Consider the following 72,089-nt stretch of genomic DNA (forward strand, 5'->3'; position numbering starts at 1 on the left):
CCCTAACCCTAACCCTAGCCTGAACCCTAACCGTAACCCTTCCCCGAAGCCTTCCCCTCACAGGTCCCCTAATCCTAACCCGTACGCTAACACTAACCCGTGCCCTCACACGTACGCTCCCCAAAAACGGTTGTCGTACCCTCACCTGGACCCTAAACCGTCCCCATCCCGTAACACTAACCCTAGCCCAAACCCGAATCCTAACCCTTCCCCGAAACCTTCCCCTCACCCATCCCCTAACCCTAACCCGTACGCTAACACTAACCTGTGCCCTCTCTTGTGCGCTCCCCCTAAACCTTTGTCGTACCCTCACCTGGACCCTAAACCGACCCTGTCCCTTAACCCTAACCCGTACGCTAACACTAACCCTAGCCCAAACCCGAATCCTAACCCTTCCCCGAAACCTTCCCCTCACCCATCCCCTAACCCTAACCCGTACGCTAACACTAACCTGTGCCCTCTCTTGTGCGCTCCCCCTAAACCTTTGTCGTACCCTCACCTGGACCCTAAACCGACCCCGTCCCCTAATCCTAACCCGTACGCTAACACTAACCCTTGCCCTCACACGTACGCTCCCCCTAAACCATTGTCGTACCCTCACCTGGACCCTAAACCGTCGCCGTCCCCTCACCCTAACCCTAGCCCGAACCCTAACACTAACCCTTCCCCGAAGCCTTCCCCTCACCCGTCCCCTAATCCCAAACCGCACGCTAACACTAACCCGTGCCCTCACACGTACGCTCCCCCTAAACCGTTGTCGTACCCTCACCTGGACCCTAAACCGTCCCCGTCCCCTAACCCTAGCCCGAACCCTAACCCTAACCCTTCCCAAAAGCCTTCCCGTCACACGTTCCCTAATCCTAACCCGTACACTAACACTAACCCGTGCCCTCACACGTACGCTCCCCCTAAACCGTTGTTGTACCCTCACATGGACCCAAAACCGTCCCCGTCCCCTAACCCTAACCCTAGTCCGAACCCTAACCCTAACACTTCCACGAAGCCTTCCACTCACCCGTCCCCTAATCCTAAGCCGTACGTTAACATTTACCCGTGCCATCACGCTTACGCTCCCTGTGAACCGTTGTCGTACCCTCACCTGGACCCTAAACCGTCCCTGTCCCCTAACCCTAACCCTAGCCCGAAACCTAACCCTAACCCTTCCCTGAAGCCTTCCACTCACCCGTGCCGTAATCCTACCCCGTACGCTAACACTATCCCGTGCCCTCAAACGTACGCTCCCCCTAAAGCGTTGTCGTACACTCACCTGGAGCCTAAACCGTCCCCGTCCCCTAACCCTAACCCTAGCCCGAACCCTAACTCTAAACTTTCCCCGAAGCCATCCCCTCACCCGTCCCCTACTGCTAAACCGTATGCTCACACTAACCCATGCCCTCACTTGGACGCTCTCCCTAAACCGTTGTCGTACCCTCACCTGCACCCTAAACCGTCCCCGTCCCCTAACCCTAACCCTAGCCCAAAAACTAACCCTAACCCTTCCCCAAAGCCTTCCCCTAACCCGTTCCCTACTCCTAACCCGTACGCTAACAGTTACCCCTGCCCTCACACGTACGCTCCCCCAAACCGTTGTCGTACCCTTACCTGGACCTTAAACCATCCCCGTCCCCTAACCCTAAACTAGCCCGATCCCTAAACCTAACCCTTCCCCGAAGCCTTCCCCTCACCCCTCCCCTAATCCTAACCCGTACGCTAACACTAACCCATGCCCTCACACGTACGCTCTGCCTAAACAGTTGTCATATCCTCACCTGGACACTAAACCGTCCCCGTCCCCTAACCCTAACCCTAGCCCGAACCTAACCCTAAACCTTCCCCGAAGCCTTCCCCTCAACCGTCCCCTAATCCTAACCCGTACGCTAAGTGTTACCCGTGCCCTCACACGTACACTCCCCCTAAACTGTTGTCGTACCCTCACCTGGACCCAAAACCGTCCCCGTCTCCTAACCCTAACCCTACCACAAACCCTAACCCTAACACTTCCCCGAAGCCTTCCCCTCACCCGTGCCCTAATCCAAACCCGTACGCTAACACTAACCCGTGCCCTCACACGTACGCTCCCCCTAAACCGTTGTTGTACCCTCACCTGGACCCTAAACCATCCCCGTCCCCTAACACTAACCCTAGCCCGAATCCTAAACCTAACCCTTCCCCGAAGCCTTACCCTTACCCATCCCCTAATCCTAACCTGTACGCTAACACTACCCCGTGCCCTCACACCTATGTTCCCCTAAACCGTTGTCGTACCCTCACCTGGACCCTAAACCGTCCCTGTCCCCTAACCCTAACCCTAGCCTGAACCCTAACCCTAACACTTCCACAAAGCCTTCCCCTAACCCGTCCCATAATCCTAACCCGTACGCTAACACTAACCCGTGCCCTCACACGTACGCTCCCCCTAAACGGTTGTCCTACACTCACCTGGACCCTAAACCATCCCCATACCGTAACCCTAACCATAGCCCGAACCCTAACCCTAATCCTTCCCCGAAGCCTTCCCCTCACCCGTCCCCTAAGCCTAACCCGTACGCTAACACTAACCCGTGCCCTCACACGTACGCTCCCACTAAACCGTTGTCGTACACTCACCTGGACCCTAAACCGTCCCCATCCCGTAACCCTAACCCTAGCCCGAACCCTAACCCTAACCCTTCCCCGAAGCCTTCCCCTCACCCGTCCCCTAATCCTAACCCGTACGCTAACACTAACCCGTGCCCTCACACGTACGCTCCCCCTAAACCGTTTTTGTACCCTCACCTGGACCCAAAACCGTCCCCGTCCCCTAAACCTAACCCTAGTCCGAACCCTAACCCTAACACTTCCACGAAGCCTTCCACTCACCCGTCCCCTAATCCTAAGCCGTACGTTAACATTTACCCGTGCCCTCACCCGTACGCTCCCCGTGAACCGTTGCCGTACCCTCACCTGGACCCTAAACCGTCCCCATCCCCTAACCCTAACCTAGCCTGATCCCTAAACCTAACCCTTCCCCGAAGCCTTCCCCTCACCCGTCCCCTAATCCTAACCCGTACGCTAACACTAACCCATTCCCTCACACGTACGCTCCGCCTAAACCGTTGTCGTATCCTCACCTGGACACTAAAAGGTCCCCATCCCCTAACCCTAACCCTAGCCCGAACCCTAACCCTAAAACTTCCCTGAAGCCTTCCCCTCACCCGTCCCCTAATCCTAAACTGTACGCTAAGACTAACCCATGCCCTCACACGTACGCTAGCCCTAAGCCGTTGTCGTACCCTGAACTACACCCTAAACCGTCCCAGTCCCCTAGCCCTAACCCTAGTCCGAACCGTAACCCTAACACATCCCTGAAGCCTTCCCCTCACACGTCCCCTAATCCTAACCTGTACGCTAACACTAACCCGTGCCCTCACACGTACGCTCCCACTAAACCGTTGTCGTACGCTCACCTGGACCCTAAACCGTCCCTGTCCCCTAACCCTAACCCTAGCCCGAACCCTAAACCTAAATATTCCCCGAAGCCTTCCCCTCACCCGTCCCCTACTGCTAAACCGTACGCTAACTCTAACCCGTGCCCTCACATGGACGCTCCCCCTAAACCGTTGTCGTACCTTCACCTGGACCCTAAACCGTCCCCGTCCCCTAACCCTAACCCTAGCCCGAACCCTAACCCTTACGCTTCCCCGAAGTCTTCCCCTCACCCGTACCCTAATCCTAACCCGTATGCTAATACTAACCCATGCCCTCACACGTACGCTCCCCGTAAACCGTGGTCGTACCCTCACCTGGACACTAAGCCGTCCCCGTCCCCTAACCCTAACCCTAGACCGAACCCTAAGTCTAACCCTTCCCCGAAGCCTTCCCCTCACCCGTCCCCTAATCCTAACCCGTACGCTAACACTAACCCGTGCCCTCACACGTATGCCACCCCTATACCATTGTCATACGCTCACCTGGTCCCTAAACCGTCCCCGTCCACTAACCCTAACCCTACCCCGAAACATAACCCTAACCCTTCCCCGAAGCCTTCCCCTCACCCGTTCCCTAATCCTAACCCGTACGCTAACACTAACCCGAGCCCTCACACGAACGCTCCCACTAAACCGTTGTTGTACTCTCACCTGGACCCTAAACCGTCCCCGTCCCCTAACCCTAACCCTAGCCCGAACCCTAACCCTAACCCTTCCCCGAAGCCTTCCCCTCACCCGTCCCCTAACCCTAACCTGTACGCTAACACTAACCCGTGCCCTCACGCGTACGCTCCCCCTAAACCGTTTTCGTACCCTCATCTGGACCGTAAACCGTCCCCGTCCCCTAACCCTAACCCTAGACCGAACCCTAAACCTAACCCTTCCCCGAAGCCTTCCCCTCACCCATCCCGTAATCCTAACCTGTAGGCGAACACTAACCCATGCCCTCACACATACGCTCCCCCTAAACCGTTGTCGTACCCTCACCTGGACCCTAAACCGTCCCCATCCCCTAACCCTAACCCTAGCCCGAACCCTAACCCTAACCCTTCCCCGAAGCCTTCCCCTCACCCGTCCCCTAATCCTAACCCGTACGCTAACACTAACCCGTGCCCTCACGCGTACGCTCCCCCTAAACCGTTTTCGTACCCTCATCTGGACCGTAAACCGTCCCCGTCCCCTAACCCTAACCCTAGCCCGAACCCTAACCCTAACCCTTCCCCGAAGCCTTCCCCTCACCCGTCCCCTAATCCTAACCCGTACGCTAACACTAACCCGTGCCCTCACACGTACGCTCCCCTAAACCGTTGTGGTACCCTCTCCTGGACCCTAAACCGTCCCCGTCCCCTAACCCTAACCCGAACCCTAACCCTAACCCTTCCCCGAAGCCTTCCCCTCACCCGTCCCCTAATCCTAAACCGTACGCTAACACTAACCCATGCCTTCACATGTACGCTCACCGTAAACCGATGTCGTACCCTCACCTGGACCTTAATCCGTCCCCGTCCCCTAACCCTAACCCTAGCCCGAACCCTAACCCTAAATCTTTCCTGAAGCCTTCCCCTCACCTGTCCTCTACTGCTAAACCGTACGCTAACACTAACCCGTGCCCTCACATGGACGCTCCCCCTAAACCGTTGTCGTACCCTCACCTGGACCCTAAACCGTCCCCATCCCCTAATCCTAACCCTAGGCCGAACCCTAACCCTAACCCTTCCCCGAAGCCTTCCCCTCACCCGTCCCCTAATCCTAACCCGTACGCTAACACTAACCTGTGCCCTCACACGTATGCCACCCCTATACCATTGTCGTACGCTCACCTGGTCCCTAAACCGTCCCCGTCCCCTAACCCTAACCCTAACCCTCACCCTAACCCTAACCCTAACCCTAACCCTAACCGTCCCCTTCCCCTAACCCTAACCCTAGCCTGAACCCTAACCCTAACACTTCCCCGAAACCTTCCCCTCACCCGTCCCCTAATCCTAAACCGTACGCTAACACTAACCCGTGCCCTCACACGTACGCTCCCCCTAAACCGTTGTCGTACCCTCACCTGGACCCTAAACCATCCCCGTCCCCTAACCCTAAACCTAGCCCGAACCCTAACACTAACATTTCCCCGAAGCCTTCCCCTCACCCGTCCCCTAATCCTAACCCGTACGCTAACTCTAACCCGTGCCCACACACGTACGCTCCCCCGAAACCGTTGTCGTACCCTCACCTGGACCCTAAACCGTCCCCGTCCCCTAACCCTATCTCTAACACGATCCCTAACCCTAACCCTTCCCCGAAGCCTTCCCCTCACCCGTCCCCTAATCCTAAACCGTACGCTAACACTAACCCGTGCCCTCACAAGTACGCTCCCCCTAAACCATTGTCGTACCCTCACCTGGAACCTAAGCCGTTCCCGTCCCTTAACCCTAACCCTAGCCCGAACCCTAAGTCTAAACCTTCCCCGAAGACTTCCCCTCACCCGTTCCCTAATCCTAACCCGTACGCTAACACTAAACCGTGCCCTCACACGTACGCTCCCCCTCAACCGTTGTCGTACCCTCACCTGGACCCTAAACCGTCCCCGTCCCCTAACCCTAAACCTAGCCCGAACCCTAACCCTAACCCTTCCCCGAAGCCTTCCCCTCACCCGTCCCCTAATCCTAACCCGTACGCTAACACTAACCCGTGCCCTCACACGTACGCACCCCCAAAACCGTTGTCGTACACTGAACTGGACCCTAAACCGTCCCCGTCCCCGTCCCCTAACCATAGTCCGAACCCTAACACTAACCCTTCCCCGAAGCCTTCCACTCCCCCGTCCCCTAATCCTAATTCGTACACTAACACTAACCCGTGCCCTCACACGTACGCTCCCCCTAAACCGTTGTCGTACCCTCACCTGGATCCTAAACCGTCCCCGTCCCCTAACCCTAACCCTAGACCGAACCCTAACACTAACACTTCCCCGTAGCCTTCCCCTCACCCGTCCCCTAATCCTAACCCGTATGCTAACACTAACCCATGCCCTCACATGTACGCTCCCCCTAAACCATTGTCGTACCCTCACCTGGACCCTAAAACGTCCCCTTCCCCGTCCCCTAACCCTAGCCCGAACCCTAACGCTAACCCTTCCCCGAAGCCTTCCCCTCACCCGTCCCCTAAACCTAACCCGTACGTTAAGAATAACCCGTGCCCTCACACGTACGCTCCCCCTAAACCGTTGTCCTACCATCACCTGGACCCTAAACCGTCCCTGTCCCCTAACCATAACCCTACCCGATCCCTAACCCTAACCCTTCCCCGAAGGCTTCCCCTCACACGTCCCCTAATCCTAAGCCGTACACTAACACTAACCCGTGCCCTCACACGTACGCTCCCCCTAAACCGTTTTCGTACCCTCACCTGGACCCTAAACCGTCCCCGTCCCCTAACACTAACCCTAGCCCGAACCCTAACCCTAACCCTTCCCGAAAGCCTTCCCCTCACACGTCCCCTAATCCTAACCCGTACACTAACACTAACCCGTGTCCTCACACGTACGCTCACCCTAAACCGTTGTCGTACACTCACCTGGTCCCTAAACCGTCCCCGTCCCCGTCCCCTAACCCTAGCCCGAATCCTAACCCTAACCCTTCCCCGAAGCCTTCCCCTCACCCGTCCCCTAATCCTAACCCGTACGCTAACACTAACCCGTGCCCTCACACATACGCTCCCCCTAAACCATTGTCGTACCCTCACCTGGACCCTAAACCGTCCCCGTCCCCTAAACCTAACCCTAGCCCGAACCCTAACCCTAACCCTTCTCCGAAGCCTTCTCTTCTCCCGTCCCCTAATACTAACCCGTACACTAACACTAACCCGTGCCCTCACACGTATGCTCCCCCTAAACCGTTGTCGTACCCTCACCTGGACCCTAAACCGTCCCCGTCCCCTAACCCTAACCCTAGCCCGTACCCTAACCCTAACCGTTCCCCGAAGCCTTCCCCTCACCCGTCCCCTAAACCTAACCCGTACGCTAACACTAAACCATGCCCTCACACGTACGCTCACCCTAAACCGTTGTCGTACCCTCACCTGGACCCTAAACCGTCCCCGTCCCCTAAACCTAACACTAGCCCGAACCCTACACCCTAACCCTTCCCCGAAGCCTTCCCCTCACCCGTCCCCTAATCCTAACCCGTACGCTAACACTAAACCTTGCCCTCACACGTACGCTCCACCTAAACCGTGGTCGTACCATCACCTGGAACCTAAACGGTCCCCGTACCCTAACCTTAACCCTGGCCCGAACCCTCACCCTAACCCTTCCCCGAAGCCTTCCCCTCACCCGTCCCCTAATACTAACCTGTACGCTAACACTAACCCGTACCCTCACACGTACGCTCCCCTAAACCGTTGTCGTACACTCACCTGGACCCTAAACCGTCCCCGTCCACTAACCCTAACCCTAGCCTGAACCCTAACCCTAACCCTTCCCCGAAGCCTTCCCCTCACCCGTCCCCTAATCCTAAACCCTACGCTAACACTAACCCGTGCCCTCACATGTACGCTCCCCCTAAACCGTTGTCGTACCCTCACCTGGACCCTAAACCGTCCCCGACCCCTAACCCTAAACCTAGCCCGAACCCTAACCCTAACACTTCCCCGAAGCCTTCCCCTCACCCGTCCCCTAATCCTAACCCGTACGCTAACTCTAACCCGTGCCCACACACGTACGCTCCCCCGAAACCGTTGTCGTACCCTCACCTGGACCCTAAACCGTCCCCGTCCCCTAACCCTAACTCTAACACGATCCCTAACCCTAACCCTTCTCCGAAGCCTTCCCCTCACCCGTCCCCTAATCCTAAACCGTACGCTGACACTAACCCGTGCCCTCACAAGTACGCTCCCCCTAAACCGTTGTCGTACCCTCACCTGGAACCTAAGCCGTTCCCGTCCCCTAACCCTAACCCTAGCCCGAAACCTAAACCTAACCCTTCCCCGAAGCCTTCCACTCCCCCGTCCCCTAATCCTAACCGTACGCTAACACAAACCCGTGCCCTCACATGTACGCTCCCCCTAAACCGTTGTCGTACCCTCACCTGGAACCTAAACCGTCCCCGTCCCCTAACCCTAACCCTAGCCCGAACCCTAACCCTAACCCTTCCCCGAAGCCTTCCCCTCACCCGTCCACTAATCCTAACCCGTAAGCTAACACTAATCCGTGCCCTCACATGTCCGCTCACCCTAAACCGTTGTCGTGCCCTCACCTGGACCCTAAACCGTCCCCGTCCCCTAACCCTAACCCTAGCCCGATCCCTAACCCTAACACTTCCCTGAAGCCTTCCCCTCACACGTCCCCTAATCCTAAGCCGTACACTAACACTAACCCGTGCCCTCACACGTACGCTCCCCCTAAACCGTTGTCGTACCCTCACCTGGACCCTAAACCGTACCTGTCCCCTAACCGTAGCCCAAAACCTATCCCTAACCCTTTCCAAAAGCCTTCCCCTCACACGTCCCCTAATCCTAACCCGTACACTAACACTAACCCGTGCCCTCACACGTACGCTCACTCTAAACCGTTGTCGTACCCTCACCTGGACCCTAAACCGTCCCCGTCCCCTAACCCTAACCCTAGCCCGATTTCTAACCCTAACCTTTCCCCGAAGCCTTCCCCTCACACATCCCCTAATCCTAAGCCGTACACTAACACTAACTCGTGCCCTGACACGTACGCTCCCCCTAAACCTTTGTCGTACCCTCACCTGAACCCTAAACCGTCCCCGTCCCCTAACCCTAACTCTAGCCCAAACCCGAACCCTAACCCTTCCCCGAAGCCTTTCGCTCACCCGTCCCCTAACCCTAACCCATACGCTAACACTAACCCGTGCCCTCAATTTTGCGCTACCCCTAAAACGTTGTCGTACCCTCACCTGGACCCTAAACCGTCCCCGTCCCTTAACCCTAACCCTAGCCCAAACCCTAACCCTAACCCTTCCCCGAAGCCTTCCACTCACCCGTCCCCTAATCCTAACCCATACGCTAACAGTAACCCGTGCCCTCACACGTACGCTCCCCCTAAACCGTTGTCGTACCCTCACCTGGACCCTAAACAGTCCCCGTCCCCTAACCTTAACCCTAGCCCGAACACTAACCCAACCCTTCCCCGAAGCCTTCCCCTCACCCGTCCCCTAATCCTAACCCGTACGCTAACACTAACCCGTACCCTCACACATACGCTCCCCGTAAACCGTTGTCGTACCCTCACCTGGACCCTAAACCGTCCCCGTCCCCTAACCCTAACCCTAGCCCGAACCCTAACCCTAACCCTTCCCAAAAGCCTTCCTCTCACACGTCCCCTAATCCTAACCCGTACAAAACACTAACCCGTGCCCTCACACGTACGCTCACCCTAAACCGTTGTCGTTCCCTCACCTGGACCCTAAACCGTCCCCTTCCCCTAACCCTAACCCTTGCCCAAACCCGAACCCTAACCCTTCCCCGAAGCCTTCCCCTCACCCGTCCCCTAACCCTAACCTGTACGCTAACACTAACCCGTGCCCTCACGCGTACGCTCCCCCTAAACCGTTTTCGTACCCTCATCTGGACCGTAAACTGTCCCCATCCCCTAACCCTAACCCTAGACCGAACCCTAAACCTAACCCTTCCCCGAAGCCTTCCCCTCACCCATCCCGTAATCCTAACCTGTAGGCGAACACTAACCCATGCCCTCACACATACGCTCCCCCTAAACCGTTGTCGTACCCTCACCTGGACCCTAAACCGTCCCCGTCCCCTAACACTAACCCTACCCCGAACCCTAACCCTAACGCTTCCCCGAAACCTTCCCCTCACCCGTCCCTTAATCCTAACCAGTGCGCTAACACTAACCTGTGCCCTCACACATACGCTCACCCTAAATCGTTGTCATACCCTCACCTGTACCCTAAACCGTCCCCGTCACCTAACCCTAACACTAGCTCGAACGCTAACCTTAAACCTCCCCCGAAGCTTTCCACTCACCCTTCCCCTAATCCTAACCCGTACGCTAACACTATCCAGTGCCCTCACACGTACGCTCCCCCTAAACATTTGTCGTACCCTCACCTGGACCCTAAATCGTCCCCGTCCCCTAACCCCAACCCTAGCCTGAAACCTAACCCTAACCCTTCCCCGAAGCCTTCCCCTCACCCGTCCCCTAATCCTAACCCGTACGCTAACACAAACCCGTGACCTCACATGTACGCTCACCGTAAACCGTTGTCGTACGCTCACCTGGACCCTAAACCGTCCCCGTCCCCTAACCCTAACCCTAGCCCGAACCCTAAACCTAACCCTTCCCCGAAGCCTTCCCCTCACCCGTCCCCTAATCCTAACCAGTACGCTAACACTAAACTGTGCCCTCACACGTACGCTCACCCTATATAGTTATCGTACCCTCACCTGGACCCTAAACCGTCCCCGTCCCCTAACGTTAACCCTAGTCTGAACCCTAACACTAACCCTTCCCCGAAGCCTTCCCCTCACCCGTCCCGTAATCCTAACCCGTACACAAACACTAACCGGTGCCCTCACAATTACGCTCCCCTAAACCATTGTTTTACCCTCACCTGGACCCTAAACCGTCCCCGTCCCGTAACCCTAACCCTAGACCGAACCCTAACCCTAACCCTTCCCCGAAGCGTTCCCCTCACCCATCCCCTAATCCTAACTCGAACGCTTACACTCACCCATGCCCTCACACCTACGCTCCCCTAAACCATTGTCGTACCCTCACCTGGACCCTAAACCTTCCCCGTCCCCTAACCCTAACCCTAGCCCGAACCTTAACCCTAACACTAACCCTTTCCCGAAGCCTTTCCCTCACACGTCCCCTAATCCTAACCCATACGCTAACACTAACCCATGCCCTCAGACGTACGCTCCCCCTAAACCGTTGTCGTACCCTGACCTGGACCCTAAACCGTCCCCGTCCCCAAACGCTAACCCTAGCCCGAAACCTAACCCTAACCCTTCCCTGAAGCCTTCCCCTCACCTGTCCCCTAATCGTAACCCGTACGCTAACACTAACCCATGCCCTCACACGTATGCTCCCCCGAAACCGCTGTCATAGCCTCACCTGGACCCTAAACCGTTCCCGACCCCGTCCCGTATCCCTAGACCGAACCCTAACCCTAACCCTTCCCCGAAGCCTTCCCCTCACCCGTCCCCTAATCCTTACCCGTACTCTAACACTAACCCATGCCCTCACACGTACGCTCCCCCTAAACTGTTGTCGTACCCTCACCTGGACCGTAAACCGTCCCCGTCCCCTAACCCTAACCCTAGCCCGAACCCTAACCCTAACCCTTTCCGAAGCCTTCCCCTCACCCGTCCCCTAATCCTAACCCGTATGCTAACAGTAACCCGTGCCCTCACACGTATGCTCCCCCGAAACCATTGTGGTACCCTCACCTGGACCATAAACCGTCCCCTTCCCCTAATCCTGACCCTAGCCCGAACCCTAACCCTAACCCTAACCCTTTCCCGAAGCCTTCCCCTCACACGTCCCCTAATCCTAACCCGTACGCTACACTAACCCGTGCCCTCACACGTACGCTCCCCCTAAACCGTTGTCGTACCCTCACCTGGACCCTAAACCCTCCCCGTCCCCAAACCCTAACCCTAGCACGAACTCTAACCCTAACCCTTCCCTGAAGCCTTCCCTTCACCTGTCCCCTAATCCTAACACGTACGCTAACACTAACCCGTGCCCTCACACGTACGCTCCCCCGAAACCGTTCTCGTACCGTCACCTGAACCCTAAACCGTCCCCGACTCCGTCCCCTAACCCTAGCCTGAACCCTAACTCTAACACTTCCCCGAAGCCTTCCCCTCACCCGTCCCCTAATCCTAACCTGTACGCTAACACTAACCCGTGCCCTCACATGTACGCTCCCCCTAAACCGTTGTCGTACCCTCACCTGGACCCTAAACTGTCACCATCCCCTGACACTAACCCTGGCCCGAACCCTAACCCTAACCCTTCCCCGAAGACTTCCCCTCACCCGTCCCCTAATGCTAAACTGAACGCTAACACTAACCCATGCCCTCACACGTACGCTCCTCCTAAACCGTTGTCGTAGCCTCACCTGGACCCTAAACCTTCCCCGTCCCCTAACCCTAACCCTAGCCCGAACCCTAACACTAACCCTTCCCCGAAGCCTTCCCCTCTCCCGTCCCCTAATCCTAAACCCTATGCTAACACTAACGCATGCCCTCACATGTATGCTCCCCCTAAACCTTTGTCGTACCCTCACCTGGACCCTAAACCGTCCCCGTCCCCGAACCCTAACCTAGCCCTAACCCTAACCCTAACCCTTCCCTGAAGCCTTCCCCTCACCCGTCCCCTAATCCTAAACCGTACGCTAACACTAACCCGTGCCCTCACACTTACGCTCCCCCTAAACCTTTGTCGTACCCTCACCTGGACCCTAAACCGTCCCCGTCCCCAAACCCTAACCCTAGCCCAAACCCTACCCATAACCCTTCCCCGAAGCCTTCCCCTCACCCGGTCCCTAATCCTAACCCGTACGCTAACACTAACCCGTGCCCTCACATGTACGCTCCCCCTAAACTGTTCTCGTACCCTCACCTGGACCCTAAACCGTCTCCGTCCCCTAAACCTAACCCTAGCACGAACCCTAACCCTAACCCTTCCCCGAAGCCTTCCCCTCACCCTTCCCCTAATCCTAACCCATACGCTAACACTAACCCGTGCCCTCACACGTACGCTCCTCCGAAACCGTTGTCGTACCCTCACCTGGACCGTAAACCGTCCCCGTCCCGTAACCCTAAACCTAGCCCGAATCCTAACCCTAACCCTTCCCCGAAACCTTCTCCTAACTCGTCCCCTAATCCTAACCCGTAAGCTAACACTAACCCGTGCTCTCAAACGTACACTCCCCCGAAACCATTGTCGTGCCCTCACCTGGACCCTAAACCGTCCCCGTCCCCTAACCCTAACCCTAGCACGAAGCCTGACCCTAACCCTTGCCCTCATCCGTCCCCTAATCCTAACCCGTACGCTAACACTAACCCGTGCCCTCACACGTACACTCCCCCGAAACCGTTGTCGTACCCTCACCTGGACCCTAAACCGTCCTTGTCCCCTAACCCTAACCCTAGCCCGAACCCTAACCCTAACCCTTCCCCGAAGCCTTCCCCTCACCCGTCCCCTAATCCTAACACATATGCTAACACTAATCCATGCCCTCACACGTACGCTCCCCCTAAACCGTTGTCGTACCCTCATCTGGACCCTATACCGTCCCCGTCCCCTAACCCTAACCCTAGCCCGAACCGTAACCCTAACCCTTCCCCTAAGCCTTCCCCTCACCCGTACCCTAATCCTAACCCGTACGCTAACACTAACCCGTGCCCTCACACGTACGCTCCCTCTAAACCGTTGTTGTACCCTCACCTGGACCCTAAACCGTCCCCGTCCACTAACCCTAAACCTAGCCCGAACCCTAACCCTAACCCTTCCCCGAAGCCTTCCACTCACCCGTCCCCTAATCCTAACTCGAACGCTTACACTAACCCATGCCCTCACACCTACGCTCCGCCTAAACCGTTGTCGTACCCTCATCTGGACCCTAAACCTTCCCCGTCCCCTAACCCTAACCCTAGACGGAACCTTAACCCTAACCCTTTCCTGAAGCCTTCCCCTCACCCGTCCCCTAATCCTAACCCGTACTCTAACACTAACCCGTGCCCTCACACGTACGCTCCCCCGAAACCGTTGTGGTGCCCTCACCTGGACCCTAAACTGTCCCCTTCCCCTAATCCTAACCCTAGCCCGAACCCTAACCCTAACACTAACCCTTTCCTGAAGCCTTCCCCTCACACGTCCCCTATTCCTAACCCGTACGCTAACACTAACCCCTGCTCTCACACGTACGCTCCCCGTTAACCGTTGTCGTACCCTCAACTGGACCCTAAACCGTCCCCGTCCCCTAACCCGAAACCTAACCCTAACCCATCCCCGAAGCCTTCCCCTCACCTGTCCCAAATCCTAACCCGTACGCTAACACTAACCCGTGCTCTCACACGTACACTCCCCCTATACCGTTGACGTAAACTCACCTGGATCCTAAACGGTCCCCGTCCCCTAACCCTAACCCTAGCCCGAACCCTAACAGTAAACCTTTCCCGAAGCCTTCCCCTCACCCGTCACCTAATCCTAAACCGTACACTATAACTAACCTGTGCTCTCACACGTACGCTCACCCTAAACCGTTGTCGTACACCCACCTGGACCCTAAACCGTCCCCGTCCCCTATCCCTAACCCAACCCGAACCCTAACCCGCACCCTTCCTCGAAGCCTTCCCCTCGCCCATCCCCTAATCCTAACCTGTATGCTAACACTAACCCATGCCCTCACACGTACGTTCCCCCTAAACTGTTGTCGTACCCTGACCAGGAGCCTAAACCGTCCCCGTCCCTAACCCTAACCCTAGCCCGAACCCTAACCGTAAAACTTCCCCGAAGCCTTCCCCTCACCTGTCCCCTAATCCTAACCCGTAGGCTAACACTAACCCGTGCCCTCACACGTACGCTCCCCTGAAACCGTTGTCGTACCCTCACTTGGACCCTAAACCATCCCCGTCCCCTAATCCTAACCCTAGCCCGAACACTAACCCTAATCCTTCCCCTCACCCATCCCCTAATCCTAAGCCGTACGCTATCACTAACCTGTGCCCTCACACGTACGCTCCCCCTAAACGGTTGTCGTACCCTCACCTGGACCCTAAACCATCCCCGTCCCCTAACCCTAACCCTAGCCCGATCCCTAACCCTAACACTTCCCCGAAGCCTTCCCCTCACCCGTCACATAATCCTAAGCCGTACGCTAACAGTAACACGTGCCCTCACACGTACGCTCACCCTAAACCGTTGTCGTACCCTCACCTGGACCGTAAAACGTCCCCATCTCCTAACACTTACCCTAGCCCGAACCTTAACCCTAACCCTACCCCGAAGCCTTCCCCTCACCTGTCCACTTATCCTAGCCCGTACGCTAACAGTAACCCGTGCTCTCACACGTACGACCCCCCTAAACCGTTGTCGTACCCTCTCCTGGATCCTAAACCGTCCCCGTACCCTAACCCTAACCCTAGCCCGAACTCTAACACTAACACTTCCCCGAAGCCTTCCACTCACCCGTCCCCTAATCCTAATCCGTACGCTATCACTAACCCATGCCCTCACACGTACGCTCCCCCTAAACCGTTTTCGTACCCTGAACTGGACCCTAAACCATACCCGTCCCCTAACCCTAACCCTAGCCTGATCCCTAACCCTAACCCTTCCCCGAAGCCTTCCCCTCACCTGTCACCTAATCCTAAGCCGTACGCTAACACTAATCTGTGCCCTCACACGTACGCTCACCCTAAACCATTGTCGTACCCTCAGCTGGACCCTAAACCGTCCCCGCCCCTAACACTACCCCTAGTCCGAAACCTAACACTAACCCTTCCCCGAAGCCTTCCTCTCACCCATCCCCAAATCCTAACCTGTACGCTAACACTAACCCGTTCCTTCACACGTACGCTCCCCCTAAACCATTGTCGTATGCTCACCTGGACCCTAAACCGTCCCCGTCACCTAACCCTAACCCTAGCCTGAAACCAACCCTAACACTTCCCCGAAGCCTTCCCCTCACCCGTCCCCTAATCCTAACCCGTATGCTAACACTACACCGTGCCCTCACACGTACGCTCCCCCTAAACCGTTGTCGTACCCTCACCTGGACCCTAAACCGTCCCCGTCCCCTAACCCTAACACTAGCCCGAACCCTAACCCTAACCCTTCCCCGAAGCTTTCCCCTCACCCGTCCCCTAATCCTAACCCGTACCCTAACACTAACCCATGCCCTCACACGTACGCTCCCCCTAAACCGTTGTTGTACCCTCACCTGTAACCTAAACCGTCCCCGTCCCCTAACCCTAACGCTAGCCCGAACCATAACCCTAACACTTCCCCGAAGCCTTCCCCTCACCGGTCCCCTAATCCTAACCCGTACGCTAAAACTAACCTGTGCCCTCACACGTACGCTCCCCCGAAACCGTTTTCGTAACCTCACCTGGACCCTAAACCGTCCCTGTCCCCTAACCCTAACCCTAGCTCGAACCTTAACCCTAACCCTTCCCAGAAGCCTTCCCCTCACCCGTCCCCTAATCCTAACCCATACGCTAACACTAACCCGTGGTCTCACACGTACGCTCCCCCTATACTGTTGACGTACCCTCACCTGGACCCTAAACCGTCCCCGTTCCCTAATCCTAACCCTAGCCCGAACCCTAACCCTAACCGTTCCCCGAAGCCTACCCCTCACACGTCCCCTAATCCTAACCCGTATGGTAACACTAACCCATGCCCTCACACGTACGCTCCCCCTAAACCATTGTCGTACCCTTACCTGGGCCCTAAACGGTCCCCGTCCACTAACCCTAAACCTAGCCCGAACCTTAACCCTAACACTTCCCCGAAGCCTTGCACTCACCCGTCCCCTAATCCTAACCCGTACGCTAACACTAACCTGTGCCCTCACACGTACACTCCCCCTAAACCGTTGCCGTACCCTCACCTGGACCCTAAAACTTCCCTGTCCCCTAACCCTAACCCTAGCCCGAACCCTAACCGTAACCCTTCCCCGAAGACTTCCCCTCACCCGTCCCCAATCCTAACCCGTACGCTAACACTAACCTGTGCTCTCACGTACGCTACCCCTAAACCGTTGTCGTACCCTCACCTGGATCATAAACCATCCCTGTCCCCTAACCCTAACCCAAGCCTGAACCCTAAGACTAACCCTTCCCCAAAGCCTTCCACTCACCCGTCCCCTAATCCTAAACGTACGCTATCACTAACCCGTGCCCTCACACGTACGCTCTCCCTAAACCATTGTCGTACCCTCACCTGGACCCTAAACTGTCCCCGAACCCTAACCCTAACCCTAGCCCGAACCCTAACACTAACATTTTCCCGAAGCCTTCCCCTCACCCGACCCCTAATCCTAAGCCGTACGCTAACACTAACACATGCCCTCACACGTACGCTCACCCTAAACCGTTGCCGTACCCTCACCTGGACCCTAAACCGTCCCCATCCCCTAACCCTTACCTTAACCCGAACCCTAACCCTAAGCCTTCCCCGAAGCCTTCCCCTCAACCGTCCCCTAATCCTAAGCCGTACGCTAAAACTAACACGTGCCCTCACACGTACGCTCCCCCAAAACCGTTGTCGTAACCTCACCTGGACCCTAAACCGTCCCCGACCCCTAACCCTAACACTAGCCGGAATCCTAATCCCAACCCTTCCCCGAAGCCTTCCCCTCACCTGTCCCTAATCCTAACCCGTACGCTAACACTAACCCGAGCCCTCACACGTACGCTCCCCCTAAACCGTTGTCGTACCCTCACCTGGACCCTAAACCGTCCCTGTCCCCTAACCCTAACCCTAGCCCGAACCCTAAACCTAAATATTCCCCGAAGCCTTCCCCTCACCCGTCCCCTACTGCTAAACCGTACGCTAACTCTAACCCGTGCCCTCACATGGACGCTCCCCCTAAACCGTTGTCGTACCTTCACCTGGACCCTAAACCGTCCCCGTCCCCTAACCCTAACCCTAGCCCGAACCCTAACCCTTACGCTTCCCCGAAGTCTTCCCCTCACCCGTACCCTAATCCTAACCCGTATGCTAATACTAACCCATGCCCTCACACGTACGCTCCCCGTAAACCGTGGTCGTACCCTCACCTGGACACTAAGCCGTCCCCGTCCCCTAACCCTAACCCTAGACCGAACCCTAAGTCTAACCCTTCCCCGAAGCCTTCCCCTCACCCGTCCCCTAATCCTAACCCGTACGCTAACACTAACCCGTGCCCTCACACGTATGCCACCCCTATACCATTGTCATACGCTCACCTGGTCCCTAAACCGTCCCCGTCCACTAACCCTAACCCTACCCCGAAACATAACCCTAACCCTTCCCCGAAGCCTTCCCCTCACCCGTTCCCTAATCCTAACCCGTACGCTAACACTAACCCGAGCCCTCACACGAACGCTCCCACTAAACCGTTGTTGTACTCTCACCTGGACCCTAAACCGTCCCCGTCCCCTAACCCTAACCCTAGCCCGAACCCTAACCCTAACCCTTCCCCGAAGCCTTCCCCTCACCCGTCCCCTAACCCTAACCTGTACGCTAACACTAACCCGTGCCCTCACGCGTACGCTCCCCCTAAACCGTTTTCGTACCCTCATCTGGACCGTAAACCGTCCCCGTCCCCTAACCCTAACCCTAGACCGAACCCTAAACCTAACCCTTCCCCGAAGCCTTCCCCTCACCCATCCCGTAATCCTAACCTGTAGGCGAACACTAACCCATGCCCTCACACATACGCTCCCCCTAAACCGTTGTCGTACCCTCACCTGGACCCTAAACCGTCCCCATCCCCTAACCCTAACCCTAGCCCGAACCCTAACCCTAACCCTTCCCCGAAGCCTTCCCCTCACCCGTCCCCTAATCCTAACCCGTACGCTAACACTAACCCGTGCCCTCACGCGTACGCTCCCCCTAAACCGTTTTCGTACCCTCATCTGGACCGTAAACCGTCCCCGTCCCCTAACCCTAACCCTAGCCCGAACCCTAACCCTAACCCTTCCCCGAAGCCTTCCCCTCACCCGTCCCCTAATCCTAACCCGTACGCTAACACTAACCCGTGCCCTCACACGTACGCTCCCCTAAACCGTTGTGGTACCCTCTCCTGGACCCTAAACCGTCCCCGTCCCCTAACCCTAACCCTAGCCCGAACCCTAACCCTAACCCTTCCCCGAAGCCTTCCCCTCACCCGTCCCCTAATCCTAAACCGTACGCTAACACTAACCCATGCCTTCACATGTACGCTCACCGTAAACCGATGTCGTACCCTCACCTGGACCTTAATCCGTCCCCGTCCCCTAACCCTAACCCTAGCCCGAACCCTAACCCTAAATCTTTCCTGAAGCCTTCCCCTCACCTGTCCTCTACTGCTAAACCGTACGCTAACACTAACCCGTGCCCTCACATGGACGCTCCCCCTAAACCGTTGTCGTACCCTCACCTGGACCCTAAACCGTCCCCATCCCCTAATCCTAACCCTAGGCCGAACCCTAACCCTAACCCTTCCCCGAAGCCTTCCCCTCACCCGTCCCCTAATCCTAACCCGTACGCTAACACTAACCTGTGCCCTCACACGTATGCCACCCCTATACCATTGTCGTACGCTCACCTGGTCCCTAAACCGTCCCCGTCCCCTAACCCTAACCCTAACCCTCACCCTAACCCTAACCCTAACCCTAACCCTAACCGTCCCCTTCCCCTAACCCTAACCCTAGCCTGAACCCTAACCCTAACACTTCCCCGAAACCTTCCCCTCACCCGTCCCCTAATCCTAACCCGTACGCTAACACTAACCCGTGCCCTCACACGTACGCTCCCCCTAAACCGTTGTCGTACCCTCACCTGGACCCTAAACCGTCCCCGTCCCCTAACCCTAAACCTAGCCCGAACCCTAACACTAACATTTCCCCGAAGCCTTCCCCTCACCCGTCCCCTAATCCTAACCCGTACGCTAACTCTAACCCGTGCCCACACACGTACGCTCCCCCGAAACCGTTGTCGTACCCTCACCTGGACCCTAAACCGTCCCCGTCCCATAACCCTATCTCTAACACGATCCCTAACCCTAACCCTTCCCCGAAGCCTTCCCCTCACCCGTCCCCTAATCCCAAACCGTACGCTAACACTAACCCGTGCCCTCACAAGTACGCTCCCCCTAAACCATTGTCGTACCCTCACCTGGAACCTAAGCCGTTCCCGTCCCTTAACCCTAACCCTAGCCCGAACCCTAAGTCTAAACCTTCCCCGAAGACTTCCCCTCACCCGTTCCCTAATCCTAACCCGTACGCTAACACTAAACCGTGCCCTCACACGTACGCTCTCCCTCAACCGTTGTCGTACCCTCACCTGGACCCTAAACCGTCCCCGTCCCCTAACCCTAAACCTAGCCCGAACCCTAACCCTAACCCTTCCCCGAAGCCTTCCCCTCACCCGTCCCCTAATCCTAACCCGTACGCTAACACTAACCCGTGCCCTCACACGTACGCACCCCCAAAACCGTTGTCGTACACTGAACTGGACCCTAAACCGTCCCCGTCCCCGTCCCCTAACCATAGTCCGAACCCTAACACTAACCCTTCCCCGAAGCCTTCCACTCCCCCGTCCCCTAATCCTAATTCGTACACTAACACTAACCCGTGCCCTCACACGTACGCTCCCCCTAAACCGTTGTCGTACCCTCACCTGGATCCTAAACCGTCCCCGTCCCCTAACCCTAACCCTAGACCGAACCCTAACACTAACACTTCCCCGAAGCCTTCCCCTCACCCGTCCCCTAATCCTAACCCGTATGCTAACACTAACCCATGCCCTCACATGTACGCTCCCCCTAAACCATTGTCGTACCCTCACCTGGACCCTAAAACGTCCCCTTCCCCGTCCCCTAACCCTAGCCCGAACCCTAACGCTAACCCTTCCCCGAAGCCTTCCCCTCACCCGTCCCCTAAACCTAACCCGTACGTTAACAATAACCCGTGCCCTCACACGTACGCTCCCCCTAAACCGTTGTCCTACCGTCACCTGGACCCTAAACCGTCCCTGTCCCCTAACCCTAACCCTAGCCCGATCCCTAACCCTAACCCTTCCCCGAAGGCTTCCCCTCACACGTCCCCTAATCCTAAGCCGTACACTAACACTAACCCGTGCCCTCACACGTACGCTCCCCCTAAACCGTTTTCGTACCCTCACCTGGACCCTAAACCGTCCCCGTCCCCTAACACTAACCCTAGCCCGAACCCTAACCCTAACCCTTCCCGAAAGCCTTCCCCTCACACGTCCCCTAATCCTAACCCGTACACTAACACTAACCCGTGTCCTCACACGTACGCTCACCCTAAACCGTTGTCGTACACTCACCTGGTCCCTAAACCGTCCCCGTCCCCGTCCCCTAACCCTAGCCCGAATCCTAACCCTAACCCTTCCCCGAAGCCTTCCCCTCACCCGTCCCCTAATCCTAACCCGTACGCTAACACTAACCCGTGCCCTCACACATACGCTCCCCCTAAACCATTGTCGTACCCTCACCTGGACCCTAAACCGTCCCCGTCCCCTAAACCTAACCCTAGCCCGAACCCTAACCCTAACCCTTCTCCGAAGCCTTCTCTTCTCCCGTCCCCTAATACTAACCCGTACACTAACACTAACCCGTGCCCTCACACGTATGCTCCCCCTAAACCGTTGTCGTACCCTCACCTGGACCCTAAACCGTCCCCGTCCCCTAACCCTAACCCTAGCCCGTACCCTAACCCTAACCGTTCCCCGAAGCCTTCCCCTCACCCGTCCCCTAAACCTAACCCGTACGCTAACACTAAACCATGCCCTCACACGTACGCTCACCCTAAACCGTTGTCGTACCCTCACCTGGACCCTAAACCGTCCCCGTCCCCTAAACCTAACACTAGCCCGAACCCTACACCCTAACCCTTCCCCGAAGCCTTCCCCTCACCCGTCCCCTAATCCTAACCCGTACGCTAACACTAAACCTTGCCCTCACACGTACGCTCCACCTAAACCGTGGTCGTACCATCACCTGGAACCTAAACGGTCCCCGTACCCTAACCTTAACCCTGGCCCGAACCCTCACCCTAACCCTTCCCCGAAGCCTTCCCCTCACCCGTCCCCTAATACTAACCTGTACGCTAACACTAACCCGTACCCTCACACGTACGCTCCCCTAAACCGTTGTCGTACACTCACCTGGACCCTAAACCGTCCCCGTCCACTAACCCTAACCCTAGCCTGAACCCTAACCCTAACCCTTCCCCGAAGCCTTCCCCTCACCCGTCCCCTAATCCTAAACCCTACGCTAACACTAACCCGTGCCCTCACATGTACGCTCCCCCTAAACCGTTGTCGTACCCTCACCTGGACCCTAAACCGTCCCCGACCCCTAACCCTAAACCTAGCCCGAACCCTAACCCTAACACTTCCCCGAAGCCTTCCCCTCACCCGTCCCCTAATCCTAACCCGTACGCTAAATCTAACCCGTGCCCACACACGTACGCTCCCCCGAAACCGTTGTCGTACCCTCACCTGGACCCTAAACCGTCCCCGTCCCCTAACCCTAACTCTAACACGATCCCTAACCCTAACCCTTCTCCGAAGCCTTCCCCTCACCCGTCCCCTAATCCTAAACCGTACGCTAACACTAACCCGTGCCCTCACACGTACGCTCCCCCTAAACCGTTGTCGTACCCTCACCTGGAACCTAAGCCGTTCCCGTCCCCTAACCCTAACCCTAGCCCGAAACCTAAACCTAACCCTTCCCCGAAGCCTTCCACTCCCCCGTCCCCTAATCCTAACCGTACGCTAACACAAACCCGTGCCCTCACATGTACGCTCCCCCTAAACCGTTGTCGTACCCTCACCTGGAACCTAAACCGTCCCCGTCCCCTAACCCTAACCCTAGCCCGAACCCTAACCCTAACCCTTCCCCGAAGCCTTCCCCTCACCCGTCCACTAATCCTAACCCGTAAGCTAACACTAATCCGTGCCCTCACATGTCCGCTCACCCTAAACCGTTGTCGTACCCTCACCTGGACCCTAAACCGTCCCCGTCCCCTAACCCTAACCCTAGCCCGATCCCTAACCCTAACACTTCCCTGAAGCCTTCCCCTCACACGTCCCCTAATCCTAAGCCGTACACTAACACTAACCCGTGCCCTCACACGTACGCTCCCCCTAAACCGTTGTCGTACCCTCACCTGGACCCTAAACCGTACCTGTCCCCTAACCGTAGCCCAAAACCTATCCCTAACCCTTTCCAAAAGCCTTCCCCTCACACGTCCCCTAATCCTAACCCGTACACTAACACTAACCCGTGCCCTCACACGTACGCTCACTCTAAACCGTTGTCGTACCCTCACCTGGACCCTAAACCGTCCCCGTCCCCTAACCCTAACCCTAGCCCGATTTCTAACCCTAACCTTTCCCCGAAGCCTTCCCCTCACACATCCCCTAATCCTAAGCCGTACACTAACACTAACTCGTGCCCTGACACGTACGCTCCCCCTAAACCTTTGTCGTACCCTCACCTGAACCCTAAACCGTCCCCGTCCCCTAACCCTAACTCTAGCCCAAACCCGAACCCTAACCCTTCCCCGAAGCCTTTCGCTCACCCGTCCCCTAACCCTAACCCATACGCTAACACTAACCCGTGCCCTCAATTTTGCGCTACCCCTAAAACGTTGTCGTACCCTCACCTGGACCCTAAACCGTCCCCGTCCCTTAACCCTAACCCTAGCCCAAACCCTAACCCTAACCCTTCCCCGAAGCCTTCCACTCACCCGTCCCCTAATCCTAACCCATACGCTAACAGTAACCCGTGCCCTCACACGTACGCTCCCCCTAAACCGTTGTCGTACCCTCACCTGGACCCTAAACAGTCCCCGTCCCCTAACCTTAACCCTAGCCCGAACACTAACCCAACCCTTCCCCGAAGCCTTCCCCTCACCCGTCCCCTAATCCTAACCCGTACGCTAACACTAACCCGTACCCTCACACATACGCTCCCCGTAAACCGTTGTCGTACCCTCACCTGGACCCTAAACCGTCCCCGTCCCCTAACCCTAACCCTAGCCCGAACCCTAACCCTAACCCTTCCCAAAAGCCTTCCTCTCACACGTCCCCTAATCCTAACCCGTACAAAACACTAACCCGTGCCCTCACACGTACGCTCACCCTAAACCGTTGTCGTTCCCTCACCTGGACCCTAAACCGTCCCCTTCCCCTAACCCTAACCCTTGCCCAAACCCGAACCCTAACCCTTCCCCGAAGCCTTCCCCTCACCCGTCCCCTAACCCTAACCTGTACGCTAACACTAACCCGTGCCCTCACGCGTACGCTCCCCCTAAACCGTTTTCGTACCCTCATCTGGACCGTAAACTGTCCCCATCCCCTAACCCTAACCCTAGACCGAACCCTAAACCTAACCCTTCCCCGAAGCCTTCCCCTCACCCATCCCGTAATCCTAACCTGTAGGCGAACACTAACCCATGCCCTCACACATACGCTCCCCCTAAACCGTTGTCGTACCCTCACCTGGACCCTAAACCGTCCCCGTCCCCTAACACTAACCCTACCCCGAACCCTAACCCTAACGCTTCCCCGAAACCTTCCCCTCACCCGTCCCTTAATCCTAACCAGTGCGCTAACACTAACCTGTGCCCTCACACATACGCTCACCCTAAATCGTTGTCATACCCTCACCTGTACCCTAAACCGTCCCCGTCACCTAACCCTAACACTAGCTCGAACGCTAACCTTAAACCTCCCCCGAAGCTTTCCACTCACCCTTCCCCTAATCCTAACCCGTACGCTAACACTATCCAGTGCCCTCACACGTACGCTCCCCCTAAACATTTGTCGTACCCTCACCTGGACCCTAAATCGTCCCCGTCCCCTAACCCCAACCCTAGCCTGAAACCTAACCCTAACCCTTCCCCGAAGCCTTCCCCTCACCCGTCCCCTAATCCTAACCCGTACGCTAACACAAACCCGTGACCTCACATGTACGCTCACCGTAAACCGTTGTCGTACGCTCACCTGGACCCTAAACCGTCCCCGTCCCCTAACCCTAACCCTAGCCCGAACCCTAAACCTAACCCTTCCCCGAAGCCTTCCCCTCACCCGTCCCCTAATCCTAACCAGTACGCTAACACTAAACTGTGCCCTCACACGTACGCTCACCCTATATAGTTATCGTACCCTCACCTGGACCCTAAACCGTCCCCGTCCCCTAACGTTAACCCTAGTCTGAACCCTAACACTAACCCTTCCCCGAAGCCTTCCCCTCACCCGTCCCGTAATCCTAACCCGTACACAAACACTAACCGGTGCCCTCACAATTACGCTCCCCTAAACCATTGTTTTACCCTCACCTGGACCCTAAACCGTCCCCGTCCCGTAACCCTAACCCTAGACCGAACCCTAACCCTAACCCTTCCCCGAAGCGTTCCCCTCACCCATCCCCTAATCCTAACTCGAACGCTTACACTCACCCATGCCCTCACACCTACGCTCCCCTAAACCATTGTCGTACCCTCACCTGGACCCTAAACCTTCCCCGTCCCCTAACCCTAACCCTAGCCCGAACCTTAACCCTAACACTAACCCTTTCCCGAAGCCTTTCCCTCACACGTCCCCTAATCCTAACCCATACGCTAACACTAACCCATGCCCTCAGACGTACGCTCCCCCTAAACCGTTGTCGTACCCTGACCTGGACCCTAAACCGTCCCCGTCCCCAAACGCTAACCCTAGCCCGAAACCTAACCCTAACCCTTCCCTGAAGCCTTCCCCTCACCTGTCCCCTAATCGTAACCCGTACGCTAACACTAACCCATGCCCTCACACGTATGCTCCCCCGAAACCGCTGTCATAGCCTCACCTGGACCCTAAACCGTTCCCGACCCCGTCCCGTATCCCTAGACCGAACCCTAACCCTAACCCTTCCCCGAAGCCTTCCCCTCACCCGTCCCCTAATCCTTACCCGTACTCTAACACTAACCCATGCCCTCACACGTACGCTCCCCCTAAACTGTTGTCGTACCCTCACCTGGACCGTAAACCGTCCCCGTCCCCTAACCCTAACCCTAGCCCGAACCCTAACCCTAACCCTTTCCGAAGCCTTCCCCTCACCCGTCCCCTAATCCTAACCCGTATGCTAACAGTAACCCGTGCCCTCACACGTATGCTCCCCCGAAACCATTGTGGTACCCTCACCTGGACCATAAACCGTCCCCTTCCCCTAATCCTGACCCTAGCCCGAACCCTAACCCTAACCCTAACCCTTTCCCGAAGCCTTCCCCTCACACGTCCCCTAATCCTAACCCGTACGCTACACTAACCCGTGCCCTCACACGTACGCTCCCCCTAAACCGTTGTCGTACCCTCACCTGGACCCTAAACCCTCCCCGTCCCCAAACCCTAACCCTAGCACGAACTCTAACCCTAACCCTTCCCTGAAGCCTTCCCTTCACCTGTCCCCTAATCCTAACACGTACGCTAACACTAACCCGTGCCCTCACACGTACGCTCCCCCGAAACCGTTCTCGTACCGTCACCTGAACCCTAAACCGTCCCCGACTCCGTCCCCTAACCCTAGCCTGAACCCTAACTCTAACACTTCCCCGAAGCCTTCCCCTCACCCGTCCCCTAATCCTAACCCGTACGCTAACACTAACCCGTGCCCTCACATGTACGCTCCCCCTAAACCGTTGTCGTACCCTCACCTGGACCCTAAACTGTCACCATCCCCTGACACTAACCCTGGCCCGAACCCTAACCCTAACCCTTCCCCGAAGCCTTCCCCTCACCCGTCCCCTAATCCTAAACTGAACGCTAACACTAACCCATGCCCTCACACGTACGCTCCTCCTAAACCGTTGTCGTAGCCTCACCTGGACCCTAAACCTTCCCCGTCCCCTAACCCTAACCCTAGCCCGAACCCTAACACTAACCCTTCCCCGAAGCCTTCCCCTCTCCCGTCCCCTAATCCTAAACCCTATGCTAACACTAACGCATGCCCTCACATGTATGCTCCCCCTAAACCTTTGTCGTACCCTCACCTGGACCCTAAACCGTCCCCGTCCCCGAACCCTAACCTAGCCCTAACCCTAACCCTAACCCTTCCCTGAAGCCTTCCCCTCACCCGTCCCCTAATCCTAAACCGTACGCTAACACTAACCCGTGCCCTCACACTTACGCTCCCCCTAAACCTTTGTCGTACCCTCACCTGGACCCTAAACCGTCCCCGTCCCCAAACCCTAACCCTAGCCCAAACCCTACCCATAACCCTTCCCCGAAGCCTTCCCCTCACCCGGTCCCTAATCCTAACCCGTACGCTAACACTAACCCGTGCCCTCACATGTACGCTCCCCCTAAACTGTTCTCGTACCCTCACCTGGACCCTAAACCGTCTCCGTCCCCTAAACCTAACCCTAGCACGAACCCTAACCCTAACCCTTCCCCGAAGCCTTCCCCTCACTCTTCCCCTAATCCTAACCCATACGCTAACACTAACCCGTGCCCTCACACGTACGCTCCTCCGAAACCGTTGTCGTACCCTCACCTGGACCGTAAACCGTCCCCGTCCCGTAACCCTAAACCTAGCCCGAATCCTAACCCTAACCCTTCCCCGAAACCTTCTCCTAACTCGTCCCCTAATCCTAACCCGTAAGCTAACACTAACCCGTGCTCTCAAACGTACACTCCCCCGAAACCATTGTCGTGCCCTCACCTGGACCCTAAACCGTCCCCGTCCCCTAACCCTAACCCTAGCACGAAGCCTGACCCTAACCCTTGCCCTCATCCGTCCCCTAATCCTAACCCGTACGCTAACACTAACCCGTGCCCTCACACGTACACTCCCCCGAAACCGTTGTCGTACCCTCACCTGGACCCTAAACCGTCCTTGTCCCCTAACCCTAACCCTAGCCCGAACCCTAACCCTAACCCTTCCCCGAAGCCTTCCCCTCACCCGTCCCCTAATCCTAACACATATGCTAACACTAATCCATGCCCTCACACGTACGCTCCCCCTAAACCGTTGTCGTACCCTCATCTGGACCCTATACCGTCCCCGTCCCCTAACCCTAACCCTAGCCCGAACCGTAACCCTAACCCTTCCCCTAAGCCTTCCCCTCACCCGTACCCTAATCCTAACCCGTACGCTAACACTAACCCGTGCCCTCACACGTACGCTCCCTCTAAACCGTTGTTGTACCCTCACCTGGACCCTAAACCGTCCCCGTCCACTAACCCTAAACCTAGCCCGAACCCTAACCCTAACCCTTCCCCGAAGCCTTCCACTCAGCCGTCCCCTAATCCTAACTCGAACGCTTACACTAACCCATGCCCTCACACCTACGCTCCGCCTAAACCGTTGTCGTACCCTCATCTGGACCCTAAACCTTCCCCGTCCCCTAACCCTAACCCTAGACGGAACCTTAACCCTAACCCTTTCCTGAAGCCTTCCCCTCACCCGTCCCCTAATCCTAACCCGTACTCTAACACTAACCCGTGCCCTCACACGTACGCTCCCCCGAAACCGTTGTGGTACCCTCACCTGGACCCTAAACTGTCCCCTTCCCCTAATCCTAACCCTAGCCCGAACCCTAACCCTAACACTAACCCTTTCCTGAAGCCTTCCCCTCACACGTCCCCTATTCCTAACCCGTACGCTAACACTAACCCCTGCTCTCACACGTACGCTCCCCGTTAACCGTTGTCGTACCCTCAACTGGACCCTAAACCGTCCCCGTCCCCTAACCCGAAACCTAACCCTAACCCATCCCCGAAGCCTTCCCCTCACCTGTCCCAAATCCTAACCCGTACGCTAACACTAACCCGTGCTCTCACACGTACACTCCCCCTATACCGTTGACGTAAACTCACCTGGATCCTAAACGGTCCCCGTCCCCTAACCCTAACCCTAGCCCGAACCCTAACAGTAAACCTTTCCCGAAGCCTTCCCCTCACCCGTCACCTAATCCTAAACCGTACACTATAACTAACCTGTGCTCTCACACGTACGCTCACCCTAAACCGTTGTCGTACACCCACCTGGACCCTAAACCGTCCCCGTCCCCTATCCCTAACCCAACCCGAACCCTAACCCGCACCCTTCCTCGAAGCCTTCCCCTCGCCCATCCCCTAATCCTAACCTGTATGCTAACACTAACCCATGCCCTCACACGTACGTTCCCCCTAAACTGTTGTCGTACCCTGACCAGGAGCCTAAACTGTCCCCGTCCCTAACCCTAACCCTAGCCCGAACCCTAACCGTAAAACTTCCCCGAAGCCTTCCCCTCACCTGTCCCCTAATCCTAACCCGTAGGCTAACACTAACCCGTGCCCTCACACGTACGCTCCCCTGAAACCGTTGTCGTACCCTCACTTGGACCCTAAACCATCCCCGTCCCCTAATCCTAACCCTAGCCCGAACACTAACCCTAATCCTTCCCCTCACCCATCCCCTAATCCTAAGCCGTACGCTATCACTAACCTGTGCCCTCACACGTACGCTCCCCCTAAACGGTTGTCGTACCCTCACCTGGACCCTAAACCATCCCCGTCCCCTAACCTTAACCCTAGCCCGATCCCTAACCCTAACACTTCCCCGAAGCCTTCCCCTCACCCGTCACATAATCCTAAGCCGTACGCTAACAGTAACACGTGCCCTCACACGTACGCTCACCCTAAACCGTTGTCGTACCCTCACCTGGACCGTAAAACGTCCCCATCTCCTAACACTTACCCTAGCCCGAACCTTAACCCTAACCCTACCCCGAAGCCTTCCCCTCACCTGTCCACTTATCCTAGCCCGTACGCTAACAGTAACCCGTGCTCTCACACGTACGACCCCCCTAAACCGTTGTCGTACCCTCTCCTGGATCCTAAACCGTCCCCGTACCCTAACCCTAACCCTAGCCCGAACTCTAACACTAACACTTCCCCGAAGCCTTCCACTCACCCGTCCCCTAATCCTAATCCGTACGCTATCACTAACCCATGCCCTCACACGTACGCTCCCCCTAAACCGTTTTCGTACCCTGAACTGGACCCTAAACCATACCCGTCCCCTAACCCTAACCCTAGCCTGATCCCTAACCCTAACCCTTCCCCGAAGCCTTCCCCTCACCTGTCACCTAATCCTAAGCCGTACGCTAACACTAATCTGTGCCCTCACACGTACGCTCACCCTAAACCATTGTCGTACCCTCAGCTGGACCCTAAACCGTCCCCGCCCCTAACACTACCCCTAGTCCGAAACCTAACACTAAACCTTCCCCGAAGCCTTCCTCTCACCCATCCCCAAATCCTAACCTGTACGCTAACACTAACCCGTTCCTTCACACGTACGCTCCCCCTAAACCATTGTCGTATGCTCACCTGGACCCTAAACCGTCCCCGTCACCTAACCCTAACCTTAGCCTGAAACCAACCCTAACACTTCCCCGAAGCCTTCCCCTCACCCGTCCCCTAATCCTAACCCGTATGCTAACACTACACCGTGCCCTCACACGTACGCTCCCCCTAAACCGTTGTCGTACCCTCACCTGGACCCTAAACCGTCCCCGTCCCCTAACCCTAACACTAGCCCGAACCCTAACCCTAACCCTTCCCCGAAGCTTTCCCCTCACCCGTCCCCTAATCCTAACCCGTACCCTAACACTAACCCATGCGCTCACACGTACGCTCCCCCTAAACCGTTGTTGTACCCTCACCTGTAACCTAAACCGTCCCCGTCCCCTAACCCTAACGCTAGCCCGAACCATAACCCTAACACTTCCCCGAAGCCTTCCCCTCACCGGTCCCCTAATCCTAACCCGTACGCTAAAACTAACCTGTGCCCTCACACGTACGCTCCCCCGAAACCGTTTTCGTAACCTCACCTGGACCCTAAACCGTCCCCGTCCCCTAACCCTAACCCTAGCTCGAACCTTAACCCTAACCCTTCCCAGAAGCCTTCCCCTCACCCGTCCCCTAATCCTAACCCATACGCTAACACTAACCCGTGGTCTCACACGTACGCTCCCCCTATACTGTTGACGTACCCTCACCTGGACCCTAAACCGTCCCCGTTCCCTAATCCTAACCCTAGACCGAACCCTAACCCTAACCGTTCCCCGAAGCCTACCCCTCACACGTCCCCTAATCCTAACCCGTATGGTAACACTAACCCATGCCCTCACACGTACGCTCCCCCTAAACCATTGTCGTACCCTTACCTGGGCCCTAAACGGTCCCCGTCCACTAACCCTAACCCTAGCCCGAACCTTAACCCTAACACTTCCCCGAAGCCTTGCACTCACCCGTCCCCTAATCCTAACCCGTACGCTAACACTAACCTGTGCCCTCACACGTACACTCCCCCTAAACCGTTGCCGTACCCTCACCTGGACCCTAAAACTTCCCTGTCCCCTAACCCTAACCCTAGCCCGAACCCTAACCGTAACCCTTCCCCGAAGACTTCCCCTCACCCGTCCCCAATCCTAACCCGTACGCTAACACTAACCTGTGCTCTCACGTACGCTACCCCTAAACCGTTGTCGTACCCTCACCTGGATCATAAACCATCCCTGTCCCCTAACCCTAACCCAAGCCTGAACCCTAAGACTAACCCTTCCCCAAAGCCTTCCACTCACCCGTCCCCTAATCCTAAACGTACGCTATCACTAACCCGTGCCCTCACACGTACGCTCTCCCTAAACCATTGTCGTACCCTCACCTGGACCCTAAACTGTCCCCGAACCCTAACCCTAACCCTAGCCCGAACCCTAACACTAACATTTTCCCGAAGCCTTCCCCTCACCCGACCCCTAATCCTAAGCCGTACGCTAACACTAACACATGCCCTCACACGTACGCTCACCCTAAACCGTTGCCGTACCCTCACCTGGACCCTAAACCGTCCCCATCCCCTAACCCTTACCTTAACCCGAACCCTAACCCTAAGCCTTCCCCGAAGCCTTCCCCTCAACCGTCCCCTAATCCTAAGCCGTACGCTAAAACTAACACGTGCCCTCACACGTACGCTCCCCCAAAACCGTTGTCGTAACCTCACCTGGACCCTAAACCGTCCCCGACCCCTAACCCTAACACTAGCCGGAATCCTAATCCCAACCCTTCCCCGAAGCCTTCCCCTCACCTGTCCCTAATCCTAACCCGTACGCTAACACTAACCCGAGCCCTCACACGTACGCTCCCCCTAAACCGTTGTCGTACCCTCACCTGGACCCTAAACGGTCCCCATCCCCTAACCCTAACCCTAGCCCGAACCCTAACCCTAACCCTTCCCGGAAGCTTTCCCCTCACACGTCCCCTAATCCTAACCCGTATGCTAACAGTAACCCGTGCCCTCACACGTACGGTCCCCCTAAACCGTTGTCATACCCTCACCTGGACCCTAAACCATCCCCGTCCCCTAACCCTAACCCTAGGCCGAACCCTAACCTTAACCTTGCCTGAAACCTTCCCCTCACTCTTCCCCTAATCGTAACACGTACACTAACACTAACCCGTGCCCTCACAGGTACGCTACCACTAAACAGTTGTCGTACACTCACCTGGACCCTAAACCGTCCCCGTCCCCTAAGCCGAACCCCAACCCAAAACCTAACCCTTCCCCGAAGCCTTCCCCTCACCCGTCCCCTAATCCTAACACGTACGCTAACACTAAACCGTGCCCTCACACGTACGCTCCCCCTAAACTGTTGTCATACCCTCACCTGGACCCTAAACTGTCCCCGTCCCCTAACCCTTACCCTAGCCCGAACCCTAACCCTAACCCTTCCCCGAAGCCTTCCCCTCACCCGTCCCCTAATCCTAACCCGTACGCTAACACTAACCCGTGACATCACACGTATTTTCAACCTAAACCATTGTCGTACACTCACCTGGACCCTAAACCGTCTCCGTCCCCTAACCCTAACCCTAGCCCGAACCCTAACCCTAACCTTTTCCCGAAGCCTTCCCCTCACCCGTCCCCTAATCCTAAGCCTTACGCTAACACTAACCCGTGCCCTCACACGTACGCTCACCCTAAACCGTTGTCGTACCCTCACCTGGACCCTAAACCGTCGCCGTCCCCTAACCCTTACCCTAGCCCGAACCCTAACCCTAACCCTTCCCCGAAGCCTTCCCCTCATCCGTCCCCTAATCCTAAGCCGTACGCTAAAACTAACACGTGCCATCACACGTAAGCTCCCCCTAAATCGTTGTCTTACCTTCACCTGGACCCTAAACCGTCCCTGTCCCCTAACCCTAACCCTTGCCCGAACCGTAACCGTAACCCTTCCCCAAAGCCTTTGCTCACCGTTCCCCTAAATCTAAACAGTACCCTAACAATAACCCGTGCCCTCACACATACACTCCCCCTAAACCGTTTTCGTATCCTCACCTGGACCGTAAACCGTCCCCGTCCCCTAACCCTAACCCTAGCCCGAACCCTAACCCTAACCCTTCCCCGAAGCCTTCCCCTCACCCGTCCCCTAATCCTAACCCGTACGCTAACACTAACCCGTGCCCTCACACGTACGCTCCCCTTAAACCGTTGTCATACCCTCACCTGGTCCCTAAACCGTCCCAGTCCCCTAACCCTAACCCTACCTCGAAACCTAACCCTAACCATTCCCCGAAGCCTGCCCCTCACCCGTCCCCTAATCCTAACCCGTACGCTAACACCAACCCGTGCCCTCCCACACACACTCCCCCTAAACCGTTGTCATAACCTCACCAGGACCCTAAACCGTCCCCGTTCCCTAACCCTAACCCTAGCCCGAACCCTAACCCTAACCGTTCCCCGAAGCCTACCCCTCACACGTCCCCTAATCCTAACCCGTACGGTAACACTAACCCATGCCCTCACACGTACGCTCCCCCTAAACCGTTGTCGTACCCTCACGTGGACCCTAAACGTCCCCGTCCCCTAACCCTAACCCTAGCCCGAACCCTAACACTAACATTTTCCCGAAGCCTTCCCCTCTCCCGACCCCTAATCCTAAGCCGTACGCTAACACTAACACAAGCCCTCACACGTACGCTCACACTAAACCGTTGTCGTTCCCTCACCTGGACCGTAAACCGTCCCCGTCCCCTAACCCTAGCCAAACCCGAACCCTAACCCTTCCCCGAAGCCTTCCCCTCACCCGTCCTCTAATCCTTACCCGTATGCTAACACTAACCCGTGCCCTCACACTTACGCTCCCCCGAAAACGTTGTCGTACCCTCACCTGGATCCTAAGCCGTCCCCGTCCCCTAACCCTAACCCTAGACCGAACCCTACCCCTAACCGTTCCCCGAAGCCTTCGCCTCACCCGTCCCCTAATCCTAACCCGTACGCTAAAACTAACCCGTGCCCTCACACGTACGCTCCCCCTAAACCGTTGTCGTACCCTCACCTGGACACTAAACCGTACCCGTCCCCCAACGCTAACCCTAGCCCGAACCCTAACCTTAACCCTTCCCCGAAGCCTTCCACTCACCCGTCCCCTAATCCTATCCCATACGTTAACACTAACCCGTGCTCTCACACGTACACTCCCCCTAAACCGTTGTAGTACCCTCACCTGGATCCTAAACCGTCCCCGTCCCCTAACCCTAGCCCGAACCTTAACACTAACCCTTCCCCGAAGACTTCCCCTCACCCTTCCCCTAATCCTAAGCCGTATGCTATCACTAAACCGTCCCCTCACACGTACGCTCCCCCTAAACCGTTGTCGTACCCTCACCTGGACGCTAAACCGTCCCCATCCCCTAACCCTTACCCTAGTCCGAACCCTAACCCTAACCCTTACCCGAAGCCTTCCCCTCGCCCCTCCCCTTATCCTAAGCCGTACGCTAATACTAACACGTGCCCTCACACGTACGCTCCCCCTAAACCGTTGTCGTACCCTCACCTGGAACCTAAACCTTCCCCGTCCCTAACACTAACCCTAGCCCGAACCCTAACCCTAATCCTTCCCCGAAGTCTTCCACTCATCCGTTCCCTAATCCTAACCCGTACACTAACACTAACCCGTGCCGTCAAACGTACGGTCCCCCTAAACCGTTGTCGTACCCTCACCTGGACCCTAAACCGTCCCCGTCCCCTAACACTAACCCTAGCCCGAAACCTAACCCTAACCATTCCCCGAAGCCTTCCCCTCACCCTTCCCCTAATCCTAACCCGTACGCTAATACTAACCCATGCCCTCACACGTACGCTCCCCCTAAACCGTTGTCGTACCCTCACCTGGACCCTAAACCCTCCCCGTCCCCTAACCCTAACCCTAGCCCGAAACCTATCCCTAACCCTTCCCCGAAGCCTTCCCCTCACCTGTCCCCTAATCCTAACCCGTACGCTAACACTAACCCATGCCCTCACACGTATGCTCCCACTAAACCGTTGTCCTACCCTCACCTGGACCCTAAACCATCCCTGTCCCCTAACCCTAACCCTAGCCCGAACCCTAACCCTACTCATTACCCGAAGCCTCCCTCTCACCCGTCCCCTAATCCTAACCCATACGATAACACTAACCCGTGCCCTCACATTTACGCTCCCCCTAAACCGTTGTCGTACACTCACCTGGACCCTAAACCGTCCCCGTCCCCTAACCCTAACCCTAGCCCGAACCCTAACACTAACCCTTCCCCGAATCCTTCCCCTCACCCGTCCCGTAATCCTAACCCGTACGCTAACACTAAATCGTGCCCTCACACATACGCTCCCCCTAAACCGTTGTCGTACCCTCACCTGGACCCTAAACCGTCCCCGTCCCCTAACCCTAACCCTAGCCCGAACCCTAACACTTAACCTTCCCCGAAGCCTTCCCCTCACCGGTCCCCTAATCCTAACCAGTACGCAAACACTAACCCCTGCACTAACACGTACGCTCACCCTAAATCGTTGTCGTACCCTCACCTGGACCCTAAACCGTCCCTGTCCTCTAACCCTAACCTTAGCCCGAACCCTATCCCTAACTCTTCCCCGAAGCCTTCCCCTCACCCGTCCCATAATACTAACCAGTACCCTAACACTAACCCGTGCCCTCACACTTACGCTCCCCCTAAACCGTTGTCGTACCCTCACCTGTACCATAAACCGTCCCCGTCCCCTAACCCTAATCCTAGCCCAAATCCTAACCCAAACACTTCCCCGAAGCCTTCCACTCAACCGTCCCGTAATCCTAACCCGTACGCTAACACTAACCCTTGCCCTCACACGCACACTCCCCCTAAACCGTTGTCATACCCTCACATGGACCCTAAACCGTCCCCGTCCCCTCACCCTAACCCTAGCCCGAACCCTAACCCTAACCCTTCCTCGAAGCCTTCCCCTCACCCGTCCCCTAATCCTAACCCGTACGCTAACACTAACCCATGCCCTCACACGTACGCTCCCCCAAAAACGTTGTCGTACCTTCACCTGAACCCTAAACCGTCCCCGTCCCCTAACCCTAACACTAGACCGAACCCTAACCCTAACCCATCCCCGAAGCCTTCGCCTCACCTGTCCCCTAATCTTAACCTGTACGCTATCACTAACCCATGCCCTCACACGTACACTCCCCCTAAACCGCTGTCGTACCCTCATCAGACCCTAAACCGTCCCCGTCCCCTAACCCTAACCCGAACCGTAACCCTAACCCTTCCGCGAAGCTTTCCCCTCACACGTCCCCTAATCCTAACCCGTACGCTAACAGTAACCCGTGCCCTCACACGTACGCTCCCCCTAAACCGTTGTCATACCCTCACCTGGACCCTAAACCGTCCCCGTCCCCTAACCCTAACCCTAGCCCGAACCCTAACCCTAACCCTTCCCTGAAACCTTCCCCTCACCCGTCCCCTAATCCTAACCCATACGCTAACACTAACCCATGCCCTCATTCGTACGCTCCCCCTAAACCGTTTTCGTACCCTCACCTGGACCCTAAACCGTCCCCGTACTCTAACCCTAACCCTAGCCAAAACCCTAACCCTAACCCTTCCCCGAAGCCTTCCCCTCACCCGTCCCCTAATCCTAAACCGTACGCTAACACTAACCCATGCCCTCACACGTACCCTCACCCTAAACCATTTTCGTACCCTCACCTGGACCCTAAACCGTCCCCGTCCCCTAACCCTAACCCTACCTTGAACCCTAACCCTAACCCTTCCCCGAAGCCTTACCCTCTCCCGTCCCCTAATCCTAACCCGTACGCTAACACTAACCCGTGCCCTCACATGTACGCTCCCCCTAAACCGTTGTCATACCCTCACCTGGACCCTAAACCGTCCCCTAACCGTAACCCTAACCGTAGCCCGAACCCTAAACCTAACCGTTCCCCGAAGCCTACCCCTCACACCTCCCCTAATCCTAACCCGTACGGTAACACTAACCTGTGCCCTCACACGTACGCTCCCCCTAAACCGTTGCCATACCCTCAACTGGACCCTAAACCTTCCCTGTCCCCTAATCCTAACCCTAGCCCGAACCCTAACCGTAACACTTCCCCGAAGACTTCCCCTCACCCGTCCCCTAATCCTAACCCGTACGCTAACACTAACCTGTGCTCTCACACGTATGCTACCCCTAAACCGTTGTCATACCCTCAACTGGATCATAAACCATCCCCGTCCCCTAACCCTAACCCAAGCCTGAACCCTAAGACTAACCCTTCCCCAAAGCCTTCCACTCACCCGTCCCCTAATCCTAAACCGTACGCTATCACTAACCCGTGCCCTCACACGTACGCTCCCCCTAAACCTATGTCGTACCCTCACCTGGACCCTAAACCGTCCCCGAACCCTAACCCTAACCCTAGCCCGAACCCTAACACTAACGTTTTCCCGAAGCCTTCCCCTCACCCGACCCCTAATCCTAAGCCGTACGCTAACACTAACACATGCTCTCACACGTACGCTCACCCTAAACCGTTGTCGTACCCTCACCTGGACCCTAAACCGTCCCCATCCCGTAACCCTTACCATAGCCTGAACCCTAAACCTAACACTTCCCCGAAGCCTTCCCCTCAACCATCCCCTAATCCTAAGCCGTACGCTAAAACTAACACGTGACCTCACATGTACGCTCCCCCTAAACCGTTGTCGTACCCTCACCTGGAGCCTAAAGCGTCCCCGTCCCTAACTCTAACCCTAGCCCGAACCCTAAACCTAACCCTTCCCCGAAGCCTTCCACTCAACCGTCCCCTAATCCTAACCCGTACGCTAACACTAACCCATGCCCTCACACGTATGCTCCCCCTAAACCGTTGTCATACCCTCACCTGGACCCTAAACCGCCCCGTCCCCTAACCCTAACAGTAGCCCGAATCCTTATCCTAACCCTTCCCCGAAGCCTTCCCCTCACCCGTCCCCTAATCCTAACCCGTACGCTAACACTAACATGTGCCCTCACACGTACGCTCACCCTAAACCGTTGTCGTACCCTCACCTGGACCCTAAACGGTCCCCGTCCCCTAACCCTAACCCTAGCCCTAACCCTAACCCTAACACTTCCCCGAAGCCTTCCCCTCACCTGTCCCCTAATCCTAACCCGTACGCTAACACTAACATGTGCCCTCACACGTACGCTTACCCTAAACCGTTGTCGTACCCTCACCTGGACCCTAAACCGTCCCCGTCCCCTAACTCTAACCCTAGCCCGAACCCTAAACCTAACCCTTCCCCGAAGCCTTGCACTCAACTGTCCCCTAATCCTAACCTGTACGCTAACACTAACCCATGCCCTCACAAGTACGCTCGCCCTAAACCGTTGTTGTACACTCTCCTGGACCCTAAACCATCCCCGTCCCCTACACCTAACCGAAGCCTGAACCCTAACCGTAAACCTTCCCCGAAGCCTTCCCCTCACCCGTCCCCTAATCCTAAACCGTACGCTAACACTTAACCGTGCCCTCACACGTACGCTCCCCCTATACCGTTGTCGTACCCTCACCTGGACCCTAAATTATCCCCGTCCCCTAACCCGAACCCTAACCCGAAACCTAACACTTCCCCGAAGCCTTCCCCTCACCCGTCCCCTAATCCTAACACGTACACTAACACTAACCCGTGCCCTCACACGTACGCTCCCCCTAAACATTTGTCGTACCCTCACCTGGACCCTAAACCGTCCCCGTCCCCTAAACGTAACCCTAGCCCTAACCGTAACCCTAACCCTTCCCCGAAGCCTTCCCCTCACACGTCCCCTAATCCTAACCCGTACGCTAACACTAACCCGTGCCCTCACACGTACGCTCCCCCTAAACCGTTGTCGTACACTTACCTGGACCCTAAACGGTCCCCGTCCGCTAACCCTAAACCTAGCCCGAACCCTAAACCTAACCCTTCCACGAAGCCTTCCCCTCACCCGTCCCCTAATCCTAACCCGTATGCTAACACTAACCCGTGCCCTCACACGTACACTCCCCCTAAACCGTTGTCGTATCCTCACCTGGACCCTAAACCGTCCCCGTCCCCTAACCCTAACCCTAGCCCGAACCTTAACCCTAACCCTTCCCCGAAGCTTTCCCCTCACCCGTCCCATAATCCTAACCCATACGCTAACACTAACCCGTGCCCTCACACGTACGCTCCCCCTAAACAGTTTTCGTACACTCACCTGGACCCTAAACCGTCCCCGTCACCTAACACTAACCCTAGCCTGAACCGTATCCCTAAACCTTCCCCGAAGCCTTCCACTCACCCGTCCCCTAATCCTAACCCGTACGCTAACACTAACCCGTGCCCTCACACGTACGCTCCCCCTAAACCGTTGTCGTACCCTCAGCTGGACCCTAAACCCTCCCCGTCCCCTAAACCTAACCCTAGCCCGAATCCTAACCCTAACCCTTCCCCGAAGCCTTCCCCTCAACCGTCCCCTAATCCTAACCCATACGCTAACACTAACCCATGCCCTCACACATACGCTCCCCCTAAACCGTTGTCGTACCCTCAACTGGACCCTAAACCGTCCCCGTCCCCTAACAATAACCCTAGCCCGAACCCTAACCCTAACCCTTCCCCGAAGCCTTCCCCTCACCCATCCACTAATCCAAACCCGTACGCTAACACTAACGCGTGTCCTCACACGTACGCTCCCCCTAAACAGTTGTCGTACCCTCACCTGGAGCCTAAAGCGTCCCCATCCCTAACTCTAACCCTAGCCCGAACCCTAAACCTAACCCTTCCCCGAAGCCTTCCACTCACCCATCCCCTAATCCTAACCCGTACGCTAACACTAACCCGTGCCCTCACACGTACGCTCCCCCTAAACCGTTGTCGTACCCTCACCTGGACCCTAAACCGTCCCCGTCCCCTAACCCTAACACAAGCCCGAATCCTAATCCTAACCGTTCCCCGAAGCCTTCCCCTCACCTGTCCCTAATCCTAACCCGTACGCTAACACTAACCCGTGCCCTCACACGTACGCTCCCCCTACACCGTTGTCATACCCTCAGCTGGACCCTAAACCGTCCCCGTCCCCTAACCCTAACCCTAGCCCGAACCCTAAACTTAACCTTGCCCGAAGCCTTCCCCTCACACTTCCCCTAATCGTAACACGTACGCTAACAGTAACCCGTGCCCTCACAGGTACACTACCACTAAACAGTTGTCGTACACTCACCTGGACCCTAAACCGTCCCCGTCCCCTAACCCGAACCCCAACCCAAACCCTAACCCTTCCCCGAAGCCTTCCCCTCACCCGTCCCCTAATCCTAACACGTACGCTAACACTAACCCGTGCGCTAACACGTATGCTCCCCCTAAACCGTTGTTGTACCTTCACCTGAACCCTAAACCGTCTCCATCCCCTAACCCTAACCCTAGCCCGAACCGTAACTCTAACACTTCCCCGAAGCCTTCCCCTCACCTGTCCCTTAATCCTAACCCGTACGCTAACACTCACCCATGCCCTCACAAGTACGCTCTCCCTAAACCGTTGTCGTACACTCTCCTGGACCCTAAACCGTCCCCGTCCCCTACACCTAACCCTAGCCTGAACCCTAACCCTAACCCTTCCCCGAAGCCTTCCCCTCACCCGTCCCCTAATCCTAACCCGTACGCTAACACTAAACCGTGCCCTCACACGTACGCTCTGCCTATACCGTTGTCGTACCCTCACCTGGACCCTAAACCATCCCCGTCCCCTAACCCGAACCCTAACCCGAACCCTAACCCTTTTCCGAAGCCTTCCCCTCACCCGTCCCCTAATCCTAACACGTACGCTAACACTAACCCATGCCCTCACACGTACGCTCCCCCTAAACATTTGTCGTACCCTCACCTGGACCCTAAACCGTCCCCGTCCCCTAAACCTAACCCTAACCCTAGCCCGAACCCTAACCCTAAACCTTCCCCGAAGCCTTCCCCTCACCCGTCCCCTAATCCTAACCCGTACGCTAACACTAACCCGTGACATCACACGTATTTTCAACCTAAACCATTGTCGTACACTCACCTGGACCCTAAACCGTCTCCCTCCCCTAACCCTAACCCTAGGCCGAACCCTAACCCTAAACTTTTCCCGATGCCTTCCCCTCATCCGTCCCCTAATCCTAAGCCGTACGCTAAAACTAACACGTGCCCTCACACGTACGCCCCCCTAAATCGTTGTCTTACCCTCACCTGGCCCCTAAACCGTCCCCGTCCCCTAACCCTAACCCTAGCCCGAATCCTAAACCTAAACCTTCCCCGAAACCTTCCACTCACCCATCCCCTAATCCTAACCGGTACGCTAACACTAACCCATGCCCTCAAACGTACGTTCCCCCTAAACCGTTGTCGTACCCTCTCCTGGACCCTGAACCGTCCCTGTCCCTTAACCCTAACCCTAGCCCGAACCGTAACCGTAACCCTTCCCCAAAGCCTTTGCTCACCGTTCCCCTAATTCTAAACCGTACCCTAACAATAACCCGTGCCCTCACAAATACGCTCCCGCTAAACCGTTGTCGTACCCTCATCTGGACCCTAAACCGTCCCCGTCACCTAACCCTAACCCTAGCCCGAACCCTAACCCTAACCCTTCCCCGAAGCCTTCCCCTCACCCGTCCCCTAATCCTAACCCGTACGGTAACACTAACCCATGCCGTCACTCGTAGGCTCGCCCTAAACCGTTGTCGTACACTCACCTGGACCCTAAACCGTCCCCGTCCCCTAACCCTAACCCTAGCCCGAACCCTAACCCTAACTATTCCCCGAAGCCTTCCCCTCACCCGTCCCCTAATCCTAACCCGTACGCTAACACTAACCCGTGCCCTCACACGTACGCTCCCCCTAAACCGTTGTCATACTCTCACCTGGACCCTAAACGGTCCCTGTCCCCTAACCCTTACCCTAGCCCGAACCCTAAGCGTAACCATTCCCTGAAGCCTTCCCCTCACCCGTCTCCTAATCCTAACCCGTACCCTAACACTAACCCGTGCCCTCACACGTACGCTCCCCCTAAACCGTTGTCGTACCCTCACCTGGACCCTAAACCATCCCCATCCCCTAACCCTAACCCTAGCTCTAACCCTAACCCTAACACTTCCCCGAAGCCTACCCCTCACCCGTCCCCTAATCCTAACCTGTACGCTAACACTAACCCGTGCCCTCACACGTACGCTCCCCCTAAACCATTGTCGTACCCTCACCTGTACTCTAAACGGTCCCCGTCCCCTAACCCTAACCCTAGCCCGAACCCTAACCCTTCCCCGAAGCCTTCCCATCATCCGTCCCCTAATCCTAAGCCGTACACTAAAACTAACACGTGCCCTCACAAATACGCTCCCCCTAAACCGTTGTCATACCATCACCTGGACCCTAAACCGTCCCCATCCCCTAAACCTAACCCTAGCCCGAAACCTAACCCTAACCCTTCCCCGAAACCTTCCCCTCACCCGTCCCCTAATCCTAACCCGTACGCTAATACTAACCCGTGCCCTCACTCGTACGCTCACCCTAAACCGTTGTCGTACCCTCACCTGGACCCTAAACCGTCCCCGTCCCCTAACACTAATCCTAGCCCGAACCCTAACACTAACCCTTCCACGAAGCCTTCCCCTCACCCATCCCCTAATCCTAACCCGTACGCTAACGCTAACCCGTGCCCTCACACGTACGCTCCCCCTAAACTGTTGTCGTAGCCTCAACTGGACCCTAAACCGTCCTCGTCCCTAACCCAAACCCTAGCCCGAACCCTAACCCTAACCTTCTCCGAAGCCTTTCCCTCAACCGTTCCCTAATCCTAACCCATACGCTAACACTAACCCGTGCCTTCACACGTACGCTCCCGCTAAACCATTGTCGTACCCTCACCTGGACCATAAACCGTCCCCGTCCCCTAACCCTAGCCCAAACCCTAACCTTAACCCTTCCCCGAAGCCTTCCCCTCACCCGTCCCCTAATCCTAACCCGTACGTTAACACTAACCCGAGCCCTCACACGTATGCTCCCCCTAAACCGTTGTCGTACACTCACCTGGACCCTAAACCGTTCCCGTCCCCTAACCCTAAACCTAGCCCGAACCCTAACCCTAACCCTTCCCAGAAGCCTTCCCCTCACCCGTCCCCTAATCCTAACCCGTACGTTAACACTAACCCGAGCCCTCACACGTATGCTCCCCCTAAACCGTTGTCGTACACTCACCTGGACCCTAAACCGTTCCCGTCCCCTAACCCTAAACCTAGCCCGAACCCTAACCCTAACACTTCCCCGAAGCCTTCCCCTCACCCGTCCCCTAATCCTAACTCGTACGCTAACACTAACCCGTGCCCTCACACGTACGTTCACCCTATACCGTTGTCGTACCCTCAACAGGACCCTAAACCGTCCCCATACCCTAACCCTAACCCTAGCCCGAACCCTAACCCTAACCCTTCCCCGAAGCCTTCCCCTCACACGTCCCCTAATCCTAACCCGTACGCTAACACTAACCCATGCCCTCACACATACGCTCCCCCTAAACCGTTGTCGTACCCTCACCTGGACGCTAAACCGTCCCCGTCCCCTAACCCTAACCCTAGCCCGAATCCTAACCCTAACCCTTCCCCAAAGCCTTCCACTCAACCGTCCCCTAATCCTAACCCGTACGCTAACACTAACCCGTGCGCTCACACACACACTCCCCCTAAACCGTTGTCGTACCCTCACCTGGACCCTAAACCGTCCCCGTACCCTAACCCTAACCCTAGCCCGAATCTTAACCCTAACCCTTCCTCGAAGCCTTCCCCTCACCCGTCCTCTAATCCTAACCCGTACGCTAACACTAACCTGTGCCCTCACACGTACGCTCCTCCGAAAACGTTGTCCTACCCTCACCTGGATCCTAAACCGTCCCCGTCCCCTAACCCTAACCCCAGACCGAACCCTACCCCTAACCCTTCCCCGAAGCCTTCGCCTCACCCGTCCCCTAATCCTAACCCGTACGCTAACACTAGCCCGTGCCCTCACACGTACGCTCCCCCTAAACCACTGTCGTACCCTCACCTGGACCCTAAACCGTACCCGTCCGCTAACGCTAACCCTAGCCCGAACACTAACCTTAACGCTTCCCCGAAGCCTTCCCCTCACCCGTCCCCTAATCCTATCCCGTACGCTAACACTAACCCGTGCTCTCACACGTACGCTCCCCCTAAACCGTTGTAGTACCCTCACCTGGATCCTAAACCGTCCCCGTCCCCTAACCCTAACCGTAGACCGAACCCTAACACTAACCCTTCCCTGAAGACTTCCCCTCACCCGTCCCCTAATCCTAAGCCGTACGCTATCACTAAACCGTCCCCTCACACGTACGCTCCCCCTAAACCGTTGTCGTACCCTCACCTGGACCCTAAACCGTCCCCGAACCCTAACCCTAACCCTAGCCCAAACCCTAACCCTAACACTTTCCCGAAGCCTTCCCCTCACCCAACCCCTATTCCTAAGCCGTACGCTAACACTAAGCCGTGCCCTCACACGTACGCTCACCCTAAACCGTTGTCGTACCCTCACCTGGAACCTAAACCGTCCCCGTCCCTAACCCTAACCCTAGCCCGAACCCTATTCCTAACCCTTCCCCGAAGCCTTCCCCTCACCCGTGCCATAATCCTAACCCGTACGCTAACAATAACCCATGCCCTCACACGTACGCTCCCCCTAAACCGTTGTCGTACCCTCACCTGGATAAACCGTCCCCATCCCCTAACCCTAACCCTACCCCGAACCCTAACCCTAACCCTTCCCCGAAGCCTTCCCCTCACCCGTCCCATAATCCTAACCCGTACGCTAACAATAACCAGTGCCCTCACACGTACGCTCCCCTAAACCGTTGTCGTACCCTCACCTGGCCCCTAAACTGTCCCCATCCGCTAACCCTAACCCTAACCCGTACCCTAACCCTAACCCTTCCCGAAGCCTTCCCCTCACCCGTCCCATAATCCTAACCCGTACGCTAACACTAACCCGTGCCCTCACACGTACGCTCCCCCAAAAACGTTGTCGTACCCTCACCTGAACCCTAAACCGTCCCCGTCCCCTAACCCTAACACTAGACCGAACCCTAACCCTAACCCATCCCCGAAGCCTTCGCCTCACCTGTCCGCTAATCCTAACCTGTTCGCTATCACTAACCCATGCCCTCACACGTACACTCCCCCTAAACCGTTGTCGTACCCTCATCGGACCCTAAACCGTACCCGTCCCCTAACCCTAACCCTAGCCCGACCTTAACCCTAACCCTTCCCAGAAGCCTTCCCCTCACCGTCCCGTAATCCTAACCCGTACTCTAACACTAAACCATGCCCTCACACGTACGCTCCCCCTAAACCGTTGTTGTACCCTAACCTGGACCCTAAACCGTCCCCGTCCCCTAAACCTAACCCTAGCCTGAACCCTAACCCTAACCCTTCCCCGATGCCTTCCCCTCACCCGTCCCCTAATCCTAACCCGTACGCTAACACTAACCCGTGCCCTCAAACGTACGCTCCCCCTAATCCGTTGTCGTACCCTCACCTGGACGCTAAACCGTCCCCGTCCCCTAACCCAAACCCTAGCCCGAACACTAACCCAAACTCTTCCCCGAATCTTTCCCCTCACCCGTCCCCTAATCCTAACCCTAGCCCGAACCCTAACCCTAACCCTTCCCCGAAGCCTTCCCCTCACCCGTCCCCTAAACCTAACCAGTACGCCAAAACTAACCCGTGCCCTCACACGTACGCTCAGTCTAAACCGTTGTCGTAACCTCACCTGGACCCTAAACCGTCCCCATCCCCTAACCCTAACCCTAGCCCGAACCCTAAATATAACCCTTCCCTGAAGCCTTCCCCTCACCCGTCCCCTAATCCTAAACCGTACGATAACACTAACCCATGCCCTCACACGTACCCTCACTCTAAACCATTGTCGTACCCTCACCTGGACCCTAAACCGTCCCCGTCCCCTAACCCTAGACCTAGCCCGAACCCTAACCCTAACCCTTCCCCGAAAGCCTTCCCCTCACCCGTCCCCTATTCCTAACCCGTACGCTAACACTAACCCGTGCTCTCACACGTACGCTCCCCCTAAACCGTTGTAGTACCCTCATCTGGATCCTAAATTGTCCCCGTCCCCTAACCCTAACCGTAGCCCGAACCCTAACACTAACACTTCCCCGAAGACTTCCCCTCACCCGTCCCCTATTCCTGAGATGTAGGCTATCACTAACCCGTCCCCTCACACGTACGCTCCCCCTAAATCGTTGTCGTACCCTCACCTGCACCCTAAACCGTCCCCGAACCCTAACCCTAACCCTAGCCCGAACCCTAACCCTAACACTTTCCCGAAGCCTTCCCCTCACCCGACCCCTAATCCTAAGCCGTACGATAACACTAACCCGTGCCCTCACACTTACGCTCCCCCTAAACCGTTGTCGTACACTCACCTGGACCCTAAACCGTCCCTGTCTCCTAACCCTAACCCTAGCCCGAACCCTAACACTAACACTTCCCCGAAGCCTTACCCTCACCTGTCCCTTAATCTTAACCCGTACGCTAACACTAAACCGTGCCCTCACACGTACGCTCCCCCTAAACCGTTGTCGTACCCTCACCTGGACCCTAAACCGTCCCCGTCCCCTAACCCTAACCCTAGCACGAACCCTAACCCTAACCCTTCCCCGAAAGCCTTCCCCTCACCCGTCTCCTATTCCTAACCCGTATGCTAACACTACCCTGTGCCCTAACACATACGCTCACCCTAAACCGTTGTAGTACCCTCACCTGGATCTTAAACCGTCCCCGTCCCCTAACCCTAACCCTAGCCCGAACCCTAACACTAACACTTCCCCGAAGACTTCCCCTCACCCGTCCCCTAATCCTAACCCGTACGCTAACACTAACCTGTGCCCTCACACATACGCTCACCCTAAATCATTGTCGTACCCTCACCTGGACCATAAACCGTCCCCGTCCCCTAACCCTAACCCTAGCGCGAACCCTAACCTTAACACTTACCCGAAGCCTTCCCCTCACCCGTCCCCTAATCCTAACACGTACGCTAACACTAACCCGTGCCCTCACACGTACGCTACCCCTAAACCGTGGTCGTACCCTCACCTGGACCCTAAACCGTCCCCGTCCCCTAACCCGAACCCTAACCCGAACCCTAACCTTCCCCGAAACCTTCCCCTCACCCGTTCCCTAATCCTAACCCATACGCTAACACTAACCCGTGCCCTCACACGTACACTCCCCCTAAACCATTGTCGTACCCTCACCTGGAACCTACACCATCCCCGTCCCCTAACCCTAAACCTAACCCTTCCCCGAAGCCTTCCGTTCACACGTCCCCTAATCCTAAGCCGCACGCTAACACTAACCCGGGCCCTCAAATGTACGCTCCCCCTAAACCGTTGTCGTACCTTTACCTGGACCGTAAACCGTCCCCGTCCCCTAACCCTAACCCTAGTTCGAACCCTAACCCTAACACTTTCATGAAGACTTCCCCTCACCCATCCCCTAATCCTAATCTGTACACTAACACTAACCTGTGCCCTCACACATACGCTTCCCTTAAACCGTTGCCGTACCCTCACCTGGACCCTAAACCCTCCACGTACCCTAACCCTAACCCTACCCCGAACCCTAAACCTAACCCTTCCCAGAAGCCTTCCCCTCACCCGTCCCCTAATCCTAAACCGTACGCTAACACTAACCCGTACCCTCACACGTACGTTCCCCTAAAACGTTGTCGTACCCTTCCGTGGACCCTAAACCGTCCCCGTCCCCTAACCTTAACCCTAGCCCGAACCCTAACCCTAACCCTTCCCCGAAGCCTTCCCCTCACCCGTCCCCTAATCCTAACCCGTAGGCTAAAAATAACCCGTGCCCTCACACGTACGCTCCCCCTAATCCGTTGTGGAACCCTCACCTGGACCCTAAACCGTGCCCAACCCCTAACCCTAAACCTAGCCCGAACCCTAACCTTAACCCTTCCCTGAAGCCTTCCCCTCACCCGTCCCCTAATCCTAATACGTACGCTAACACTAACCCATGCCCTCACACGTACGCTACCCCTAAACCATTGTCGTACCCTCACCTGGACCCTAAACCGTCCCCGTCCCCTAAACCGAACCCTAACCCGAACCCTAACCCTTCCCCGAAGCCTTCCCCTCACCCGTCCCCTAATACTAACCCGTTCGCTAACTCTAAACCGTGCCCTGAGACGTACGCTCCCCCGAAACCGTTGTCGTACCCTCACCTGGACCCTCAACCGTCCCCGTCCCCTAACCCTAACCCTAGCCCGAACCCTGACTCTAACCCTTCCCTGAAGCCTTCCCCTCACCCGTACCGTAATCCTAACCAGTACGCTAACACTAAACCGTGCCCTCACACCTATGCTCCCCCTAAACCGTTGTCGTACCCTCACCTGGACCCTAAACCGTCCCCGTCCCCTAACCCTAACCCTAGCCCGAACCCTACCCCTAACCCTTCCCCGAAGCCTTCCCCTTACCCGTCCCCTAATCATAACTCGTACGCAAACACTTTTCCGTGACCTCACGCGTACGCTCCCCCTAAACCGTTGTCAGACCCTCACATGGACCCTAAACCATCCCCGTAACCTAACCCTAACACTAGCCTGAACCCTAACCCTAACCCTTCCCCGAAGCCTTCCCCTCACCCGTCCCCTAATCCTAACCCGTACGCTAACACTAACAAGTGCCCTCACACGTACGCTCCACCTAAACCGTTGTTGTATCCTCAGCTGGACCCTAAACCGTCCCTGTCTCCTAACCCTAACCGTAGCCCGAACCCTAACTCTAACCCTTCCCCGAAGCCTTCCTCTCACCCGTCCCCTAATACTAACCCGTACGCTAACACTAACCCCGGCCCTCACACGTACGTTCCCCCTAAACCGTTGTCGTACCCTCACCTGGAGCCTAAACCGTCCCCGTCCCCTAACCCTAAACCTAGCCCGAACCCTAACCCTAACCCTAGCCCGAACCCTAACCCTAACCCTTCCCCGAAGCCTTCCCCTCACCCGTCCCCTAATCCTAAGCCATACGCTAACACTAACACATCCCTTTACACGTAAGCTCCCCCTAAACCGTTGTCGAACACTCACCTGGACCCTAAACCGTCCCCGTCCCCTAACCCTAACCCTAGCCCGAACCCTAACCCTAACCCTTCCCCGAAGCCTTCCCCACACCCGTCCCCTAATCCTAACCCGTAGTCTAACACTAACCAGTGCCCTCACATGTACGCTCCCCCTAAACCGTTATCGTACCCTCAGCTGGATCCTAAACCGTCCCCGTCCCCTAACCGTAACCCTAGCCCGAACCCTAAACCTAACACTTCCCCGAAGCCTTCCCCTCACCCATTCCCTAATCCTAACCCGAACGCTAACACTAACCCGTGCCCTCACACGTATGCTCACCCTAAACCGTTGTCGTACCCTCAGCTGGACCCTAAACCGTCTCCGTCCCCTAACACTAACCCTAGACGGAACCCTAACCCTAACCCTTCCCCGAAGCCTTCCCCTCACCATCCCCTTATCCTAAGCTGTACGCTAACACTAACCCGTGCCCTCACACATACGCTCCCACTAAACCGTTGTCGTACCCTCACCTGGACCCTAAACCGTCCCCATCCCCTAACGCTAACCCTAGCCTGAACTCTAACCCTAACCCTTCCCCGAAGCCTTCCCCTCACCCCTCCCCTAATCCTAACCCTTACACTAACTCTAACCCGTGCCCTCACACGTACGCTCCCCCTAAACCATTGTCGTACCCTCACCAGGATCCTAAACCGTCCCCGTCCCCTAAACCTAACCCTAGCCCGAACCCTAACCCTAACACTTCCCCGAAGCCTTCTCCTCACACCTCCCCTAATCCTAACCAGAACACTAACACTAACCCGTGCCCTCACATGTACGCTCACGTTGAACCGTTGTTGTACCCTCACCTGAACCCTAAACCGTCCCCGTCCCCTAAACCTAACCCTAGCCCGAACCCTAACCCTAACACTTCCCCGAAGCCTTCCCCTCACCCGTCCCCTAATCCTAACCCGTACGCTAACACTAACCCGTGCCCTCACACGTACGCTCCCCCTAAACCGTTGTCGTACCCTCACCTTGACCCTAAACCATCCCCATCTCCTAACCCTAACCCTAGCCAGAACCCTATCCGTAACCCTTCCCCGAAGCCTTCCCCTCACCCGTCCCCTAATCCTAACCCGTACGCTAACACTAAACCGTGCCGTCACACGTACTCTCTCCCTTAACCATTGTTGTACCCTCACCTGGACCCTAAAAGGTCCCCGTCGCCTAACCCTAAACCTAGCCCGAACCCTAACACCAACCCTTCCCCGAAGCCTTCCTCTCAACCGTCACCTAATCCTAACCCGTACGCTAACACTAACCCATGCCCTCACACGTACCCTCGCCCGAAACCATTGTCGTACCCTCACCTGGACCGAAAACCATCCCCATCCCCTAACCCTAACCCTAGCCCAAACCCTAACCCTAACCCTTCCCTGAAGCCTTCCACTCACCCGTCCCCTAATCATCACCCGTACGCTAACACTAACCCGTGCGCTCACGTAAGCTCACCCTAAACCGTTGTCGTAAACTCACCTGGAACCTAAACCGTCTCCGTCCCCTAACACTAAGCCTAGCCCGAACCCTAACCCTAACGCTTCCCGGAAGCCTTCCCCTCACCCGTCCCCTAATCCTAACCCGTACGCTAACACTAACCCGTGCCCTCACACGTACGCTCTCCCTAAACCGTTGTCGTACACTCACCTGGACCCTAAAGCGTTCCCATCCCCTAACCCTAACCCTAGCCCGAACCCTAACCCTAACCCTTCCCCGAGGCCTTCCCCTCACCCGTCCCCTAATCCTAACCCGTACGCTAACACTAACCCATGCCCTTACACGTACGATCCCCCTAAACCGTTGTCGTACCTTCACCCGGACCGTAAACCATCCCCGTCCCCTAACCCTAACCCTAACCCGAACAGTAACCCTAAACCTTCCCCGAAGCCTTCCCCTCACCCGTCCCCTAATCCTAACCCGTACGCTAACACTAACTCGTACCCTCACACATACGCTCACCCTAAACCGTTGTCGTACACTCACCTGGACCCTAAACCGTCCCCGTCCCCTAACCCTAACCGTAGCCCGAACCCTAACTCTAACCCTTCCCCGAAGCCTTCCCCTCACCCATCCCCTAATCCTAAGCCATACGCTAACACTAACACATCCCCTCACACATAAGCTCCCTCTAAACCGTTGTCGAACCCTCACCTGGACCCTAAACCGTCCCCGTCCCCTAACCCTATCCCTAGCCCGAACCCTAACCCTAACCCTTCCCCGAAGCCTTCCCCACACCCGTCCCCTAATCCTAACCCGTAGTCTAACACTAACCAGTGCCCTCACACGTACGCTCCCCCTAAACCATTGTCGTACCCTCAGCTGAATACTAAACCTTCCCCGTCCCCTAACCGTAACCCTAGCCCGAACCCTAAACCTAACCCTTCCCCGAAGCCTTCCCCTCACCCGTTCCCTAATCCTAACCCGTACGCTAACACTAACCCGTGCCCTCACACGTATGCTCACCCTAAACCGTTGTCGTACCCTCAGCTGGACCCTAAACCGTCTCCGTCCCCTAACACTAACCCTAGACGGAACGCTAACCCTAACCCTTCCCCGAAGCCTTCCCCTCACCCGTCCCCTTATCCTAAGCCGTACGCTAACACTAATCCGTGCCCTCACACGTACGCTCCCACTAAACCGTTGTCGTACCCTCACCTGGACCCTAAACCGTCCCCGTCCCCTAACGCTAACCCTAGCCCAAACTCTAACCCTAACCCTTCCCCGAAGCCTTCCCCTCACCCGTCCCCTAATCCTAACCCGTACGCTAACTCTAACCCGTGCCCTCACACGTACGCTCACCCTAAACCATTGTCATACCCTCACCTGGATCCTAAACCGTCCCCGTCCCCTAACGCTAACCCTAGCCCGAACTCTAACCCTAACACTTCCCCGAAGCCTTCTCCTCACCCGTCCCCTAATCCTAACCCGAACGCTAACACTAACCCGTGCCCTCACAGGTACGCTCACCCTGAACCGTTGTTGTACCCTCACCTGAACCCTAAACCGTCCCCGTCCCCTAACCCTAACCCTAGCCTGAACCCTATCACTAACCCTTCCCCGAAGCCTTCCCCTCACCCGTCCCTTAATCCTAACCCGAAGTAACACTAACCCATGCTCTCACACGTACGCTCCCCCTAAACCGTTGTCGTACCCTCACCTGGACCCTAAACCGTCCCCGTCTCCTAACCCTAACCCTAGCCAGAACCCTATCCGTAACCCTGCCCCGAAGCCTTCCACTCACCCGTCCTCTAATACTAAGCCGTACGCTAACACTAACCCGTGCGCTCATAGGTATGCTCCCCCTAAACCGTCGTCGTACCCTCACCTGGCCCCTAAACCTTCCCCATCCCCTAACCCGAACCCTAACCCGAACCCTAACACTAAACCTTCCACAAAGCCTTCCCCTCACCCGTCCCCTAATCGTAACCCGTACGCTAATACTAACCCGTACCCTCACACGTACACTCCCCCTAAAACTTTTTCGTACCCTCTCCTGGACCCTAAACCATCCCCGTCCCCTAACCCTTACCCTAGCCCGAACCCTAACCCTAACCCTTCCCCGAAGCCGTCCCCTCACCCGTCCCCTAATCCTAAGCCGTACGCTAACACTAACCCGTGCCCTCACACGTACGCTCCTCGTAAACCTTTGTCGTACCCTCACCTAGACCCTAAACCGACCTCGTACCCTAACCCTAACACTAGCCCGAACCCTAACCCTAACCCTTCCCCGAAGCCTTCCCCTCACCGGTCCCCTAATCCTAAACGGTACGCTAACACTAAACCGTGCCCTCACACGTATGCTCCCCCTAAACCGTTTTCGTACCCTCACCTGGACCCTAAACCGTCCCCGTCCCCTTACCCTAACCCTAGCCCGAACCCTAACCCTAACCCTTCCCCGAAGCCGTCCCCTCACCCGTCCCCTAATCCTAAGCTGTACGCTAACACTAACCCTTGCCCTCACACGTACGCTCCCCCTAAACCTTTGTTGTAACCTCACCTGGACCCTAAACCGTCCTCGTACCCTAACCCTAACCCTAGCCCGAACCCTAACCCTAACCCTTCCCCGAAGCCTTCCCCTCACCCGTCCCCTAATCCTAACCCGTACGCAAACACTAACCTGTGACCTCACACGTACATTCCCCCTAAACCGTTGTCGTACACTCACCTGGACCCTAAACCGTCCCCGTCCCCTAACCCTAACCCTAGCCCGAACCCTAAACCTAACCCTTCCCCGAAGCCTTCCCCTCACCCGTCCCCTAAACCTAACCCGAATGCTAACACTAACCCATTGCCCTCACACGTACGCTCCCCCAAAACCGTTGTCGTACCCTCACCTGGACCCTAAACAATCCCCGTCCCCTAACCCTAACCCTAGCCCGAACCCTAACCCTAATCCTTCCCCGAAGCCTTCCCCTCACCCGTCCCCTAATCCTAACCAGTACACTAACACTAATCCGTGCCCGCACATGTACGCTCTCCCTAAACCGTTGTTCTACACTCACCTGGACACTAAACCGTCCCCGTCCCCTAACACTAACCCTAGCACGAACCCTAACACTAACCCTGCCCCGAAGCCTTCCCCTCACCTGTCCCCTAATCCTAACCCGTACGCAAACACTAACCCATGCCCTCACACGTACGCTCCCCCTAAACCGTTGTCGTACCCTCACCTGAACCCTAAACCGTCCCAGTCCCCTAAACCTAACCCTAGCCGGAACCCTAACCCTAACCCTTCCCTGAAGCCTTCCCCTAACCCGTCCCCTAATCCTAACCCGGACGCTAACTCTAAACCGTGCCCTCACACGTACGCTCCCCCTAAACCGTTGTCGTACCCTCACCTGGACCCTAAACCGTGCCCGTCCCCTAAACGTAACCCTAGCACGAACCCTAACCCTAACCCTTCCCCGAAACCTTCCCCTCACCCGTCCTCTAATCCTAACCCGTACGCTAACACTAACCCGTGTTCTCACTCGTACGCCTCCCCCACTCTGTTGTCGTACCCTCACCTGGACCCTAAACCATCCCCGTCCCCTAACCCTAACCCCGAACCCTCACCCTAACACTTGCCCGAAGCCTTCCCCTCACCCGTCCCCTAATCGTATTCCGTACGCTAACACTAACCCATGCCCTCACACGTACGCTCACCCTAAACTATAGTCGTACCCTCACCTGGAGCCTAAACAGTCCCCATCCCCTAACCCAAACCCTAGCCCGAACCCTAAACCTAACCCTTCCTCAAAGCCTTCCCCTCACCCTTCCCCTAATCCTAAACCGTACGCTAACACTATCCCATGCCCTCCCACGTACACTCCCCCTAATCCGTTGTCGTACCCTCACCTGGACCCTAAACCGTCCCCGTCCCCTAACCCTAACCCTAGCCCGAACCCTAACCCTAAACCTTCCCCGAAGCCTTCCCGTCACCCATAACCTAATCTCAACCTGTACGCTAACACTAACCTGTGCCCTCACACGTACACTCCCCCGAAACCGTTGTCGTACCCTCACCTGGACCCTAAACCGTCCCCGTCCCCTAACCCTAACCCTAGCCCGAAACCTAATCCTAACCCTTCCCCGAAGCCTTCCCCTCACCCGTCCCCTAATCCTAACCCGTATGCTAACACTAACCCATGCCCTCACATGTACGTTCCCCCTAATCTGTTGTCGTACCCTCACCTGGACCCTAAACCGTCCCCGTCCTGTAACCCTAACCCTAGCCCGAACCCTAACCCTAACCCTTCCCCGAAGCCTTCCCCTCACCCGTCCCCTTATCCTAACCCGTACGCTAACACTAACCTGTGCCCTCACACTTACGCTCCCCCGAAACCGTAGTCGTACCCTCACCTGGACCCTAAACCGTCCCCGTCCCCTAACTGTAAACCTAGCCCGAACCCTAACCCTAACCCTTCCCCGAGGCCTTTCCCTCACCGGTCCCCTAATGCTAACCCGTACGCTAACACTAACCCGTGCCCTCACACGTACGCTCCCCCTAATCTGCTGTCGTACCCTCACCTGGACCCTAAACCGTCCCCGTCCTTTAACCCTAACCCTAGCCCGAACCCTAACCCTAACTCTTGCCTGAAGCTTTCCCCTCACCCGACCCCTAATCGTAACCCGTACGCTAACACTAACCCATGCCCTCACACGTACGCTCACCCTAAGCCGTTGTCGTACCCTCACCTGGACCCTAAATAATCCCCATCCCCTAACCCTTACCCTAGCCCGAACCCTAAACCTAACCCTTCCTCGAAGCCTTCCCCTCACCCGTCCCCTAATTCTAAACCGTACGCTAACACTAACCCATGCCCTCACACGTACGCTCCCCCTAAACCGTTGTCGTACCCTCACCTGAACCCTAAACCGTCCCAGTCCCCTAACCGTAACCCTAGCCGGAACCCTAACCCTAACCCTTCCCTGAAGCCTTCCCCTCACCCGTCCCCTAATCCTAACCCAGACGCTAACACTAACCCGTGCCCTCACACGTACGCTCCCCCTAAACCGTTGTCGTACCCTCACCTGGACCCTAAACCGTTCCCGTCCCCTAAACGTAACCCTAGCACGAACTCTAACCCTAACCCTTCCCCGAAACCTTCCCCTCACCCGTCCTCTAAACCTAACCCGTACGCTAACACTAACCCGTGCCCTCACTCGTACGCACCCCCACTCTGTTGTCGTACCCTCACCTGGACCCTAAACCATCCCCGTCCCCTAACCCTAACCCTAACCCTAACCCTAACACTTGCCCGAAGCCTTCCCCTCACCCATCCCCTAATCGTATTCCATACGCTAACACTAACCCATGCCCTCACACGTACGCTCACCCTAAACCATTGTCGTACCCTCACCTGGACCCTAAACAGTCCCCATCCCCTAACCCTAACCCTAGCCCGAACCCTAAACCTAACCCTTCCTCAAAGCCTTCCCCTCACCCTTCCCATAATCCTAAACCGTACGCTAACACTAACCCTTGCCCTCACACGTACACTCCACCTAATCCGTTGTCGTACCCTCACCTGGACCCTAAACCGTCCCCGTCCCCTAACCCTAACCCTAGCCCGAACCCTAACCCTATTCCTTCCCCGAAGCCTTCCCCTCACCCATCCCCTAATCTTAACCTGTACGCTAACACTAACCCGTGCCCTCACACGTACACTCCCCTGAAACCGTTGTCGTACCCTCACCTGGACCCTAAACCGTCCCCGTCCCCTAACCCTAACCCTAGCCCGAAACCTAATCCTAACCCTTCCCCGAAGCCTTCCCCTCACCCGTCCCCTAATCCTAACCCGTATGCTAACACTAACCCGTGCCCTCACATGTATGTTCCCCCTAATCTGTTGTCGTACCCTCACCTGGACCCTAAACCGTCCCCGTCCCGTAACCCTAACCCTAGCCCGAACCCTAACCCTAACCCTTCCCCGAAGCCTTCCCCTCACCTGTCCCCTTATCCTAACCCGTACGCTAACACTAACCTGTGCCCTCACACTTACGCTCCCCCGAAAACGTAGTCGTACCCTCACCAGGACCCTAAACCGTCCCCGTCCCCTAACTGTAAACCTAGCCCGAACCCTAACCCTAACCCTTCCCCGAGGCCTTCCCCTCACCGGTCCCCTAATGCTAACCCGTACGCTAACACTAACCCATGCCCTCACACGTACGCTCCCCCTAATCTGCTGTCGTACCCTCACCTGGACCCTAAACCGTCCCCGTCCTGTAACCCTAACCCTAGCCCAAACCCTAACCCTAACTCTTGCCTGAAGCTTTCCCGTCACCCAACCCCTAATCGTAACCCGTACGCTAACACTAACCCATGCCCTCACACGTACGCTCCCCCTAAACCGTTGTCGTACCCTCAGCTGAACCCTAAACCGTCCCAGTCCCCTAACACTAACCCTAGCAGGAACACTAACCCTAACCCTTCCCTGAAGCCTTCCCCTCACCCGTCCCCTAATCCTAATACGGACGCTAACACTAACCCGTGCCCTCACACGTACGCTCCCCCTAAACCGTTGTCGTACCCTCACCTGGACCCTAAACCGTTCCCATCCCCTAAACGTAACCCTAGCACGAACCCTAACCCTAAACCTTCCCCGAAACCTTCCCCTCACCCGTCCTCTAATCCTAACCCCTACGCTAACACTAACCCGTGCCCTCACTCGTACGCCCCCCCACTCTGTTGTCGTACCCTCACCTGGACCCTAAACCATCCCCGTCCCCTAACCCTAACCCGAACCCTAACCCTAACACTTGCCCGAAGCCTTCCCCTCACCCGTCCCCTAATCGTATTCCGTACGCTAACACTAACCCATGCCCTCACACGTACGCTCACCCTAAACCATTGTCGTACCCTCACCTGGACCCTAAACAGTCCCCATCCCCTAACCCTAACCCTAGCCCGAAGCCTAAACCTAACCCTTCCTCAAAGCCTTCCCCTCACACTTCCCCTAATCCTAACCCGTACGCTAACACTAACCCATGCCCTCACACTTACACTCCACCTAATCCGTTGTCGTACCCTCACCTGGACCCTAAACCGTCCCCGTCCCCTAACCCTAACCCTAGCCCGAACCCTAACCCTAACCCTTCCCCGAAGCCTTCCCCTCACCCGTCCCCTAATCCTAACCCGTACGCTAACACTAACCCGTGCCCTCACATGTACGTTCCCCCTAATCTGTTGTCGTACCCTCACCTGGACCCTAAACCGTCCCCGTCCCCTAACTCTAGTCCGAACCCTAACCGTAACCCTTCCCTGAAGCCTTCCCCTCACCCGTCCCCTAATCCTAATCCGTACACTAACACTAACCCGTGTCCTCACATGTACTCTCCCCCTAAACCGTAGTCGTACCCTCACCTGGACCCTAAACCGTCCCCGTCCTGTAACCCTAACCCTAGCCCGAACCCTAACCCTAACTCTTGCCTGAAGCTTTCCCCTCACCCGACCCCTAATCGTAACCCGTACGCTAACACTAACCCATGCACTCACACGTACGCTCACCCTAAACCGTTGTCGTACCCTCACCTGGACCCTAAATAGTCCCCGTCCCCTAACCCTTACCCTAGCCCGAACCCTAAACCTAACCCTTCCTCGAAGCCTTCCCCTCACCCGTCCCCTAATTCTAAACCGTACGCTAACACTAACCCATGCCCTCACACGTACGCTCCCCCTAATCCGTTGTCGTACCCTCACCTGGATCCTAAACCGTCCCCGTCCCCTAAACCTAACCCTAGCCCAAACCCTAACCCTAACCCTTCCCCGAAGCCTTCCCCTCACCCGTCCCCTAATCTTATCCCGTACGCTAACACTATCCCGTGCCCTCACACGTACTCTCCCCCGAAAACGTTGTGGTACCCTCACCTGGACCCTAAACCGTCCCCGTCCCCTAACCCTAATCCTAGCCCGAACCCTAACACTAAACCTTCCCCGAAACCTTCCCCTCACACTTTCCCTAATCCTAACCCGTACGCTAACACTAACCCGTGCGCTCACACGTACACTCCCCCGAAACCGTTGTCGTACCCTCACCTGGACCCTAAACCGTCCCCGTCCCCTAACCCTAACCCTAGCCCGAACCCTAATCCTAACCCTTCCCCGAAGCCTTCCCCTCACCCGTCCCCTAATCCTAACCCGTATGCTAATACTAACCCGTGCCCTCACACGTACGCTCCCCCTAATCTGTTGTCGTACCCTCACCTGGACCCTAAACCGTCCCCGTCCCGTAACTCTAACCCTAACCCGAACCCTAACCCTAAACCTTCCCCGAAGCCTTCCCCTCACCCGTCCCATAATCCTAACCCGTACGCTAACACTAACCCGTGCCCTCACACTTACGCTCCCCCAAAACCGTAGTCATACACTCACCTGGACCCTAAACCGTCCCCGTCCCGTAACCCTAAACCTAGCCCGAACACTAACCCCAAACCTTCCCCGAGGCCTTCCCCTCACCCGTCCCCTAATGCTAACCCGTACGCTAACACTAACCCATGCCCTCACACGTAAGCTCCCCCTAAACCGTTGTCGTACCCTCACCTGGACCCTAAACCGTCCCCGTCCCCGTCCCCTAACCCTAGCCCGAACCCTAACCCGAACCCTTCCCCGAAGCGTTCCCCTCACCCGTCCCCTAATCCTAACACGTACACTAACACTAACCTGTGCCCTCACACGTACTCTCCCTCGAAACCGTTGTCATACCCTCACCTGGACCCTAAACCGTCCCCATCCCCTAACCCTAACCCTAGCCTGAACCCAAAACCTAACCATTCCCCGAAGCCTTCCCCTCACCCATCCCCTAATCGTAACCCGTACGCTACCCCTATCCCGTGCCCTCACACGTACGCTCCCCTAAACCGTTGTCGTACCCTCACCTGGACCCTAAACCGTCCCCGTCACCTGACCCTAACCTTAGCCCGAACCCAAACCCTAACCCTTTCCCGAAGCCTTCCCCTCACACGTCCCCTAATCCTAACCCGTACGCTAACACTAACCCGTGCCCTCACACGTATGCTCCCCTTAATCCGTTGTCGTACCCTCACCTGGACCCTAAACCATCCCCGTCCCCTAACCCTAACCCTAGCCAGAACCCTAACCCTAACACTTCCCCGAAGCCTTCCCCTCAACCGTCCCCTAATCTTAACCCATAACCTAACACTAACCAGTGCCCTCACACGTACACTCCCCCTAAACCTTTGTCGTACCCTAACCAGGACCCTAAACTGTCCCCGTCCCCTACCCCTAACCCTAGCCTCGACCCTAACCCTAACCCTTCCCCGAAGCCTTCCCCTCACCTGTCCCCTAATCCTAACCCGTACGGTAACACTAACCCGTGCCCTCACATGTACGCTGCCCCAAAACCGTTGTCGTACCCTCACCTGGACCCTAAACCGTCCCCGTCCCCTAACCCTAACCCTAGCACGAACACTAAACCTAACCCTTCCCCGAAGCCTTCCCCTCATCCGTCCCCTAATCCTAACACGTAAGCTAACACTAAACCGTGCCCTCACACGTACGCTCCCCCTAAACCTTTGCCGTACCCTCACCTGGACCCTAAACCGTCCCCGTCCCGTAACCCTAACCCTAGCCCGAACCCTAACCCTAACCCTGCCCCGAAGCCCTCCCCTCACCCGTGCCCTAATCCTAACCTGTACGCTGACACTAACCCGTGCCCTCACACGTACGCTCCCGCTAAACCGTTGTCGTACCCTCACCTGGACCCTAAACCGTCCCCGTCCCCTAACCCTAACCATAGCCCGAACCCTATCCCTAACCCTTCCCCGAAACCTTACCCTCACCTGTCCCCTAATCCTAACACCTACGCTAACACTAACCCTTGCCCTCACACGTACGCTCCCCCTAAACCGTTGTCGTACCCTCACCTGAACCCTAAACCGTCCCCATTCCCTAACCCTAACCATAGCCCAAACCCTAACCCTAACCCTTCCCCGAAGCCTTCCCCTCACCCATCCCGTAATCCTAACCCGTACGCTAACACTAACCTGTGCCCTCACACATATGCTTCCCCTAAACCGTTGTCGTACCCTCACCTGGACCGTAAACCGTCCCCGTCCCCTAAACCTAGCCCGAACCCTAACCCTAACCCTTCCCCGTAGCCTTCCCCTCACCGGTCTTCTAATCCTAACCCGTACGCTAACACTAACCCGTGCCCTCACACGTACGCTCACTCTAAACATTTGACATACCCTAAGCTGTCCCCTAAACCGTCCCCGTCCCCTAACCCTAACCCTTACCCGAAGCCTTACTTTAACCCGTCCCCAAATCCTAAAATGTAAGCTAACACTAACCCGTGCCCTCACACGTACCCTCACCCTAAACCATTGTCGTACCCTAACCTGTCCCCTAAACCGTCCCCGTCCCCTAACTCTAACCCTAAACCTAACCCTAACTCGTCCCCTAATCCTAACCCATATGCTAACAGTAACTCTTGCCCTCACACGTACGCTCACCCTAAACCATTTTCATACACTAACCTGTACCCTAAACTGTCCCAGTCCCCTAACCCTAACCCTAACACTAACCCTTACCCGAAGCCTTACCCTAATCCGTCTCCTAATCCTAACCCGCACGCTAACACTAACCCGTGCCCTTACACGTACGCTCACCCTAAACTGTTGACGTACCCTCACCTGTCCCCTAAACCATCCCCGTCCGCTAACCCTAACACTAACCCTAACCCTTACCCTAACCCATCCCGTAATACTAATCCATACGCTAATACTAACCCATGCCCTCACACGTATGCTCACCCTAAACCGTTGGCGTACCCTAACCTGTCCCCTAAACCGTCTCCGTCCCCTAACACTAACCCTAACCCTAACCCTTACCCGAAGCCTTACCCTAACCCATCCCTTAATCCTAACGCATACGCTAACACTAACCCATGCCCACACACGTACGCTCACCGAAAACCATTGTCGTACCATAACCTGTCCCGTAAACCATCCCCGTCCCCTAACCCTAACCCTTACCCGAAGCCTTACCTTAACCCATCCCCTAATACTAACGCGTACACTAACGCTAATCCGTGTCCTCACACGTACACTCACCCTAAACCGTTGGCGTACACTAACCTGTCCCCTAAACCGTCCCCGTCCCCAACCCCTCACCATAACCCTAACCCTAACCCTAACCCATACCCAAAGCCTTACTCTATCCCGTCCCCTAATCTTAACCCGTACGCTAACACTAACCCATGCCCTCAAATGTACGCTCACCCTAAACCATTGTCGTACCCTAACCTGTCCCCTAAACAGTCCCCATCCCCTAACCCTAACCCTAAACCTAACCCTAACGCTTACCCGAAGCCTTACCCTAACCCGTCCCCTAATCCTAAGCCGTACGCTAACACTAACCAGTGCCCTCACAGGTACGCTCACCCTAAAACGTTGTCGTACCCTAACCTGTCCCCTAAACCATCCCCATCCCCTAACCCTAACCCTAAACCTAACACTTACCCGAAGCCTTACCCTAACCCGTCCCCTAATCCTAACCCGTACTCTAACACTATCCCGTGTCCTGACGCGTACGCTCACTCTAAACCGTTGTCATACCCTAACCTGTCCCCTAAACCGTCCCAGTAACCTAAACCTAACCCTAATCCTAACCCTAACTCGTCCCCTAATCCTAACCCATACGCGAAAACTAACTTGTGCCCTCACACGTACGCTCACCCTAAACCCTTTTCATACCCTAACCTGTACCCTAAACCGTCCCCGTCCCCTAACCCTAACCCTAACCCTTACCCGAAGCCTTACCCTAAACCGTCCCCTAATCCTAACCCGTAAGCTATCACTATCCCATGCCCTCACACGTACTCTCACCCTAAACCGTTGTTGTACCCTAACCTGTCCCCTAAACCGTCCCCGTCCCCGAAACCTAACCCTAACTCTAACCCTTACCCTAACCCGTCCCCTAATCCTAACCCATATGCTAACACTAACACGTGCCCTCACACGTACGCTCACCCTAAATCGTTGTCGTACCCTACCGTGTCCCCTAAACCATTCCCGTTCCCTAACCCTAACTCTAACATTAAACGTTACCCAAAGCCTTACCCTAACCCGTCCCCTAATTCCAACCCGTACGCTAACACTAACCTGTGCCCTCACTCGTACGCTCACACTAAACCGTTGTCGTACCCTAACATGTCCCCTAAACCGTCCCCATCCCCTAACCCTAACCCTAACCCGAAGCCTTACCCTAACCCATCCCCTAATCCTAACCCGTACGCTAACACTAACCCGTGCCCTCACACGTATGCTCCCCTTAATCTGTTGTCGTACCCTCACCTGGATATTAAACCATCCCCATCCCCTAACCCTAACCCTAGCACGAACCCTAAACCTAACACTTCCCCGAAGCCTTCCCCTCACCCGTCCCCTAATCCTAACCCGTACGCTAACACTAACCCGTGCCCTCACACGTACTCTCCCCCTAAACCAATGGCGTACCCTAACCAGGACCCTAAACTGTCCCCGTCCCCTAACCCTAACCCTAGCCTGAACTCTAACCCTAACCCTTCCCCGAAGCCTTCTCCTCACCTGTCCCTTAATCCTAACCCGTACGCTAACACTAACCCATGCCCTCACACGTACGATCCCCCTAAACCGTTGTCGTACCCTCACCTGGACACTAAACAGTCCCCGTCCCCTAACCCTAACCCTAGCCCGAACCCTAACCCTAACCCTTCCCCGAAGCCTTCCCCTCACCCATCCCCTAATCCTAACCCGTACGCTAACACTGACCCGTGCCCTCACGCGTACGCTCCCCCTAAACCGTTGTCGTACCCTCACCTGGACCCTAAACCATCCCCGTCCCCTAACCCTAACCCTAGCCCGAACCCAAACCCTAACACTTCCCCGAAGCCTTCCCCTCACCCGTCCCCTAATCCTAACCCGTACGCTAACACTAACCCATGCCCTCACACGTACTCTCCCCCTAAATCATTGTTGTACCCTCACCTGGACCCTAAACTGTCCCCGTCCCCTAACCCTAACCCTAGCCCGAACCCTAACCCTAACACTTCCCCGAAAGCTTCCCCTCACCCGTCCCCTAATCCTAACCCGTACGCTAACACTAACCCGTGCCCTCACACGTACTCTCCCCCTAAACCAATGGCGTACCCTAACCAGGACCCTAAACTGTCCCCGTCCCCTTACCCTAACCCTAGCCTGAACTCTAACCCTAACCCTTCCCCGAAGCCTTCTCCTCACCTGTCCCCTAATCCTAACCCGTACGCTAACACTAACCCATGCCCTCACACGTACGATCCCCCTAAACCGTTGTCGTACCCTCACCTGGACACTAAACAGTCCCCGTCCCCTAACCCTAACGCTAGCCCGAACCCTAACCCTAACCCTTCCCCGAAGCCTTCCCCTCACCCGTCCCCTAATCCTAACCCGTACGATAACACTGACCCGTGCCCTCACGCGTACGCTCCACCTAAACCGTTGTCGTACCCTCACCTGGACCCTAAACCGTCCCCGTCCCCTAACCCTAACCATAGCCTGAACCCTATCCCTAACCCTTCCCCGAAGCCTTACCCTCACCCGTCCCCTACCTAACATGTATGCTAACACTAACCCGTGCCCTAACACGTACGCTCAACCTAAACCATTGTCGTACCCTAACCTGTCCCCTAAACCGTCCCTGTCCCCTAACCTTAATCCTAACCGTAAACCTAACCCTAACGTTTACCCGAAGCCTTACCCTGACTCATCCCCTAATCCTAACCCATACGCTAACACTAACCAGTGCCCTCACACGTACGCTCACCCTAAACCGTTGTCGTACCCTAACCTGTCCCCTAAACCCTCCCCGTCCCCTAAACCTAACCCTAAACCTAACCCTTACCAAAAGCCTTACCCTAACCTTTCCCCTAATCCTAACCCGTACGCTAACACTATCCCATGCCCTCATGCGTACGCTCACACTAAACCGTTGTCATATCCTAACATGTCCCCTAAACCGTCCCCATCCCCTAACCCTAACCCTACCCCTTACCTGAAGCCTTACCCTAAATTGTCCCCTAATCCTAACCCATACGCTAACACTAACCCGTGCCCTCAAACGTACGCTCACCCTGAAATGTTGTCGTGCCCTAACATGTCCCCTAAACCATCCCCATCCCCTAACCCTAACCCTAACCATTACCTGAAGCCTTACCCTAAGCAGTCCCCTAATCCTAACCCGTACGCTAACACTAACCCGTGCCCACACACGTACGCTCACCCTAAACCATTGTCATACAGTAACCTGTCCCCTATACCGTCCCCGTACCCGTCCCCGTCCCCTAATCCTAACCCTAACACTTACCCGAAGCCTTACCCTAACCCGTCCCGTAATCCTATCCCGTACGCTAAGACTAACCCGTGCCCTCACACGTATGCTTACCCTAAACCATTGTCGTACCCTAACCTGTTGCCTAAACCTTCCCTTCCCCTAACCCTAACCCTAACCCTTACCCGAAGCCTTACCCTAACCTGTCCCCTAATCCTAAACCATACGCTAACACTAACCCATACCCTCAGACGTACGCTCACCCTAAACCGTTTTCATACCCTAACCTGTCCCCTAAAGCGTCCCCGTCCCCTAACCCTAACCCTAACCCTAAACCTAAATCTTACCCGAAGCCTTACCCTAACCCGTCGTTAATCCTAACCCGTACACTAACACTAACCTGTGCCCTCACACGTACGCGCACACTAAACTGTTGTCGTACCCAAACCTGTCCCCTAAACCATCCCCATCCCCTAACCCTAACCCTAAACCTTACCCGAAGCCTTACCCTAACCCGTCGCCTAATCCTAACCCGCACGCTATCACTAACCCCTGCCCTCACACGTACGCTCACCTTAAACCACTGTCGTACCCTAACCTGTCCCCTAAACCGTCCCCGTCCCCTAACCCTAACCCTAACCCTAAACCTTACCCGAAGCCTTACCCTAACCCGTCCCCTAATCGTAACCCGTAAGCTAACACTAACCCATGCCCTCACACGTACGCTCACCCTAAAACGTTGTCGTACCCTAAACTGTCCCTTAAACCGTCGCCATCATCTAACCCTAACCCTAACCCTAACCCTTACCCGAAGCCTTACCCTAACCCGACCCCTAATCCTAACCCGTACGCTAACACTAACCCGTGCCCTCACACGTATGCTCACCCTAAACTGTTGTTGTACCCTAACCTGTGCCCTAAACCGTCTCCATTCCCTAACCCTAACCGTACCCCTTACTGGAATCCGTACCCTAAACTTTCTCCTAATCCTTACCCGTACGCTGACACTATCCTGTACCCTAACACGTACGCTCACCCTTAACCATTGTCGTACCCTAAACTGTACCCTAATCCGACCCTGTCCCCTAACCCTAACACTTACCCGAAGCCTTACCCTAACTCGTCCCCTAATCCTAAGCCATCCCCTAACACTAACCTGTACTCTAATACCTATGCTCACCCTAAACCGTTGTTGTACCCTAACATGTACCCTAAACCGTCCCCGGCCCATAAGCCTAACCCTAACACTTACCTGAAACCTTATCCCATCCTGTCTCCTCATCCTAACCCGTACGCTAACAGTAACTCTTATCCTAACACGTACACTCACCCTAAACCGTTGTAGTACCCTAATCTGTACCCTAAACCATCCCCGTCCCTTAACCCTAACCCTAACCCTTACCTGAAGCCTTACCCTAACCCGTCACCTAATCCTAACCCGTACGCTAACACTAACCCATACCCTAACACGTATGGTCACCCTAAACCGCTGTCACACCCTAACCTGTACCCTCAACTGTCTCCCTCTCCTAACCCTAACCCTTACCTGAAGCCTTACCTTAACCCGTCCCCTAATCCTAACCCGTACACTAAACTAACCCATACCTTAACATGTACACTCACCCTAAACCATTGTCGTACCCTAAACTGTACCCTAAACCTTCCCCGTCCCCTAACCCTAACCCTAACCTTTACCCGAAGGCTTACCTTAACCTGTCCCCTAATCCTAACCCGTATGCTAACACTAACCCATGCCCTAACATGTACACTCACCCTAAACCATCGTCATTCCCTAACCTGTACCCTAAACCTTCCCAGTCCCCTAATCCTAACCTTAAACTTTACCTGAAGCCTTACCCTAACCCGTCCCCTAATTCTAACCCGTATTCTAACACTAACCCATACCCTAACACGTACGCTCACCCTAAACTCTTGTCGTACCCTAACCTGTATCCTAAACTTTCCCCGTCCCCTAACCCTATCCCTAACCCTTACCCGAAGTCTTACCCTATCTGGTCCCCTAATCCTAACCCATACGCTAACTCTAACTCATACCCTAACACGAATGCTGACTCTCAACCATAGTCATACCCTAACCTGTTCCCTAAACGGTCACCATCCCCTATCCCTAACGCTAACCCTTACCCAAAGCCTTACCCTAACCCGTCCCCTAATCCTAACCCGTACGCTAACACTAACACTTACCCTTACATGTATGCTATCCCTAAACTGTTGTCGTACCCTAACCTCTACCCTAAACTGTCCCCATTCCCTAACCATAACCCTAACCTGAAGCATTACCCTAACACTTACCCTAATCCTAAACGGTACACTAACACTGACCTGTACCCTAACACTTTCGCTCACCCTAAACCATTGTCGCATCCTAAACCATACCTGTTCCCTAACCCTAACCTTAACCCTAACCCTAAACCTACTTATAGCACTATAACTCAGGAAAATTAAAATAACAAGAAACAACCACCCCAAAGTTTAGGGCTGCTCTGTTTACAAGAGTCTCAACTACGGTACAAATTAAATATCCTTGAAAGAGAGAAATGGATAAAGAAGTTTTCATACTTACGTACAATGGAACATCACTCAGCAATGAAATCAATGTCGTCCGGCCCGTACAAGCATAATGAATGGATTTAGGTACAATGATTCAAAGGAAATAAGTCACACAGAAAAAGAAACTAGTCATAAGATATCACTTATAGAGGGAATGTAAACTTGGCTACACATGAACTGAATTACAAAACAGAACAGAGTCTCACATTTAGAAAACAAACTTATGCTTTCTTAAGGGGAATGATGAGTTGGGGTGCTACGTAAAACCAGAGATTGAAATTAGCACAGATACTATTCCATAAGCCAAATATGTAATAGACGAGATATACTCCTTGCTCAACGAATTAGACTCAACACCGCCTATTCACTGCAGAGAAATATATCTGACAATAAGAATACAAAAACATATGTATTTATATGTCTCCATAAGAGAATCAAGTGTGTGTAGAGAAGTATACACAGCCATGAAAATCAACTAAACCCCATTATTAAAATAAATTTCAAAAACAGAGAGAGTGAAGGAGAGAAAGTTCTTAAATAATTCGTTCAGGGCTTGTGATGAAACTTGGATTTACCACATCTACACCCACAGCTGGGTGAGACATAAGGCAGGACATTTGGGGCTGAGAGGATTGGTGAGGTTCGGTGAGCAAATGGAGACCCTTTGAAGTAACACTGTATGCTACCCATTCCATGGGTCCCAACTCTCCTGGTTTAAGGGATTCTTCCTACAGCTAAAACATGCATGGGAAACCCAGAGGATTGTACACCATGTGATTGGGCAACGTTTCTAAAACGCATCTCATTTTTTGTCCCTTGGTACACGGGTTCGCCATTCCAGATGCTTTACTAAAAATCTCCCCACGTGGAGAGTCTGTGCCTTAAAACTCCTGTTTAGCACAGTTAGCAGTTTCTGCAGAGGTTGAATGGGAATAGGGAGAACCAATGAGAGACTAGCTGTAGGTGTTTGGACGGTCACATTTCACTCTAATTTCCCACCAGGAAGAGGAATTAACAAAAGGCTCAGCGTGCCATGCCGGAACCAGATTAGGGCCTGAAGCAATCCTGCGGTGTTGCGGCCAGCTCACAAGAAAGCGAGTTGAAGAAAGGACCTTAGGGGCACTGTAATTCATAAACCTGCAGAGTTATAAATGACAGCTATCGTCCAAAAATATATTGAGGTAAGGCTGCAAAGAGGACTTGAAAGCACGGCACAATTGCAGGAAATATATTTCAGGAGGTAGATGGAAACTGCATTTAAAGCATATGAAAAGCGGCAGAACTTCGACAATGATGCACTTGGCCAAAAAATGCATATGCGTTTTTTCCTGAATATATCCAGGAAAAAACGCATATGACCTTTTTTGCCAACCAAGGAAGCGTGCAATGGAAATCCGCACTACAATGAAGTCTCACTTCCCACCGGTCAAATGGGCCATCTGAAAAAAGTGTAAAAACCAGAAAGGCAGGACAGGCCATGGAGAACAGGGAGCCTTGTTATGCTGATGGGCGGGATGTAAATGGCCAACAGCCACTCTGGAGAAGTGTATGGTGTTTCCTGAAACCTCTAAAAAACAAAGCTACAGAGACTCGGGCACTTCCACCTATGGCCCTATAGCTTAGGAAAATTAAAATCAACAAGACTCAGCCACCCCAAAGTTTAGGGCTGCTGTGTTTACAAGAACCTCGACAACAGAACAACTTAAGTATCCCAGAAAGAGCAAAATGGATAAAGAAGTTGTGGTACTTACATAGAATGGAATATCACTCAGCAATGAAATCAATGTCATCAGGCCCGTAGCAGCATAATGAGTGGATTTAGGTAAGATGATTCTGAGTGAAATAAGTCACACAGAAAAAGAAACTAGTCATAAGATATCACTTATAGAGGGAATGTAAACTTGGCTACACATGAACTGAATTACAAAACAGAACAGAGTCTCACATTTAGAAAACAAACTTTTGCTTGCTTAAGGGGAAAGGTGAGTTGGGGTGCTGCATGAAACCAGAGATTGAAATTAGCACAGATACAGTTCCATAAGCCAGTAATAGACAAGATATACTCCTTGTTCAACGAAGTGGACTCAACACCCCCTATTCACTGCAGAGGAATATATCTGACTAGTAAGAATCTTAAAACCTATGTGTTTATATGTCTCCATAAGAGGATCAAGTGTGCATTGAGCGGCATAAACACAGCAGTGAAAATCAGCTAAACCCCATTATAAAAATAAATTTCAAAATCAAAACACAAAGACAGTGAAAGAGAGATAAATTCTTAAATAATTCATTCAGGGCTTGTGATGAAACCTGGATTTACCACATCTACACCCACAGCTGGGAGAGACATAAGGCTGGACACTTGGGGCTGTGAGGATTGGTGAGTTTCGGTGAGCAAATGCAAACCCTTTGAAGTAGTACTGCGTGCTACCCATTCCATGGGTCCCAACTCTCCAGGTTTAAGGGATTCTTCCTACAGCTAAAACATGCGTGGGAAACCCAGAGGATGGTCCACAGTGTGATCGGGCAAGGTTTCTAAAACGCATCTCATTATTCGTCCGCTGGTACTCGGGTTCGCCATTCCAGACGCTTTACTAACAATCTCCCCACTTGGAGAGTCAGTGCTTGTAACCTCCTGTTTGGCACACTCTGCAATTTCTGCGGAGGATGAACGGAAATAGGGAGAACCAATGAGAGACTAGCTGTAGGTGTTTGGACGGGCACATTTCACTCTAATTTCCCACCAGGATGTAGAATTAACCAAAGACTCAGCGTGCCGTGCTGGAACCAGAATAGGGCCTGAAGCAATCCTGTTGATTTGTGGCCAGCTCACAGAAAGCGAGTTGAAAAAAGGAGCTCAGGGGCACTGCAATTCACAAACCTGCAGAGTTATAAAGGACAACTATCGTCCAAAAATATATTGAGGTATGGCTGTGAAGAGGACTTGAAACAAGGCACAATTGCAGGAAACAGATTTCAGGAGGTAGATTGGAATTGCATTTAAAGCATATGAAAAGCGGCAGATCTTCGGCAATGATGCACTTGGCCAAAAAGTGCATATGCGTTTTTTCCTGAATATATTCAGGATAAAACACATACGCCCTTTTTGGCCAACCAAGCAAGCGGGAAATTCAAATCTGCACTACAAAGAAGTCTCATCCTAACACGTACCCTAACCCTATCCCGCTACCGTACCCTAACCTGTACCTGAGACCGTACCCGTTCCCTAACCCTAATCCTTACCGTAAGCTGTACACAAACACTAACCTGTACGCTAACATGTACCCTAACAGTAACACATAGCCATACACTAAACTTTATCCTTACCCTACCCCATATCCTAACCCTTTCCCTAAACCGTACCATAACCCGTACCCTAATCCTAACCCATCCCCTAACATTAACCCATAACCTAACCCGTACCCTAATCCTAACCCATACACTAACACGTACCCTAACCCTAACCCGTTGTCATACCCTAACCTGTAACCTAATCTGTACCCATTCCCTAACCCTAACCCTAACCCTTACACTATCCCGTACCATAATCCTAACCTGTACACTAACACTAATCGTACCCTAACACTTACCCTACTCCTAACCCGTGGTCATACCCTAAACTGTACCCCAAACCATACCCGTTCCCTAACCCTAACCCTAAGCCTTACCCTAAACCATACCTTAATCCTAACCTGTACACTAACACTAAACTGTACCCTAACACATACCCTAACCCTAACCCTTTGTTGTTCCCTATACTGTACCTTAAACTGTACCCCTTCCTTAACACTAAACCTAACCCTAACCCTTACCCTAACCCGTACCTAACACTAACCCATACACTAAACCTAACCATAACCCTGAATGTAAACCATACCCTAATCCTAACCCATACCCTAACACTAACCCATACCTTAACCCGTACCCTAACACTAAACCATAGCCATACCCTAAACTGTACCCTAACACTAACCCGTACCATAACCATAACCCTAAACCATACTCTAAGCCGTACAATAATCCTAACCCGTAT

Source organism: Orcinus orca, chromosome 7 (genome assembly GCF_937001465.1).
Source record: "Orcinus orca chromosome 7, mOrcOrc1.1, whole genome shotgun sequence".
Classification (NCBI taxonomy): Eukaryota; Metazoa; Chordata; class Mammalia; order Artiodactyla; family Delphinidae; genus Orcinus; species Orcinus orca.